The following is a 72,089-nucleotide window of genomic DNA, read 5'->3' as shown; positions in this document are numbered from 1 at the left end:
GCCAGGGAAATGTTGAAAAAGAAAACCAAAGCTGGGGATATCACAATGCCCGACTTCAAACTATATTACAAAGCTGGGATCCTCAAGACAGCATGATTGGCACAATAACAGACACATGGATCAATGGAACAGAATAGAGAACCCAGACATCAACCTTCAACTCTGTAGTCAACTAATCTTCAACAAATCAGGAAAGACTATCCAATGGAAAGAAGACAGTCTCTTCAACAAATTGTTTGAGAAAATTGGACAGCCACATTCAGAATAGTAAAATTGGCCCATTCTCTTACACCATACTGATGATAAACTCAAAATGGATGAAAGACCTCTATGTGAGACAGCAAACCATCAAAATCTTAGAGGAGAACACTTTGACATTGGCCACCACAGCTTCTTTCAAGACCAATCTCTAAAGACAAGGGAAACAAAAGCAAAAATGGACTTTTAGGATTTCATCAAGATAAAAAGCTCTCCTCAGCAAAGGAAACAGTCAGCAAAACTAAGAGGCAGGCCATGGAATGGGAGAAGGTATTTGCAAATGGCATTACAGATAAAGGGCTGGTATCCGAGATATATAAAGAACTTCTCAAATCCAACATCCAAAAAACAAATAATCCAATCAATAAATGGTCAGAAGACATCAACAGACACTTCAATTTATTATTATTATTATTATTATTATTATTTACCCTTTAAATAAATTAGAGAGACACAGATAAATAAAAAAAGAATAAAATGCAAACTGGAGAGATTACATTTGATACTTTACAAGCTACTCCTTATTCATCTTGAAGCTACCTTTGTTCCTTAGATTTTACATCTATAATAGAATAGTTACATTTTTTAAAATTTGGAGATATTTTTAGGCAAATTTGAAAGTGTAAAATAAGCATAAGTATATTCCAGATTTTTAAAAAATAACATGAAAACTTGTAGAGTAAATTATTCTGATTTTACCTTGTAAAAAAATACATTTCAAAGAGGTATATAAAGTTAGACCCATCACATGGCTAATAAGATAGAATTCAAATTCACTTTTGCTTGATTCCAGAGGCTATGTCTATCCACTACCAGAACTATCCAATCAGTTGGTAACAAAGAGTGGTTTGTGTGCATACCAAAATGGTGATGGCTTCAGTTTTGGGGTTAAGCTTAAAGACTGAATAAATAAGAGACTCTCAAGCTAATTCCATTAGCTGGTATTGTAGTTTATCACGTGCCTTGTCATTTTATATATGCGACATGCCACTTAAAAATCTGGAAAGCTCTGTAATATAACAGTTATGTACTTGGAGGATGCTTCTTATAGTTTTACCATATGGCCTAGTGTGGAATCAAATTGCCTTGAAGTAGATAGTTGATTTTGTATGCACAAAATAATCTCCCTCTCTCTTTTGCTGTCTCTTCTGGCTTTCTCTCTCTCTCTTTCAGTCCCTCTTCCTCTCTCTCTCTCTCTCTCTCTCTCTCTCACACACACACACACACACACACACACACACATCTTTCTCTCTATATTTTAATAATTTTGTATTCTTTCCTATTTTTTTTTCCCTTTTGGTAAAATTATTTCTATAAATTGTATGTGAGTCCATAAGCCACAATTAGCCAATCAAGTCTTTGGACAGTCTGATTAGTTCAAGATTACACTTAAATCCAAGACTTTACAAATAATCATATTCTCTCTACAAATAAGAACTCAGTGTTGGGCATGAGATCAAAGTCAGTTCAGTAAAACTCAATTCAATAAATTTTTGTAAATGTTAAAGAGAATATTCTTTTCTGTCATAATTACAACTATAAAAAATGAGCACAAAACTTTCAGAAATCCATTAAAAAGAGTACCTCAATAAGAAGCCAGGGTAAAGAAAAGCAGAACCAGGAAATAAATTGATAGAATATGAAGACCAACAACTTATTTGATTTTCTGTAACCAATAATAACAAAAGCTAGCATCCCTTGGAATTTCAGGTTGGATTTTCTATATTTATAAACAAGATGAGTCTATCTAATTGACTTATCCTCTAAATGTTCTCTCTACTCCACCGTGTACCTTTTGACCCTTCGTGGATTTGTCCTCAGGTACAAAGCAAGAGAAAATAAAAACTAAGAAAACTTTTACTTCCTATTTCCATTTGTCTATTAAGTTTTTACTTAATGTTTATGTAAATATTATCAGGCAAGATATTTCTTAGAAATTTGTTCCTGATATTTAGAGATATTGACTATATATAGAGATATATAAATACATAGATATAAATCCTCTGTGCCCTGCCTAGTCATCACTCCTCACCCCTCAACCCCTGAGAACCACCGATTTTACTGTCTTCACAGATTTCCTTTCCAGAATGTCAGATATTGAAATCATAAAATATGTAGTTTTTCATAAGAGTCAAGATGGTGGAGAAGTAGCAGGCTGAAGTCCTGTTACTTCAGGTAACAGGAGATCAGCTAGATAGCTTATATAAAGATTGCAAACACCTACAAATCCAAAGAGAAGAAGAACAGCAATTCTAGAAACAGAAAATCAACCACTTTCTGAAAGGTAGGACTGGCGGAGAAATGAATCCAAAGCGATGGGAAGATAGACTGGGGTGGGAGGGGCCGACTCCCAGCAAGCAGTGAAGCAATGGAGCACAAAATCAGGACTTTTAAAAATCTGTTCCACTTTCCCCTAACTCCCTTCTCCACTCTAACTCATCATGTCCTCCATGCTATTTGTTATGCTCCACAAATAAGTGGGGGAAATTGGAAGGGGAGGTGAGCCATGAGAGACTATGGACTCTGAAAAACAATCTGAGGGTTTTGAAGGGATGGGGAGTGGGAGGTCCGGGTACCAGGTGGTGGGTATTATAGAGGGCACGGATTGCATGGAGCACTGGGTGTGGTGCAAAAATAATGAATACTGTTATGCTGAAAATAAAAAATATATTAAAAAAATAAAAGTCTGTTCCACTGAGGGACATTGCTCCAGAGGCTTAACCGGGGTGAAGCCCACATGGGGTCAGCATGGCCTTAGGTCCCGCAGGGTCACAGAAGGATCAGGGGTGTCTGAGTGTCACAGATCTTACAGATATTAGAATGGGAAGCCGGCTACAGAGACAGAGCCAAGGAGTGAGCTGTCAGCTTGGGGTTACCTTGAACCAGTTGCAGGCTCGGTGAGCTCGGAGCGCGGCCAGAGGCCAGCGAGACGGGAATAATTGGGTGCTATTCTCTGAGGGCTCACTGAGGAGTGGGGCCCCGAGGTCTTGGCTTCTCCAGGCTGGAGACTGGGAGGCCGCCATTTTCATTCCCGTCCTCCGGAACTATAGGGAAAGCATTCAGGAAACAAAAGCTCCTGAAAGCAAACCCGAGCTGATTACTCAGCCTGGTCCCTGGTAAGGGCAGTGCAATTCTGCCTGTGGCAAAGACCCTTGAGAATCACTACAACAGGCCCCTCCCCCAGAAGATCAACAAGAAATCCAGCCAGGATCAAGTTCACCTACCAAGGAGTGCAGGTTCAATACCAAGGAGAGCAGTGGAATTCCAGAGGAGGAGAAAGCAACGCACGGAACTCATGGCTTTCTCCCCATGATTCTTTCATCTTGCACTTAATTTAATTTTTTTTCTTTTTCTTTTTTTTTCTTCTTCTTCTATTTTTTTTTAACTTTTACCCTTTTCTTTTTTTATGTATAAATATAAAGTTTATTTAGCATAGTGTTTAGAAAAATAAGTTCACATCATTTCCGAAATCAAATAAAACACTTAATTGTCCAGGCATAAACCCCTATTACAGTACAACATACATACTTTAGATCTCTTTGGTTGGGTAATTAAGCACAGAAGTGTTCTGGGACATGCTCTGTGTGCCATCACCTAACAGTGCAGTAGAGACTCTGTTACCCCACCCCATGATATACATTCTGTATAGATTTTCTCTTTGTGTAAGGCACAGTAAAACCATATTGAGTATATAAGCGGTCTCCTCTAAACATACAGTACATGCAACAAAAGAACAAAAATTGAGAACCCTTAAAGCCAAAAGAGTCACATGCTACATAATTTTGATTAATAAAATGTATGGTTGTAATATTAAATTAATATGAAATGTATCAACTAGATACAAAATAACTCTTAGGCTCTATCATCTAAGTTTTAGGAAGACTTTGAAACATCTTTCATAAAATGTAATTCTTTTCCCCACAAATGTCCTGAATTATTTATATTTTTATGATGAGATGATCTGTCAAAAACATTGTAAAAGAATGAAGAACTTCTGACTATGTACTAATGCACACTTGCCTAACATGTAGCAGGCAGGCTGCAACACATGCCCAATAATCCAACTTTTGACATGCAAGATGCATAGGCATATACAGGGAGATTTAAGGCCAGTGTGCAATTTAACTACACATTTTTACCTATAGCTATAATGTCTACTTGCCTTTCATAACACAAGAAAGACACTGAAACATATCTACGAGTCAGTCTTTTCATTACTATAAATATACACAAGCTAGGAAATACTACAACACAGGTGTTCTTGCTTGCTTGAGGAACAAAGGCACCACCTCCTTAAATGATAAAACTGTTCTTTACTAGCTGTAACTAAGAGCTAAATGCCACATTCTGGCATAGAGTGCATTGAGAGCCTCACACCAAAAATCCTACAGCCAGCAGCAGGGGTTAGGGTTTGCAGGGAGAGTTTTTAACCCTATTTTGATTCTTCTTTGGGGATCATTTGAGGGTCATTTGCAGCATCTTCAGGCATTGGTTTATGTAGGAGAAAGTCTACCACATGAACTCCAAGGGTTCTGAGTATGGCCCTTAGTATCGAAAAAAAAAATTTGCAATTCTGTGCAAGGAGATCATGGGGTTTATCTTATTTCATTCACATATGTATGGGCTATAAACTAATTGGCCCTTATTTTATTGAAACAATAGAAAAGAACAGTAAGTTCTTTATAATGTGCATTGATTCTTACCTGGTATATTGTGTAGCTACCTGGAGTCATTGTAGGGGTATAATTACATCATGTTAGGAGTATGAATGGGTTTCCTAGGTAAGTCTTAAGCCTTGTGCTATCTTTCCTTTTTCTTAAGGGAAAAAAAGAGGAAGAATTGTGAATAAAAGAGAGGCTTATTATATTTTTGGAAGACATATGAAACTTTTCCAGTTATTTATATGCTATATATAACTTTTTAAATCTTCCTGTTTCCCTTATTAAATCAGTATTGTAAAATAATGAACCAAAACTCTCGATATCTGCAGCCATCAAGTGAAAAAACATCATTTTTATGTAAACTACACTACAGAACCATATAATTAATCTCAGTAACATGATCAGCACACACCTACAGAAAAAAAAAATAATAATAGCAAAAAAAAAAAAAATCCAATCTGAGTAAGGAGTGATGGAGTGGAAGAGAACTCTAAAACACCTGACTTTGTTAAAAAAAAAAAAAAAAGATGAAAATCTGTAGTTTCAGCAGTTTAAGAACATTCACTAATTCCATTAAAAAAAGGGGGGGGGATCTAGGTTCTTTAACAAAACAATGGGAAGAGGTCTTGATAGGGCTCTTCATCTACACCTGTGATTTCCAATTGGAATAACAAGAAAAGTGAAGTCCCCTATGGCCCTTATTCAGCGTGCTTAGTGGATGGGCCTGTTGGGATCAAGAGTATACTCTTTGTTCTTATCTTGAAGAGAGCAAGACTGGTAACAGCTTTATGTTCAATGACTTTAAGTCATCTTCAAAGAGATAATTTTCTCCCATTTCTTGCTTTGTAGTCACCAAAAGACTTCACTCCCTACCTAAATGTATTTGCATTATTCCATTTTGTGTTTGGTCCTGAAGATAGAAACTATAACCACAGCTCACAACATTATCAAGAAAGCTTCTCAAAGAAACCCCAAAAGATTTACTTTTAAACAAGATATGATAATATAGTGCGAATAACAGTTATATGTCATCATGTAACAACTGATTCAGAACACATAGAACTAAGTTTCATCAGGGCAGAGTTTTGCTCCAGAGTATTTACATAATTCTTTCTTTAGTTTAAAAAGGCTGTTTTCATAGTCTACAGAATTCACTTTACATGGTAATCCATGATTTTTATTTTCGTCGTAATGAAAAGCATCAACAATATATCAGCTGTTCTTCCATTTACATCATAAACGTACATAATTACATAAGTGAAACTTAATTCTGCAGATTTAAAGCATTTTTGTGGTAAAAATAACCCTGTTAGATAAAAAAAAAAAAAGCCATCAGTGCTTTTGTTGACACTTCTGTGCCTTAAGAATAATTAAAAGGCCACAAGGTATCCATTTCTTCATGATTGTCAAATTTGTTGGCGGAGAGTTGCTCATAGTATGTTCTTATAATTGTTTGTATTTCTTTGGTGTTAGTTGTGATCTCTCCTCTTTCATTCATGATTTTATTTATTTGGGTCCTTTCTCTTTTCTTTTTGATAGATCTGCCCGGGGGTTTATCAATCTTATTTATTCTTTCAAAGAACCAGCTCCTAGTTTCGTTGATTTGCTCTATTGTTTTTTTGGTTTCTATTTCATTGATTCTGCTCTGATCTTTATGATTTCTCTTCTCCTGCTGGGCTTAGGGTTTCTTTCTTGTTCTTTTTCCAGCTCCTTTAGGTGTAGGTTTAGATTGTGTACCTGAGACCTTTCTTGTTTCTTGAGAAATGCTTGTACCGCTATATATTTTCCTTTCAGGACTGCCTTTGTTGTGTCCCACAGATTTTGAAACATTGTATTTTCATTATCATTTGTTTCCATGATTTTTTTCAATTCTTCTTTAATTTCCCAGTTGACCCATTCATTCTTCAGAAGGATGCTGTTTAGTCTCCTTGTATTTGGGTTCTTTCCAAACTTCCTCTTGTGGTTGAGTTCTAGCTTCAGAGCATTGTGGTCTGAAAATATGCAGGGAATGATCCCAATCTTTTGATACCGGTTAGTCCTGATTTAGGACCAAGGATGTGGTCTATTCTGGAGAATGTTCCATGTGCACTAGAGAAGAATGTGTAGTCTATTGCTTTGGGATGAAATGTTCGGAATATATCTGTGATGTCCATCTGGTCCAGTGTGTCGTTTAAGGCCTTTATTTCCTTGTTGATCTTTTGCTTGGATGATCTGTCCATTTCAGTGAGGGGAGTGTTAAAGTGCCCAACTATTATTGTATTATTATTGATGTGTTTTTTTGATTTTGTTATTAATTGGTTTATATAGTTGGCTGCTCCCACGTTGGGGGCATAGACATTTAAAATTGTTAGATCTTCTTGTTGGACAGACCCTTTGAGTATGATATAGTGTCCTTCCTCATCTCTTATTATAGTCTTTGGCTTAAAATCTAATTGATCTGATATAAGTATTGCCATTCCTGCTTTCTTCTTATCCATTAGCATGGTAAATTGTTTTCCACCCCCTCACTTTAAATCTGGAGGTGTCTTCGGGCTTAAAATGAGTTTCTTGAAGGCAACATATAGATGGGTTTTGTTTTTTTATCCATTCTGATACCCTGTGTCTTTTGATTGGGGCATTTAGCCCATTAACATTCAGGGTAACTATGGAGAGATATGGATTTAGTGCCATTGTATTGCCTATAAGGTGACTGTTACTGTATATTGTCTCTGTTCCTTTCTGATCTACCACTTGTAGGCTCTCTCTGCTTAGAGGACCCCTTTCATATTTCCTGTAGAGCTGGTTGGGTGTTTGCAAATTCTTTCAGTTTTTGTTTGTCCTGGAAGCTTTTAATCTCTCCTTCTATTTTCAATGATAGTCTAGCTGGATATAGTATTCTTGGCTGCATGTTTTTCTCGTTTAGTGCTCTGAAAATATCATGCCAGCTCTTTCTGGCCTGCCAGGTCTCTGTGGATAAGTCTGCTGCCAATCTAATATTTTTACCATTGTATGTTACAGACTTCTTTTCCGGGGCTGCTTTCAGGATTTTCTCTTTGTCTCTAAGACTTGAAATTTTTACTATTAGGTGACAAGGTGTGGGCATATTCTTATTGGTTTTGAGGGGCGTTTTCTGAACCTCCTGAATTTTGATGCTCATTCCCTTTGCCATATTGGGAAAATTCTCCCCAATAATTCTCTCCAGTATACCTTCTGCTCCCCTCTCTCTTTCTTCTTCTTCTGGAATCCCAATTATTCTAATGTTGTTTCGTCTTATGGTGTCACTTATCTCCCGAATTCTCCCCTCATGGTCCGGTAGCTGTTTGTCACTCTTTTGCTCAGCTTCTTTATTCTCTGTCATTTGGTCTTCTATATCACTAATTCTTTCTTCTGCCTCATTTATCCTAGCAGTGAGAGCGTCCATTTTTGATTGCACCTCATTAATAGCTTTTTTTATTTCAACATGGTTAGATTTTAGTTCTTTTATTTCTCCAGAGAGGGCTTTTATATCTCCCAAGAAGGTTTCTCTAATATCTTCCATATCTTCTCTATGCAACTCTTCATGCCTTTTTGAGCCTGGCTAGAACCTTGAGAATTGTCATTCTGAACTCTAGATCTGACATATTACCAATGTCTGTATTGATTAGGTCCCTAGCCTTCGGTACTGCCTCTTGTTCTTTTTTTTTTTGTGGTGAATTTTTCCACCTTGTCATTTTGTCCAGATATGAGTATATGAAGGAGCAAGTAAAATACTAAAAGGGTGGCAACAACCCAAGGAAAATGTGCTTTAACCAAATCAGAAAAGATGCCAAATCGTGAGGGGGGGAGAAAGGTGATAAAGAGAGGTTCAAAAAGAAATAAAGAAAAAAAAAGAAAAAAAAAAGAAAATAATTAAAAAAAGATAACGATTAAAGAAAAATATAAAAAAGAGAAAGAAATATATTAGATAAACTAGTTAAAAAACGTTAAAAAAGAAAATGGTAAATGTTAAAAAAATTTTAGCAGAAAAAGAGACAAAAAAATGAAAAAGAAAAAAATTAAATCAACTGCAAGCCTAAAAAAATCACAGGGAGAAAGCCATGAGTTCTGTGCTTTGCTTTCTCCTCCTCTGGAATTATGCTGCTCTTTTGGTATTGAAACCGCACTCCTTGGTAGGTGAACTTGGTCTTGGCTGGATTTCTTGTTGATCTTCTGGGGGAGGGGCCTGGTGTAGTGATTCTCAAGTGTCTTTGCCCCAGGCGGAATTGCACTGCCCTTACCAGGGGCCGGGCTGAGTAATCTGCTCTGGTTTGCTTTCAGGAGCTTTTGTTCCCTGAGCCCTTTCCGTAGAGTTCTGGAGGATGGGAATACAAATGGCAGCCTCCTGGTCTCTGGCCAGGAGGAGCCGAGAGCCCGGGGCCCCACTCCTCAGTGGGCCCTCAGAGAACAGCATCCAGTTACTCCCGTCTGCCTGACCTCCGGCCGTCCTCCGAGCTCACTGAGCCTGGGACAGGTTCAAGGTAACCCCTGAGCTGGGAGCTCACTGTCGGCTTTCCCATTCCAATACCCGCAAGCTCTGTGACACTCAGACACCCCCGATCCTTCTGTGACCTGCGGGACCTGAGGACACGCTGACCCCGCATGGGCTTTGCCCCAGTTTACCCTCTGGAGCAATGTCCCTCAGTGGAACAGACTTTTCAAGTCCCGATATTGTGCTCAGTTGCTCCGCTGCTTGCCGGGAGCAGGCCCCTCCCCCGGGGTCTATCTTCCCATCGCTTTGGATTCACTTCTGCGCCAGTCCTACCTTTCAGAAAGTGGTTGTTTTTCTGTTTCCAGAATTGCTGTTCTTCTCTTCGATCTGCCGATGGATTTGCAGGTGTTTGCAATCTTTAGATTAGCTATCTAGCTGATCTCCTGCTAGCTGAAGTAGTCTCAGCCTGCTACTTCTCCACCATCTTGACTCCTCCCCCCAAAAGGCCTCAAGGTAAAAAGGCACATAGAATTCTATAGAATCCACAAATAAATGCAAACCTGTCTTCTGAAAATATTTCGGGGAGTGGCCTCCATCCATTGGCTTCCTCATTAGTTAATGTATCCCCAACTCATAATTTTCCCTGACTTTCCCTACTTTACTTAATCCCACTGAGCTAAACCCTGAAATGGCTGAGAGCCAGCCAATGTCTGCACCTGTGGCAAGCAAGTCTACTGTGACATCTGTCAGCAACACTAACTATGCAACTCTTCAGAACTGTTCCCTCATTGCTGGTCAAGATCTATTGTCAGTCCCCATGACCCAGGCTGCCCTTGGGGAAATTGTTCCTATGGCTGAAGACCAGGTAAGTCACCCTTCCCCAGCAGTACACCAGGATTTTGTCAGAGAACATCGTTTGGTTCTGCAATCAGTAGCTAACATAAAAAATAATTTCTTAACAAATTCCGAGGGCAAAGCCACAAGCAACTTAATGATGCTGGACTCAAATTCCAAGTATGTCCTAGAAAGCATGATCGAGACTGTCTGTGAAGAGCTGGAAACAGACAAATAAGAGCTTGCCAAGCTCCAAACTGTCCAGTTGGATGAAGATATGCAAGACTTATAAACTTGAGTTCCCGCCCACCCCTCCACCCCCGCTCTTTTTTTCTGGCATCAGCAGGCAGATCTATTCATGAAGCCCTGAACATAAAGAATTTTCCCATTTACAGGGAAACACTAGTTTTCTGAGTAAATGCATTCGAGAGACTGGATTGATCTGCATGAAGATCACAGTTAAATATACAAGAGTAGAACTGCATTGCTGCAGCTTCTGTTCTCTTTTAAATAGATGAAGACAAAGGAACAAGATGAAATATACCAAGTCAAAGTGTATCATTTGGTTGACTTAATATAATTCTAAGGTCAAACAGAACTCTATAGTTCTTTAAATTTAAACTGTATACACCTGACATTGGCTTTAGAAACAATACAGTTATTTTTGTTTACTTTTACTCCATGGGCATTGATGAGGTTAAGAAGCATAAATGGTACTCCCCACTATTGTAAGGGTTTATTTTTTAATATATGCATTTCTGTTTTTCAGCCTTTTTTGTGAAAGTCTTGGTTTGTCTCTACACATTTCCAAATGTGTAGAGTGGGGCTGAGAAAGTTTGCAACTCCACTAAAAATGCTGAAACAAACTTCAGTATGAGTGTAAATATATTAGTCCTCTAAGCCAGGATTTGAGGTATTACAGTGAATTTTATTTATGCTGTATATGTTTCTCTTATACTTCAGACACAATGAACTGAAAAGAAAAATGTTTTCTTACTGTTTAATTTATTTTTTATTGCTTGAACAGGAAGTGAAAATAGTTATTTCCAACAAAGTATTACATTTCATAGGATTTTAAAAGTAGTGATTTTTATCAGGAGTCTTTTGTGGTCAATATTAATAACACTGAAACAGACAATCTAACTCCCAATATTGGAATTTTGGTACTTTTTTCACATCCTTGTTGGTTATTTAGCAACTCTCTGATTCATTTAAATATGTTTTCTATAGAATTCTATGTGTGTTTTTACCCGTTTCTGTTTTAACGTATTTTAATTAGTTTATCTAATATGTATATATATATATATGTATATATATACGGTTTTATATTTTTTTCTTTATTCATTTTCTTTTTTTTTTTTAATTTTTTTTCCTGAAGCTCTTTTTATCCCCTATCTCCCCACCTCGATTTGGGATCTCTTCTGATTTGGTTAAAGCATATTTTCCTGGGGTCTTTGCCACCGTTTTAGTATTTTACTTGCTCCTTCATATACTCTTATCTGGACAAAATGACAAGGTGTAAAACTCACCACAAAAAAAAAGAACAAGGGGCAGTACCGAACGCTACAGACCTAATCAGGACAGACATTGGTAATATGTCAGATCTAGAGTTGAGAATAACGATTCTCAAGGTTCTAGCCAGGCTCAAAAAAAGCATGGAAGATATTAGAGAAACTCTCTCGGGAGATATAAAAGCCCTTTCTGGAGAAATAAAAGAACTAAAATCTAACCAAGTTGAAATTAAAAAAAAATTTAATGAGGTGCAATAAAAAATGGAGGCTCTCACTGCTAGGATAAATGAGGCAGAAGAAAGAATTAGTGATATAGAAGACCAAATGACAGAGAATAAAGAAGCTGAGCAAAAGAGTGACAAAAAGCTACTGGACCAGGAGGGGAGAATTCGAGAGATAAGTGACACCATAAGATGAAACAACATTAGAATAATTGGGTTTCCAGAAGAAGAAGAAAGAGAGAGGGGAGCAGAAGGTATATTGGAGAGAATTATTGGAGAGAATTTCCCTAATATGGCAAAGGGAACAAACATCAAAATCCAGGAGGTGCAGAGAACCACCCTCATTATCAACAAGAATAGGTACATAAACCGTCACCTAATAGTAAAATTTACAAGTCTTAGTAACAAAGAAAAAATCCTGAAAGCAGCCTGGGAAAAGAAGGCTATAACATACAATGGTAAAAATATTAGATTGGCAGCAGACTTATCCACAGAGACCTGGCATGCCAGAAAGAGCTGGCATGATATTTTCAGAGCACTAAATGAGAAAATCATGCCGCCAAGAATACTATATCCAGCTAGGCTATCATTGAAAATAGAAGGAGAGATTAAAAGCTTCCAGGACAAACAAAAACTGAAAGAATTTGCAAACACCAAACCAGCTCTACAGGAAATATTGAAAGGGGTCCTCTAAGCAAAGAGAGTGCCTAAAAGTAGTAGATCAGAAAGGAACAGAGGCAATATACAGTAACAGTCATTTTACAGGCAATACAATGGCACTAGAGTTACCCTGAATGTTAATGGGCTAAATGCCCCAATCAAAAGACACAGGGTATCAAAATGGATAAAAAAAAAATCTATATATTGCCTACAAGAAACGCATTTTAGGCCCGAAGACACATCCAGATTTAAGGTGAGGGGCTGGAAAACAATTTACCATGCTACTGGACATCAGAAGAAAGCTGGGGTGGCAATCCTTATATCAGATCAATTAGATTTTAAGCCAAAGAGTATAATAAGAGATGAGGAAGGACACTATACCATAATCAAAGGGTCTGTCCATCAAGAAGATCTAACAATTTTAAATGCCTATGCCCCCAACATGGGAGCAGCCAACTATATAAACCAATTAATAACAAAATCAAAGAACCACATCAACAATAATACAATAATAGTAGGGCACTTTAACACTCCCCTCACTGAAATGGACAGATCATCCAAGCAAAAGAGCAAGAAAGGCCTTAAACGACACACTGGAAATAAAGGCCTTAAATGACACACTGGACCAGATGGACATCACGGATATATTCCGAACATTTCATCCCAAAGCAATAGACTACACATTCTTCTCTAGTGCACATGGAACATTCTCCAGAATAGACCACATCCTCCGTCCTAAATCAGGTCTCAGCCGGTTTCAAAATACTGGGATCATTCCCTCCATATTTTCAGACTACAATGCTCTGAAGCTGGAACTCAATCACAAGAGGAAATTTGGAAAGAACCCAAATACATGGAGACTAAACAGCATCCTTCTGAAGAATGAATGGGTCAACCAGGAAATGAAAGAAGAATTGAAAAAAAATCATGGAAACAAATACTAATGAGAACACAATGGTTCAAATCTTTGGAACACAGCAAAGTCACTCCCCTACTGAGAGGAAAATATATAGCAGTACAAGCCTTTCTCAAGAAACAAGAAAGGTCTCAGGTACACAATCTAACCCTACACCTAAAGGAGCTGGAGAAAGAACAAGAAAGAAAACCTAAACCCAGCAGGATAAGAGAAATCATGAAGATCAGAGCAAAAATCAATGAAATAGAAACCAAAAAAACAATAGAACAAATTAACGAAACTGGAGCTGGTTCTTTGAAAGAATAAATAAGATTGATAAACCCCCGTGCAGATCTATCAAAAAGAAAAGAGAAATGACCCAAATAAATAAAATCATGAATGAAAGAGGAGAGATCACAACTAACAGCAAAGAAATACAAACAATTATAAGAACATACTATGAGCAACTTTACACCAACAAATTTGACAATCTGGAAGAAATGGATGCATTCCTAGAGACGTATAAACTACCACAACTGAACCAGGAAGAAATAGAAAGCCTGAACAGACCCATAACCAGTAAGGAGATTGAAACAGTCATCAAAAATCTCCAAAGAGGGGCGCCTGGGTGGCTCAGCGGTTAAGCCTCCACCTTCAGTTCAGGTCACGATCTCAGGGTCCTGGGATCAAGCCCCACATCTGGCTCTCTGTTCAGCGGGAGCCTGCTTCCCTCTCTCTCTCTCTGACTGCTTTTGTGCCTACTTGTGATCTCTGTCTGTCAAATAAATAAATAAAATATTAAAAAAAAAAATCTCCAAAGAAGCAAAAGCCTGGGGCAAGATGGCTTCCCGGGAGAATTCTAACAAACATTTAAAGAAGAACTAATTCCTATTCTCCTGAAACTGTTCCAAAAAACAGAAATGGAAGGAAAACTTCCAAACTCATTTTATGAGGCCAGCATCACCTTGATCCCAAAACTAGACAAGGATCCCATCAAAAAAGAGAACTACAGACCAATATCCTTGATGAACACAGATGCGAAAATTCTCACCAAAATACTAGCCAATAGGATTCAATAGTACATTAAAAGGATTATTCACCATGACCAAGTGGGATTTATTCCAGGGCTGCAAGGTTGGTTCAACATCCAAAAATCAATCAATGTGATACAACAAATTAATAAAAGAAAGAACAAGAACCATATGATACTCTCCATAGATGCTGAAAAAGTATTTGACTAAGTACAGTATCCCTTCTTGATCAAAACTCTTCAAAGTGTAGGGATAGAGGGCACATACCTCAATATCATCAAAGCCATCTATGAAAAACCCACTGCAAATATCATTCTCAATGGAGAAAAACTGAAAGCTTTTCTGCTAAGGTCAGGAACATGGCAGGAATGTCCATTATCACCACTGCTATTCAACATAGTACTAGAAGTCCTAGCCTCAGCAATCAGACAACAAAAGGAAATTAAAGGCATCCAAATCGGCAAAGAAGAATTCAAGTTATCACTCTTCACAAATTATATGACACAATATGTGGGAAACCCAAAAGACTCCACTCCAAAACTGCTAGAACTTGTACAGAACTTCAGTAAAGTGTCAGGATATAAAATCAATGCACAGAAATCAGCTGCATTTCTCTACACCCACAACAAGACAGAAGAAAGAGAAGCTAAGGAGTCAATCCCATTTACAATTGCATGCAAAACTATAAGATACCTAGGAATAAACCTAACCAAAGAGGCACAGAATCTATACTCAGAGAACTATAAAGTACTCATGAAAGAAATTGAGGAGGACACAAAGAAATGGAAAAATGTTCCATGCTCCTGGATTGGGAGAATAAATATTGTGAAAATGTCTATGATATCTAAAGCAATTTACACATTTAATGCAATTCCTATCAAAATACCATCCATTTTTTTCAAAGAAATGGAACAAATAATCCTAAAATTTATATGGAATCAGAAAAGACCTCGAATAGCCAAAGGAATATTGAAAAAGAAAGCCAAAGTTAGTGGCATCACAGTTCCGGACTTCAAGCTCTATTTCAAAGCTGTCATCTTCAAGACAGCATGGCACTGGCCCAAAAACAGACACATAGATCAATGGAACAGAATAGAGACCCCAGAAATAGACCCTCAAATCTATGGTCAATTAATCTTCGCGAAAGCAGGAAAGTATGTCCAATGGAAAAAAGACAGTCTCTTCAATAAATGGTGTTGGGAAAATTGGACAGCCACATGCAGAAAAATGAAATTGGACCATTTCCTTACACCACACATGAAAATAGACTCAAAATGGATGAAGGATCTCAATGTGAGAAAGGAATCCATCAAAACCCTTGAGGAGAACACAGGCAGCAACCTGTTCGACCTCAGCTGCAGCAACATCTCCCTAGGAACATCACCAAAGGCAAGGGAAGCAAGGGCAAAAATTAACACTCTTGGGTATTTACCCCAAAGATACAGATGTAGTGAAAAGAAGAACCATATGTACCCCAATCTTTATAGCAGCAATGTCCATGGTTGCCAAACTATGGAAAGAACCAAGATGCCCTTCAACGGATGAATGGATAAAGAAAATGTGGTTCATATACACTATGGAGTATTATGCCTCCATCAGAAAGGATGAATACCCAACTTTTGTAGCACGATGGATGGGACTGGAAGAGATGATGCTGAGTGAAATAAGTCAAGCAGAGAGAGTCAATTATCATATGTTTTCACTTATTTGTGGATCATAACAAATATCATGGGGGACAAGGGGTGTTAGAGAGGAGAAGGGAGTTGGGGTAAATTGGAAGGGGAGGTGAATCACGAGAGACTATTGTCTCTGAAAAACAATCTGAGGGGTTTGAAGTAGCAAGGTGGGTGGGAGTTCGGGGTACCAGGTGGTGGGTATTATAGAGGGCACAGATTGCATGAAGCACTGGGTATGGGGAAAAAATAATGAATACTGTTATGCTGAAAATAAATAAATAATTTTTTTAAAAAAGAACTATTGGGATTTTATCAAATCAATAGCTTTTGCAGAGCAAAGGAAACAGTTAACAAAACCAAAAGACAACTGACAGAATGGGAGAAGATATTTGCAAAGGACATATCAGATAAAGGGATAGTGTTCAAAATCTATAAAGAACTTAGCAAATTCAACACCCAAAGAACAAATAATCCAATCAAGAAATGGGCAGAAGACATGAACAGACATTTCTGCAAAGAAGACATCCAGATGTCCAACAGCACATGAAAAAGTGCTCCACATCACTCGGCATCAGGGAAATACAAATCAAAACCACAATGAGATATCATCTCACATCAGTAAGATGGTTAAAATCAACAAGTCAGGAAATGACAGATGCTGGCGAGGGTGCGGAGAAAGGGGAACCCTCCTTCACTGTTGGTCGGAATGCAAGCTGGTGCAACCACTCTGGAAAACAGCATGGAGGTTCCTCAAAATGTTGAAAATAGAACTGCCCTATGACCCAGCAATTGCACTACTGGATATTTACCCTAAAGATACAAACGTAGTGATCCAAAAGGGCACGTGCACCCAAATGTTTATAGCAGCAATGTCTACAATAGCCAAACTATGGAAAGAACCTAGATGTCCATCAACAGATAAATGGATAAAGAATAAGTGGTATATATACACAATGGAATACTATGCAGCCATCAAAAGAAATGAAATCTTGCCATTTGCGACAACATGGATGGAACTAGAGGATATCATGCTTAGCGAAATTAGTCAAGCGGAGAAAGACAACTATCATATGATCTTCTTAATATGAGGAAGTGGTGATGCAACATGGGGGCTTAAGTGGGTAGGAGAAGAATCAATGAAACAAGATGGGATTGGGAGGGAGACAAACCATAAGTGACTCTTAATCTCACAAAACAAATTGAGGGCTGCTGGGGGGAGGGGAGTTGGGAGAAGGGGAGTGGGGTTATGGACATTGGGGAGGGTATGTGCTTTGGTGAGTGCTGTGAAGTTTGTAAACCTGGCAATTCACAGACCTGTACCCCTGGGGATAAAAATATATGTTTAAAAAATAATAATAAATAATAAAAATATAAAATTGATAAATAAATAAATAAATAAATAAATAAAAATCAATGATGTAAAAAAATGTAGTTTTTCAAATTGGCTTTTTTCACTTAGTGACATGCACATAAGTTTCCTCTGTCTTTTCATCTCTTGATGAAAATCTATTTTTAGAGATATCATAGTTTATCCATTGACCTTCTAAAGAGTATCTTAGCTGCTTTTACGTTTGGGTAATTATGAATAAAACTGCTATAATGATACGTGTGCAGGTTTTGTGTGGACATGTTTCCATTTCCTTTGGGCGAATACCAAGATGGGTGATTGCTGGATTTTATGGTAAGAGTATATTTAATTTTGTAAGAAATCATCAAACTGTCTTCCAAAGTTGCAGTACCATTTTGTATTCTACCAGCAACAAATGAGTTTCTTTTGCTCCACGTTCATGAACATTGGGTGTTGTCATGTTCCAGAATGCACCATTTTAATAAGTATGCAGTGATTTCTCCTTTTCCTTTTAATTTACATTTCAGTGATTATACATGATGTGGATCATCTTCTCATGTGCTTAATTGCCATCTTTATATCATCATGGGTAATAGGGGTGTCTGGATCTTTGGCCAATTTTTTAATCTTGTTGCTCATTTCCACATTGTTGAATTCTAAGAGTTTTTGTGTATTTGAGTTGACAACATTTTTAAATTGTTTTCTCATTGTCTCCCAGTGTGGCTTGTCCTCTCATTGTCTTTTGCAGAGCAGAAGTTCTTAATTTTAATGAACTCCAGCTTATCCATTATTTCTTTCATAGATTATGCCTTTGGTGTTGTATCTAAAAGATCACTGCTAAACCCAGAGTCATCTGGGTTTTCTCTATGCTATCTTGAGAAGTTTTAAAGTTTTGTTTTGTACATATAGGTCCACCCTCCATTTTGAGTTCATTTTTGTGGTCAATATAAAATCTGTGTCTAACTTGGGCAGAATCACATGAGGAAGAACTGAAACCTGGGTTAGCTCTTGGTGCCTCTGAACTCAGGTTTATTGGTATCCTATAAAAGCTTGGGAACTTTGCCATGGAGCTAAACATAGATAACGGATCTGGAGTTGGAGAAAATGAAAAAGATGCAGGTGTAAAGGGAAGAATTACCAACAAAATAAACCCAGCTGTCTCCTACCAACAAAATAAACCAGCAGATGAACAATCTGTGAGCTACAAAATGGTTTCTGCTTTACTGCATTCTCCAAAGATCCCAAATAATCTCTCTGGTGGCCCACTGTAACAGGAAACAAACAGGGAAGGGAAATCCTAGAAAAATAACTCAGCCTGGCCAAGTTGAAACATTAAAGCCTGGCCAAGTTGAAATATTAAAAGCCTCCAGAGATATATTGCCAGAATGCCTAAAGAAACTTTTTGAAGTTCATTATTTTGATTTTGGTAATGGTTTCAGTGGTGTGTACATGTATCAAATCTCAAATTATAAACTTTATTGGATGTACTTTGTTTTGCATAAATTGTAAGTTGCATAAAATTGTAAAAATAAATAAAGAAACAAGACAAAGAAAAGCAAAACAAAACAGCCTGAACTCAAATTCAGATTCTAATTAATTTAAGAGATGCAATTATTACTCCCTCTTATTCCTCTGGATATTATGATTCCTCTACCTGATTGACTTTTTTTTTTTTTTTTAACTATCTTCTGCAGATTCTCAACTACTTCAGCACAATATTCCTAGATTTTTGCTTGGTTGGTGTGTTGATTTACTTTTGTATTTTAATTGAATCAGGGATTAATGGAATTTTATCTGTTTTAAAAATAACTACTTCTGGCAAATAGTGTTCAGCTACATATTATTGTTTGATTGTCTTTTGAAATTGAACAACCACCATAATCTGACTTAATGTTTTGGGGGACTATGAATGATGTACTACTGATGATGTAGAAAACAAATAATCAAGGGAACAAATGAGTCAGTTACCGTCAATCTAAAAAACTAAAGAAGTATCAAACTTACTCACTTGTTAACATCAGCTATGTGTCTGGCCTGTAGGTGTTTTTACTGATGAAATTATGACAAGGTGTATATGACTTAACAAGTTCTACATTTTCAATCATCTTTCTCCTCCATGGTTTCCCAGGGTTCTCTTTTAGTATCTCTGCAACTTAGTAGATTTTGCATTATTAGACGGATGAGTAAAGACTTCAAGAGTGCAAACTTAACTATATGCTTTAATGAAAGTTTGTTAATATCTCTAGGACTCAATTTTCTTCATCTATATATTGAAGATATTGAAGTAGAAACCTCTGTAGCTTCTTTATTTTCTTTTTGGCTTCTTTACATTTTAAAATTACCCATACTATGCGTCTGGCTCATGCTTCCTGAAAAATTAATATGGACAAAAAGTGTTCAGGAAATATCAGGTTGTGATGCACATGCTGCCTGAGGATATTAGATTATCAAAATTTAAAGTTTGGGGCACCTGGGTGGCTCAGTGGGTTAAGCCTTTGCTTTCGGCTCAGGTCATGGTTTCAGGGTCCTGGGATCCAGCCCTGCATTGGGCTCTCTGCTCGGCAGGGGGCCTGCTTCCTCCTCTCCCTCTGCTTGCCTCTCTGCCTACTTGTGATCTCTATCAAATAAATAAATAAAATATTTTAAAAAAATTAAAGTTTAGTATGAAATTTAGGAAAAATATGATTTAAGATTATAAAACTATTAACACCGTAGATACTATTAATATAGCTTTATTCCATATGCTTCTAAAAGAGAACCAGAACAATGACTAGGCACAACACTAAATTTGTATGCATTTACTATAATGATATAGTGCTAGTTAACCTAAATTAGAATCATTCCTTTACCTCTTTCCTGGATTCACTTGAGGTTAAAGTGTGTATAAATCATTATTAATCATTTTCCTATCAGTTAGAAAACAAACATATATTGATTTTCCCTTCTTCAGAATTTTCTTTATCTCAAACATTGAGTAGCCTAAGTTCTAAGTAACTGATTATTGTGGAAACACTAAATTTAAATCTGAAAAATATAACTTGAAAATTAACTTTAATTCACTAATATATTATTTAAACTGTTATTAGCAAACTAAAGTAGATTTCCCTTGGGTGTTTATTTGATTATTCAATTACCAAATACAGAGATTGAATACTATATGGCAGTGGATAAGATAATAAAAGCTCTGTTGTAAAAAACACACTATTAGAAGTCATATTCACAATTCTCCCAAATCTTTTCTTTAAAATAAGGTACAAATTAAGAAAAGTAGCACAAAAGTATAAGAGGACACACACACACATATACCTTCTTACAGGCTTGTAAAATTTTAAGAAATACAGTGATGGCACAACAGGTTTCATTAAATAAATAGTTTTACTGTTTTGGTGTTCAGTAAACAGTATTGATAATATATAATAACAAGCACTTTAATGTTATAATAATATACATCTAAAGTCCTTCAAACCTTTATTTATTATTTATTATTGTTATGAACCTCAGTTAGTTTCACCTTCTTGAAAGCACTGTTATCTTGCTGACCATATCTTTGAAGGCTATTTTCACTTGCTTGTTCCTTAGGGTATAGATGAAAGGGTTCAACAGAGGAGCAACTGAGGTATTTAAGACAGCCACTCCCTTATTAAATGTTTCTGCATCCTCAACAGAAGGATTTATGTACATAAAGATACAACTTCCATAAGAAAGTGAGACCACAATCATGTGAGAGAAACACGTAGAAAAAGCTTTTTTTCTTTGTTGAACCGAAGGGATTCTCAGAATTGTCCTGATTATGTACATGTAGGAAAGAATCACTAATACCAAGGTGAAGAGGAGGGTGATTCCAACAGAGATAAACTCTATCACTTCTATGAAATGTGTGTCTGAACAGGACAGATGCAACAGCACAGTATAGTCACAGCAATAATGATTGATGACGTTGGATGCACAGAAAGGCAGCTGGAGAGTCATTACATGTGGCACAATGACAACCAAGAAACCAGAGAACCAGGAACACAGGACGAGTTGAATGCAGAGTCTCCTGCTCATTATGGTTGTATAATGTAGGGGTTTACAAATGGCAACGTAGCGATCATAGGACATGGCAGCTAAAAGATAAAATTCAGTTGCTCCCAGAAGAATGGCAAAAAAGTACTGAGTGAAACAACCAGCAAAGGAGATAGTCTTATCTCCAGTTCCAATATTGACTAGCATTTTGGGGACAAAGACAGAGGTAAAAGATATTTCCAAAACAGAAAAATTCCGGAGGAAGAAATACATAGGAGTCTGGAGTCGATAATCCAGCAGGGTCAGAATGATGATGGTCAAGTTTCCCATGATGCTTAAGATGTAAGTTAGCATCAGAAAAAGGAAAAGTACAGCTTGAAGTTCAGCATCATTTGTCAGTCCAAGGAGAATGAATTCTACCACTGATGTCTGGTTTCTCATCACTAACTTCAGACAAATTAAGACAGAAAATAATAATGACATGAAGTGATTAACACATTTCCTTATTTTACTTTATAATTAACAAAGGCCTTGCTTCTTAGGAACATTTTCAATTGCTCTCACCATTTTTTTCATTAATTTATCTTTTCCTTCCTAATCTTTCTATTTTGTTTTTCCTCTAAGTTATTATGAGTACATGTGCATACTCTGTATATGTGTATATATATTATATGTCATATGCATATAGACAAATCTAAAATAAATTTAGAGGGTAGATTTTATTTGATTAAATAGATTTCTTAAATCAGCCTTTTAACTCTCAATTTATTAGCAAATAAAGTAAATATAAATTAAGGTATGAACTACAGAATTAAAATTGAAATTGGTTGTTTTCTTCTTTTTATTCTTTTATATTTTTTTCTTCTTTCAATTTTTTCATTTAGAATAATAATTCTGTGCACCTACAGAAGGTCTAAACTTAGAATTATTTCTCTTTTTTTATGATTCTAAAATCTATCTTAGCAATTTTGTGCGGTTGCTATCTTATTGCACTACAGTATATGTTATTTAAAAGGACACTGACAAGGAGCACCATCTGGTGTTAACTTTAACCGCAGCTTCCTTTTCTTCCCCGCAAAGACCTTTGGCCAAGACTTCTCCATCGTGAAGACTGAAAGGGTCCGGTGATACTCTGACAGCAGCCCCATTATTCCATGGAGGTAGCGGAAGGAGCTTAGGCTGCCTTCGATTCTCCCACACTATGCAAACTGCAAATGGTTCTGAAATTAGAACATGTACTGCTATAATAAAAAACTTAGGGACATGGAGAGTCAGCTAGAATAGAGGAAAGGAAAGTTCTAGGTGGGTAGGGAAGTAGGGCAGCCCATTGAAGAGCCAAGCTGCTTTGTCCAATACCTGTGTGCTTTAAGTAAACAAACTCAGGCTGCCAACAGCGTAGACCTGCTCTATTCACCTTCCAAATCAGAACAGAACTAACAAGCTCAGGCTTGCGTTTTCTACTATGCACAGTAGATGAGCTTCTGCTGGTGAGGAGAAGCTCACAAGCAGGATCTCTACTCCTGCACAATATGATGCAGGCACACAACATGCCCAGCAGCTGAATAGCTGCAAATGCCAGGGCTGCCCAGATAATAGGCATCATGACTTCTAGTAACCTCTTCACAACTAGAGCCCCACATCCCTTAGCACAGAGGTCAGAGGGGTGGGCCAGACTGTCATTACAGCTGCTGAGCCTCTCCGCTGCAGCTACGAAGGACACTCTGGTTTTTGGTCTCTTTGAACCAGTCTGTGTTTTCCCAGCCTGACTAGATGTGAATTCCACAACAGTGAAGCTGTCTCTGTACATAATCAAGAGTCCGGCTAGAAGCATCAGGTTCTGTTCCATTGTAGGTCTTACACACTTTCTGAATGCTGCCATCAACCTCACTTTCCACCTTTGCTCTGTAAGCACATCCCAAAACCACAACAACAACTTCTGTGACAAAAAGCAAGCATAGGATGATGACAAACATGGCAAGTCCACAGTGGCTTTCTTGGATTGTGGCACAGCAGCCAATTAGGTCAATAATGAAAAGCAGGGCTCCTACAGCTATGATCACTACCACAGGCAAGAGTATACATACACATTTTCAAAGAAATGGTCACAGTCATCATAAGTGATAAAGACAGGCTCCCACATAGTATAAAATGTCACCTGCCCCCTAGAAGATAAGGTTGAGAAACAACAGCAGAGTCTTGGAGGAGTGATGCTTCACTGGCCCATGATGCTGCGGCTGCTGGGGCCCTGCTCTGCCAGAGGGCTGTGCTCACCTAGTGAGGTGGCAATGGCTGGCCCAGGCACCTCCCTGCACCCAGTATCCTCCTTGCAGTAGCAGAGCCCTGGCTCCAGGCCTGATGATTTTTCTCTTAATTCTTTTTCTTCATCTTTTATTTTTTTAAAGTTTTTATTTATTTATTTGAGAATGACAGAGTGAGCAAGTGAGAGAAAGAAAGTAGGAGCAAGAAGCAGACTCTCTGCTAAGCAGGGAGCCTGAGGCAGGAGTCCATCCCCAGATCCTGGGATCACCATCTAAGCCGAAAGGAAACGCTTAACCAAGTCAGCCACCCTGGCACCCCTTTTCCTTAATTCTTAATGAAGTGTTAGGAATTCACTGGCAAGGCTATGTGCTGTGGTGAGTGCGTGAATTGTGTAAGACAGATGAAACACAGACCTGTAGCCCTGAAACATTATATGTTAATTAAAAAAATCTAAAAGACAAAAAAAGTGTTAGGAATTCATATTACCTATAGTTCTTTGATCATGGAAAGGGCTCAATAAATGCTATCACCATTTAATGTAGATATGTGGATTAGTCAGTACTTGGCAAAACATTAAATCAAAATAATCTCACTGATTGTGCTTTTTTGCTATATGCAAGAACTGCCCATCCATAAATTACAGTTCCTTAAATGTCAGCTCAAGCTCAGCTCTTCATACAATTGTATCTAACTATTGCAATCAACCATAATTGATTCTCCTCTTCTTATTCTAATTTACCACAACATAACACTTGGTCATAAAGTCAAATTATTTTCCAGTTATATCGAGTACATACACTTTATCTGTCTAGCTTTAACATAAATAGATTACCCATAAAAATAAAGTCTTATTTATGTACATCTTTTATACAGAGTCCAGAAAATTATACATATTTGGTAAAAATTTTAATGTAAAAATATTTTTTTATTCTTTTAGAGGCATAGCCCTATATTATTAAAGGCTATGTTTTTTTTTGTTTTTTTTTTTTTTTAAAGATTTTACTTATCTATTTGACAGAGAGAAATCACAGAGAGAAATCACAAGTAGACGGAGAGGCAGGTAGAGAGAGAGGAAGGGAAGCAGGCTCCCTGCTGAGCACAGAGCCCGATGCGGGACTCGATCCCAGGACCCTGAGATCATGACCTGAGCCGAAGGCAGCGGCTTAACCCACTGAGCCACCCAGGTGCCCTAAAGGCTATGTTTTTTATGCAAACAAAAGTTCCAATTAAGCTAATCCATACAGTTCTTCAGGATATTCTCTTAATATTTTTCATCATCAGACACAAGGAAATTCTATTAAGAATGCTTTTGTCCACTCAAAAAATAAAATTATTTTCAACTACTGTTTTACTACATATGTTGACATATTTTCATATCATACCATGTAATAAGTTAGTAATAGTCACACATAATATAATCTTATCAAGGTGAAAACTCCCGAAGATTACATACAACAAAAGAATAGTTTTGCCAAGTTAGGAAGACTGATCGTCTAGAATTATATCCAGAAAATTTCAGGGTTCCTAATATAACGTCAATCAATTTGTGCTTTTGTACAAATTTTTTCTTTTGTTAAATACCTCTATATAAACAAATTTTAAAGGCAAAATGTGCTATATGCTTATCAGTGTTATTAAAAATTATGTTTTGCTAAGGACAATTAAATTAATTTATTAATATTGTAAATTTAAGTATTAGTTGAAATAATGGCTATCTATGTCTGAAAGTATTATCTTGACTGCTTCATAATGAGTACAGATAAATAAATGTTGGAAATAAAAATTACACACAAATAATGAGCTTTACAACAATATTTTATGTGCAGAAAAATATCAGAGCACACCTTTCCACTATGACAAAACAGCTCATTAAATTGAAATATTGCCAAAAGTTGAAATAAATTTGGGGATTTGAATAATTGGTAATGATATTCTGTTTCTACATGAGAATAGCTAGTGTCAGATAATTTGGAGATATTGTTGTTAATCTTCCAGTTTGAGATCCTACTTATTAAGACTGAGAATTCTAACTTAGAAAGTATTCAAGCAATTGCATTCACTAAACACCATTAAAACCCTGAGATTTCCATTGTTTATAATCATTTTTTGATAATATGAAGACTTTGTAAGAGATTCCCACATAATAGTAATACTTTATTGATTAAATAAACAAGTCCAAAAATGAGAACAAAAACATTAATGTATTAGTGACATCATCATCTACTAAATAAAAAATGAACAAAATGAGAACTTGTATATAAGAAGAAAAATTTATATCAAACAAATTTCTTTCAGCAAAATAAAAAATGAAAAAACCTTTTATAATAAAGATAAGTGCTATTCCCAGAAAAATAATGTATATACCATATGTGATCAAATAATAAATGACCAAATAATAAATACTTGACCCAAACAGGATATATTTACTCAAAAGATTTACTACTAGGAAACTTTTCTTTTCTTAAAATTAAAAAAAAAAAAAAAGATTTATTTGTACCTAAAAGGGTGTGGAAAACCTTTCCCAACTTTCCTGGATATCAATACCTTCTACTAAAGTAAAATTATCTCTACAATGAATTGTATATAACTTTCATATTTAGCCTCTGCCTCCTTCTGTGGTGGACCTCTTTGCTAGTTTAAGAAGCATTTAGGAGGAAAGTTGAATTTGTTGTCATTGAATCCATGACAAGTGGAAATGGGCATCATGGAAAAACACAAAAAAGTGTGATTTGATTTATTTTAAGTTCTATTCTGTAAGGGTGGTGTAACATTTTCTGCCTTAAAATAGGTACATATGCTAAACTGTCATATTGTGAAATTTTTACCTGCATTTGCTTACATCAATCAACATTTTATTTAAAAATAATGTATACACAGTTGTGTCAACAAGCAAATATGAAAGGTAACAGACAAAACAATAAAGAGACTATACATCTGTAGTTCAATGCAGCCATTACCAACCCTCTCCTACCTCAAACAGGTGAATTGGTTCAGCCTTAGTTTCAAATGAGCTCCTTCCATGGCTAAATCAGAGAATATAAAGGTTTAGGACCCACTGGGAAATGGTCCTTGGGTCATCAAAATTTGTCTGCTTCAAAATACTCTGGAATGCCTGGCTTTCTGTCCCAACAAACATAGGTAAAAAGAAGAAACAAAGGGGCACCTGGGTGGCTCAGTGGGTTAAAGCCTTTGGCTCAGTTCATGATCCCAGGACCCTGGGATTGAGCCCCACATTGGGCTCTCTGCTTCCCCCTCTCTCTGCCTGCATCCCTGCCTACTTGTGACCTCTCTCTCTGTCAAATAAATAAATAAAATCTTTTAAAAAAAGAAGAAAAAGAAACCAAGAGCATATAAGCAGATTGAAATCCCCCGCCAAGCCTTTCTTGTCATTCCATTGCTCTTAGAATTTATCTACCACTATTTTTCTTACTCATTTTGGTTTATGTGAATGGATCTTTTGAGATTTCTTTGTCTCCTATGCCCACTTAAAGTCAACTCAAAGCCCACTCAAAGTCAATTCAAAGACTTTGCAATGGCTGTTCTTTCTCTAAACATCACATGACTAACTCCCTCACGTCACCGAGATCTCAGAATTGTGCATGTCTCAAGGGAAGTTTCTCTGATCATACTATCAAGATAACCACTACTCAATCACTGTCTAACACTTAGCTGGCTTGATATTTTATGCATAATAGATATTTTTGTTGTTGTTCACACCACTCTTAGATTTTGTTATTTCTTTATTTGCTATGTGCTTATCATCTAGCATCTTCACTAAACTGTAAGCTCCACTAAATGAAAGACTTTATGTACTAGCTTCTCTGTATGCCTGTGCAAGTTTTTGGCAACTACCAGTTTCTTTATGATATATCAGAGAGTATATATATATATATATATATATATATATATATATATATGTAATCTCTACAAGAAGGACACACAGCATGATATCTTTGCTGAGTAAATATTTGTTGAGGATTTATTTAAGCCAAATTAGATGTCTAAATTAGATACTCTGTTTTATTGAGGTATAGTTGATTTATAATAAATTTTACATGGTTAAAATATATAGTTCCATAAGTTTTGAGACATGTCATAACCTATGAAAACTTCACTACTATCAAGAAAATAAATATACTCACCAATCTTAAAATTTTCTCATACCCCTTTTAATTCTTGCCTTGCAACCGACCCCATACTCTCACATAGTAGATAAGTTCAGTGGGAAAGGATTATTAAGCTTTGCAACCGTGTGGGTGTTTTCCAAAAGGAGAAGGAATAAAGGGCTGATTTTTTGACCAACTGCCACTCTAATTTCTCCAATTAAGCATTATAAACAAAAAGCTATTCCAATATTCTGTTTCCTTTGTATATTTTCCCAAAATACTCAACATCATAGCATTACCATTTTTTTCTGTAGTTTTAAAATATAGCACACAGCAAATGTTATTTATAACTATTCTTTTTAAAATAGCTATTCTTAATCACTTTTTTTTTTTTTTTTTTTAGGTCATAAACCTCAGTGAGTAAATTCAGGTTTTATTTTCTAAAAGGTGATGTATCGAGACTATCCTGAGAGTAGTGGTATCTGGGGACTAATGGTGTGGTTAAGAATATTTTCTACCTGGAGCTAGAGTTCCTGCTGAAATCAGTGTAGTGATAAGATCCAGAAAGTAAGTGGAAATATGAGCCATGTAAAAAAGTCCAAGAAAAAATGGAAAACAATATTGGAATCTTGAGTTAATGAAATTATTATTCAGAGAGATATATGAAAGCAGGGAGATTTCAATACATCACGTGGGTAACAAAAAAGGTAAGTAGGCTCTGTTACAATACGTGGTTAACATTCTCTGCACCGTGCTTTACAGTAGGAACAATTTAGTTAGAGTCAAGACGAATGTGATCCTTAACCAGGACTTATCTGGAATTAGTCACGCATCTTTTATCACTTTGCCAGTTCTATATAACAAAGTTCCCCAAAATTTAGTGTCTTACAACAGCAAGCATATATTATTATTTATGAGTCTATGGTTCAGCTAGGCAGTTCTGCTGTATGGACATGGTTCTCCCACATCCTGGGGAATCAACTAGCTGTAAGTTCATCTAGAATGGCTTCAGGAGGGATGAATCAGCTCAGCTTCAATAGCTGTTTCTTCCAGCTGACTGACCTTTGCTTGTTCTCATGCGAATTGTGGGGTTCAAGAAGCAGGGAGAGAATGCATTCTTGGTTTCTTGATTTCTTACCCTCTAAACTGTCACAATATTCCTCTGTCACATCTCTTTGCAAAAGCAAGTCACAGGACTAAGCTAAATTCAAAGAATGATAAACAGACATTTTCCTGCTGAATGGACCTGTAGTGTAACATTGCAAAGGACATGGCCATTTTCCTACCCATCCACCATACAGCTCATGAAGAATCACCTAATCACTAAAAAGCTGTGGCAACCATATTGCTGTCCTAGGGCTGCCATAACAAATTACCCCAAACCGGTGACTTAAAACCACAGAAATTCATTCTTTCACAGTTCAGGAGGCCAAAAGTCTGGTGGGTCTGAGGAAAAAATCTGTTGCATGCTTTTCTTCTAGGTTCTGGTGCTGGCCAACAAGCTTTAATACTCCTGGCTTACAGTCGCATCTCTCCATATTCAGCCTCCATTTTGACATGGCTGTCAGTCCTGTAGATCTGTATATCTTTGTGTCTCTGAATCTCACCTTAAATAATGACCCTAGTCATTGGATTTATGTCCCACCCCAATCTAGCATAACCTTATCATTACTGATTACACGTGTAAATGCCCTGTTTTCAAATAAAGTCATATTCACACGTATCCGTTATTAGGAGCTCAACTTATCTCTAGGAGGACACAATTCCATTCACAACAATGATCATATATATTGTATGGAATATGCTGAAGAGAAATCAATACCTTGAGAATCATTAAAAACATAAACCTGTAAATTAAAAAATAAATAAATAAAATAAAAGCCCAGTCTATAAACAAGTGTATAAGAAAAATAGAAAATACCAGTTAATATGAAAACAGCTTCTTTTACTTTCTTTTGGCCCTTTGCTGTCTGTGTTCTCTTGCTAAACACAAAGCATGCTTCTTTTTCAACTTAAAGTTAAGCTCCTTTTGCAAACTTGCCCATGAAAATTCCTACACCATCTCTTAACCACTTTACCATTTATAATCCATACATTACTCTTTATTGTTGTCAATTTTTTTTTTCATATAATTTTAGAATATGTTCCTTTATGGATGACCAAAGTGAATCTCAGGTCTTACAGTTAAGTTTTAATCTGATTAAATTTTGTGAGTGGTATAAGATAAAGGTCTAGTTTTATTCTTTTACATGTGAATATCTAATTTTCTTAGCACAATATTGAAATGACTGTCTTTTCTCCATTGAGTACTCTTAGCTCCCCTATCAAATATTACTTGATGTCAATGCATTTAGTTTTTTAAAAGTAAGATTACTTTTTTCCTACCACTTGTTTGAATTTGCTTTATTCACATTTGATTTTTGTGCACATTAAAATTTTAAAAATTGAGGGTCCCTGGGTGGCTCAGATGGTTGGACAGCTGCCTTTGGCTCAGATCATGATCTCCAGGTTCTGGGGTCAAGTCCTGTGTCAGGCTCTGGCTTAGTGGGGAGTCTGCTTCTCCCTCTACCTCTCCCCTTGCTTGTGCTCTCTCTGTCTCTGTCTCTGTAGCTCTCTCAAATGAATAAAACCCATCACAATACAAAATTACAGCATTTATTTTTGCGTAGGATGAAAACTTTTTTTTTAGCTTAATTTTTTAAATTTATTTTTTGTTTATTTCAGCATAACAGTATGCATTATTTTTGCACCACACCCAGTGCTATTTGCAATCTGTGCCCTCTATAATACCCACCACTGGGTACCCCAACCTCCCACCCCCCATCCCTTCAAAATCCTCAGATTGTTTTTCAGAGTCCATAGTCTCTCATGGTTCACCTCCACTTCCAATTTCCCCCAACTCCCTTCTCCTCTCTAACTCCCCATGTCCTCCATGCTATTTGCTATTATCCACAAATAAGTGAAATCATATGATGATTGACTCTCTCTGCTTGACTTATTTCACTCAGCATAATCTCTTCCAGTCCCGTCCATGTTGCTACAAAAGTTGGGTATTCGTCCTTTCTGATGGAAGCTTCATACTCCATAGTGTATATAGACCACATCTTCCTTATCCATTCATCCATTGAAGGACATCTTGGTTCTTTCCACAGTTTGGCCATTGCTGCTATCAACATTGGGGTACAGATGGCCCTTCTTTCCACTACATCTGTATCTTTGGGGTGAATACTCAGTAGTGCAATTTCAGGGTCATAGGGAAGTTCTATTTTTAATTTCTTGAGGAATCTCCACACTGTTCAAAGAGACTGCACCAACTTGCATTCCCCTTTCTCCATATCCCCTCCAACACATGTTGTTTCCTGTCTTGCTAATTTTGGCCATTCTAACTGGTGTAAGTTGATATCTCAATGTAGTTTTAATTCGAATCTCCCTGATGGCTAGTGATGATGAACATTGTTTCATGTGTCTGATAGCCATTTGTATGTCTTCATTGAAGAAGTGTCTGTTCATATCTTCTGTCCATTTTTTGATATGATTGTCTGTTTTGTGTGTGTTGAGTTTGAGGAGTTCTTTATAGATCCTGGATATCAGCCTTTTGTCTGTACTGTCATTTGCAAATATCTTCTCCCATTCTGTGGGTTGCCTCTTTGTTTTGTTGACTGTTTCCTTTGCTGTGCAAAAGCTTTTGATTTTGATGAACTAGTTAAGCTTAGTGTACAAGCCCACAAACTAGCTCTAAGGGAGTCTGGTAAAATACTGTTTGGCTTTCACTTTATCCATGGAAAATGGTTTTGCCTTCCCTAAGACTCAAAATATGGAGTCCAGAGGCTAAGTGGTCAGTAATTCATCACTATTTCCTCCTTTTTGAATATAGTTAATTATGGTAGCACAATAGAAACTCACAGGACTTTGCAACAAGCCTGTAGCACAGATGATGGTTCATGGGGGATAAACAGTTATTGAGTATTGGGTCCTTAATTCAAAACATTGATTATCTGACTATCAAATATGTAGGTTTCATACCATAATTAATCAGCATTTGAAGTATATTTTATTCACTCTACTACCTGAAAGTCCACAGCACTCACTATCAATATTATTTTGTAGTCCGAGATTATAAACATGTATTATGTGCATTTTGTAGCATTGATTTTGGCAATTGAGAATTTTGCTTTATCTCCTCATTATATAATTACATTTTTATTAATTGCTCTTAGGTTTTGTCTCCTAACCATAATTAAATCTCTCTTTGGGCTGTGTTATTTCCTGCATGTTAAATATAAATATAAAGCAATATTATACATTGGACTGGATTCACTACTTTGACCTGACCACCCTTGTGATAAACCAGATAGACTTCTTAAGCTACACTGAAATATCAAAATGTTAATTGTTCTTCTTGCCTCAGCTCTCATATATGTGACAGGATTGGATGACATATAAAGTAAGATCTAACCAATTCTTATTTTAGGGGTACTAGAGGTACCAGTTTTCGCCTTTAAAGACATCCTTCGACACTCAAAATTATAGACATTTGTAAGAAATATTTCCAGAAAGTCTTCTAAATAACAATATAGGAGCATATATATGGAAGAAATCTATGGAATTTTAAACTTAAGAAAAATTCCTTTTTTTCATACAACTAAAAAAGACAATTGTATCACCACCATAAAAAAAAAGTGATGAAAATATTTGTCCAAAGATAACTCTGGAATTGTTAGTGATAACAATTTTAGTATTTTGTGGATAAACAACTCATCAAATAAGTCCTTTTATTCATCTCTTCACATATAATAATGACTATTAATTAGCTTTTGGAACTCTAAAGAAGAAATCAATTTGTAAATTGAGGATGACAAGCTTGGACAAAAAGCCTCTTCAAAGAGTTTGTGGCTCTGTGACTTAAATTTATAAATTTATTTATACTTATATTCAATTTATAAAACTATATGTAAATTTGTAAATTGAGGATGACAAGCTTGAAAAAAGTCTCTTCAAGGAGATTGTGGCTCTGTGACTTACATTAAATTTATGAATTTATTTATACTTACACTAAATTTATACATTTATTTATACTTACATTCAATTTATAAAACTATATGAAATATATATGTATAACTATACTAAAAAACTATATGAAAATTATATGAAACATAATAATTATATTATAAATTCCCCAAAGAAGCCATGGATTTTAAGTCAGATAAGATATGAAATATGTGAATATCTTATGAAAAATTATCTTGCATCTTACAGGATGAAATTGATTTTACATTTCACTCTAAACATAAAAATGCATAACTAAAGCATACTCTTTCATATATTTGGTCTAATCTATATTTTATGTTATTCTAAAAATAATACTATCATACACTCAGATAGGGTTTATTATGTATCAGGTGTTTCCATAAACTCTTTTCATAAATTACTGTTATTCTATTCTTGATTTTATTATGCTAGCTTATTAAACACATACACATTCACTACTAAACTGATTTTACAACCTCACAATCTACTTTTGAATCACATTCAAATAGTAAAAAACCAGGGACACCTGACTGACTCAGTCAGTCAAGCATCTGACTCTTGATTTCTGCTCAGGTCATGATTTTAAGGTCAGGGGATTGAGCCCCATGTCAGGCTCCACCTTCAGTGGGAAATCTACTTGAGATTTTCTCACTCTTCTTCTATCCCTCCCACTGTGCTTTCTCTTTCAAATAAATAAATAGATCTATTTTAAAAAGAAAAGAAAAGGAAAGAAAAGAAAACCATTGCAATAGTCTTACCAGATGGTCACTGAATTTAGCAACATTAATTTGGAATTGTGAGTTAAGCTTAAACAATTAAAAGACCACTGAAGGAGAAAGATTTAAAGGCACTGATATTTCCTACCCCAAACTCCCATTATGCTCAATGGATATAAACTTCAGAAAATGAAAATTAAAATAAATATCACAAATTGCAAATTTGTGATGATTTTAAATTTCTCTGGGATATTGACCAAGAATGTTATTCTAAAGGCTGGAGGCTAGTTGCTGCTTAAAGAAAAACCTATACAGTTAAGAAAAATGTTGACTAATGAAGATTTAGAGTAATGAATACTATTGGTATAAATTGGATATTCAATATATATCTTTATGAGAGTGGGAATGTGAAATTTTCCAAAATTTTGACTCAATTTCATGTTGTCTTCTTAGTTGATTTAAGGCATTTATGGACTTACAGACAATATTCCCATGTATAAGTGGTGCTTTATCAGGATGAAAATGTCCTAGAGATTTTTAAAAAATTAACATATTGAATTTCAAATGTAGAAGGGTCTGAATTTGAATTCCTGTGACTACCTCTCAATAACCCTATCTCGTCAAGATTCTTAAATTTTCTGATCCTAATTCATCTTTTATGAAAAATAAATGTATAATGGGATCTACCCATTGGATTGTTGTGAGAATATTTTTTTAGGATTTTATTTAAGGATTTTTAGGATTTTATTTAATTATTTGAGAGAGAGAGAAAGAGCTTGAGCATGGGGAGGGCAGAAGGGTAATGAGAAGCAGTCTCCCCACTGAGCAGGGATCCCAATGCAGGACTCGATCCAAAGACCCTGGGATCATGAACTGAACTGAAGGCAGATGTTCAACTGACTGAGCCACCTGGACACCCCATGAGGACATTTATTAATGCTTTGATAAATCATGTTGGCTATTATTATCACTATTCTTGCTTTTACTATAGTGGAAAGCAAGTATTTCTTGTTTAAATTCTATGCAAGAGCTAATTAATAAAAATTAATAAGCAACCCTGGATGGCTCAGTCAGTTGAGTATGGAGTCTTGGTTTTTGGCTCAGGTCATGATTTCAGGATCATGATACTGAGCCCCCTGTCAGGCTTTGTACTCAGCATGCAGTCTGCTTGAGATTCTCTTTCCTTACTCCTTCCCCTCTTTCTCTCTCTCAAATAAATAATCTTTTAAAAATAAAATAAAAATTAATAGATGATTAAGCCAATGATCAAAGAGGTCCAGAACCATATTATAAAATATTCATATGAAAGTAATCTTATTATGTAACCTCATTTAAAGCAGCAACCTATGTAAAGAATTTGTACCGTGAATTCTTGGCAACTACAAGTCCCCACTTTTTGATACATCTTTTTAAAAGTTATCTAAAGCACATTACAAGATTATACTTGCATCCTATTATGTGAAGAATATATGGGGTCTCTGGTAAATATTTTTATTTATGCTTCATAACTTTTTTATTCTGATCTGTGCCCCACAAGGCTGGCCTTTATATACTGCGTCAGCAGAAATTCTTGTCCTCTGTCTCAGATTTGGTTTGATGAAGAACATCATCAAATCTTCATCATCAAATTTGAGAGATTCAGAATAGCATAAGACCAGGATGGCTGCCTTTTTCCTCTAAAGAACAGGGCTCCAGTTGTGTGGCTTTACATATAGTTGTAGCATCCTCCAGGTTCCAGGTAATACTTCTTCTCCTTACCCCTTCAGATCAAGACTTTTGGATTTTCCATCATATGAGTTGTATGACAATTATGTAGTCTTGCTCCCCAATTCACAAACAGAGCCCTCATAAATATTCTCTCAATTATCCCAAGAGTACCATCTGTCTCTTGCTGGGAGTCTGACTGATACACTAAGACTTGTCTATCACAGCAAGTGACACTGAAAAAATCAGAGCTAATCTTGTACTCCTTTTAAGCTTTTGTCTGTGGGTTCTGCTGTTTCTTTTTTGTTTAGAAACACTAAGAAATGGAACTCAAAACACATCTAACTTCTGCAAGACTTTTTGAGTAAATGTCCTCTTGACTGCCCCCTTCACTTCATTGTTCCTGAGGCTATAGATGATGGGGTTTAACATAGGAGTGATGACAGTGTAGGACAATGACACTAGCTTCTTGCTCTCGGGGGACTGGTTGGATTTGGGCCTTAGGTAGGTCAAACTGGCTGTTCCATAGAAAAGGGATACCACAATGAGGTGTGATGAACAAGTAGAGAATGCCTTCTGGCGACCAGTAGCAGAGGACATCCTCAGGATAGTGATGATAATGCGGGTATAGGAGACCAAAATGAGGGAAAAGGGAAACATGATAAATAGTAGCGTGGAAGCAAGTGCTTGCATTTCATACATGGTTGTATCTTGAGTGACTAGTTTCAGCACTGGAGGACCATCACAAAAAAAGTGGTCTATAGTATTTGGTCCACAGAAAGGAAGGGCCATCAACCAAGCTGTCTGTAGCATAGAGACAGGAACACCAGACATCCAAGAGCCGAGAACCATCCATAAGCATAAGGGCCTATTCATTATGACTGAATAACGAAGAGGGTTACCAATAGCCACAAAGCGATCATATGCCATCATAGATAGGAGAAAGCATTCAGAGCTGCCAAAGAAGAAGAAAAAGTACATCTGGATCCCACAGCCTACAAAAGAGATGATTTTCCTTGAAGACAGTAGATCCACCAACATCTTTGGCACCATGACCAAGGTGAAACAGACTTCAAGAAGTGATAGGTTTCGGAGAAAGAAGTACATGGGTGTTTGAAGAGCAGAATCCACACTGGTGACTGTGATGATAAGGAAGTTGCCCAACAAAGTAACTGTATAGATGATGAGGAACAAAATAAAGAGGGAAACTTGCATCTCAAGGTTATTTGTAAAACCGAGAAGAATAAATTCAGTGACTCTGGTGTGATTTTCACAAATCATATCTTAGAGTATTTTCTCTGTAAGAATCAAAATATGTGCATCAAAGGATAGTGTTTAAATATCTATATAATTTTTAAAATATCAATAAAATTCATAACTGCATCTCTGTGCTCACATATCTCACCATTCTATTTCTCTGAAGCAGAAAGAATGTTTAAAATAAGATAAAATTAAGAAAAAATATATATCTTTTTTTCATTTCATTTTATTTTATTTCTTTTCAGTGTTCAAGCATTCATTGTTTATGCATCACACCCAGTGTTCCATGCAATATGTGCCCTCCTTAATACCCACTACCAGGCTCACCCAATCTCCCACCCTCCTCCCCTCCAAAATTCTCTTTGTTTCTCAGAGTCCATAGTTTCTCATGGTTTGTCTCCTCGTCCAATATCTCCCAACTCACTTCTCCTCTCCATTCCCTAATGTCCTTTGTGTTATTCCTTATGCTCCACAAGTAAGTGAAACCATATGGTAATTGACTATCTCTGCTTGACTTATTTCACGTATGCACAGAGTGAATGATGGTGTGGAATGTACTCCATTCGGTAGAAACATGTAATTAATATAATAAGAAATTAGAAAATTGAAACTAGCTCATAACTTATATTTTTGTTCCCTGGACTTACTTCATATTTTTAAAAAATAGTAGATGGTGCTCACTTCAGCAGCACATGTACTAAAATTGGAACAATACAGAGAAGATTAGCATGGCCACTGGATAAGGATGATATTCAAATTTGTGAAGCGTTCCATATTTTTAAATCTTATACTTGGGGTTCTTGCTGACGAGGTTCTTCTTTTTTTTTTTGCTTTTATATATATATAAATATTTTTTCTCTTGTCATATACTTTTATCAGTCTTTTTGTTTGTCTGTTTTTGTTTGTATACTTCATAAATCTTACCTTGGGGCCCATTTGGGCTTAGGCTTCTTTTTTGTCTTTCTTTTCTTCCTCTCTCTCTCTCTCTCTCTATCTCTTTTTCTTTCTTTTTTCTTTCATTTGGGTGGGGACTCTTGATTGCTCAGAAGCGTTCCAGGGTGCACCTTGACTGCACCATGGTCAATACATCCAGCTACATCTGTTCAGCCATCTCTCACCCAAATGACTAGTAGGAAGAATGCCCAACAAAAGAAAAATTCAGAGGATGGGCCTTCTGCAACAGAGCTAATGGCTGTCAACATAGACAATATGTTGGAAAGGGAATTCAGGCTAACAATTATCCAGGCAATAGCTAGGTTGGAGAAAGCCATGGATGACAAAACAGAATTGATTAGGGCAGAACTGAAAGCCACCAGGGATGATGTTCACAATGTTCTCAATGAGTTCCAATCTAATCTAAATTCTCTAAAAGCAAGTAATTGAGACAGAAGATAGAATTAGTAATCTGGAGGACAAACAGATAGAGAGAAAGGATCAGGAGGAAGCCTGGAACAAACAGCTTAGAAGCAACAAAAACAGAATTAGGGAAATAAATGATGCCATAAAATGTTCTGACGTCAGATTTATTGGAATCCCTGAAGGGGAGGAGAAAGAAAGAAGTCTAGAAGATATAGTGGAACTAGTTCTCCATGAAAATTTTCCCAATCTCACGAATGGAACCAGCGTTCATATACTAGAGGCAGGACAGTCTACCCCCACGATTATAGATTCTCGAAAGTCCTTACCTGATAGTAAGAATGAGGAATCATAATTGTAGACAGGCTCTCTTGAAGACAGCTAAGACAAAGAAGCTTCTTACATACAGAGGAAAGCCCATCAGAGTAACATCAGACATATTTACATAAACCTGGCAAGCCAGAAAGGGCTGGCAAGATATATTCAGGGCACTAAATGAGAAGAACATGCATCCAAGAATACTTTATCCAGCAAGACTGACATTCAAAAGGGATGGAGAGATAAAGAGTTTCCAATACCAGCAAGGCTTGGAAGACTATGTGACCACCAAGCCAAAACTGCAGAAAATATTAAGGGGGGGTTCTATAAAAGAGGAAAAATCTTAAGAATAGCATTGAATAGAAATATAGAAACAATCTACAGAAAGTCTTCAAAGGTAACACGATGTCAATAAAAATGTATCTATCAATAATTACTCTCAATGTGAATGGCCTAAATGCACCCATAAAATGACACAGGTTGCAGATTGATATAACGACAGGACCCATCCATATGTTGTCTACAAGAGACCCATTTTGAAACTAAAGATACACCCAGACAGAAAGTTAAGGGATGGAGAAGCATCTTTCATGCCGATGGGCCTCAAAAAGAGGCTGGGGTAGCGATTCTCATATCAGATAAATTAGATTTTAAACTAAAGACTGTAGTCAGAGATACAAAAGGACAATACATAATTGTTAAAGGGACTATCCACCAAGATGATCTAACAATTGTAAATATCTATGCCCCCAATATGGGAGCTTCCAATTACATAAGAAAACTGTTAATCAAGATAAAGAGTCATATTGATATGAATACATTAATAGTAGGAGATCTTAACATGAATCTCTCAGAAATAGATCATTGCAGCAGAAAATCAATAAAGAAACAAGAGCATTGAATGACACATTGGACCAGATGGACCTCATAGATATATACAGAACATTCTGCCCTAAAACAACAGAATACTCATTCTTCTCAAGAGCACGTGGAATCTTCTCCAGAATAGGCCACATACTGGGTCACAAATCAAGACTCAACTGATACCAAAAGACTGAGATTATTCCCTGCATATTCTCAGATCACAATGCTTTGAAATTGGAGCTCAACCACAAGGAAAAGTTCTGAAGGAACTCAAACACCTGGAAACTAAAGACCACCTTGCTTAAGAATGCTTGGATCAACCAGGAGATCAAAGAAGAACTTAAACAATTCATGGAAACCAATGAAAATGAAGACAGTTCGGTCCAAACCTATGGGATACAGGAATGGTGGTCCTAAGTGGGAAATACATAGCCATTCAAGCCTCCCTCAAAAAAAATTGAAAAATCCAGAACACGGCAGCTGTCTCTACACCTTAAAGAACTGGAGAATCAACAACAAATCAAACCAACTCCACACATAAGAAGGGAAATAATCAAGATTAGAGCAAAGATCAATGAGGTAGAAACCAGAAATACAGTAGAACGTATCAATGAAACTAGAAGATGGTTTTTTGAAAGAATCAGTAAGATCGATAAACCATTGGCCACACTAATCCAAAAGAAAAGAGAGAAGTCTCAAATTCATAAAATTATTAATAAAAAGGAAGAGATCACAACTAACACCAAGGAAGTAGAAACAATCATCAAAAGTTATTATCAACAGTTACATACCAATAAGTTAAGCAACTAGATGAAATGGATGCATTTCTAGAAAACCATAAACTCCCAAAACTGAACCAAGAAGAAACTGACAACCTGAATAGACTGATATCTAGTAACAAGATTGAAGCAGTGATCAAAAACCTCTCAAAAAACAAGAGCCCAGGACCTGATGGATTCTCTGGGGAAATTCTACCAAAATTTTAAAGAAGAAATAACACCTATTCTCCTGAAGTTATTTCAAAAAATTGAAGCAGAAGGAAAACTTCCAGACTCTTTTTATGAAGCCAGCATTACCCTGATCTCCAAACCAGGCAAAGACCCTAGCAGAAAGGAGAATTTCAGACCAATATCACTCAATATCACTGATGGATAACAAGATCCTAGCAAATAGGATCAAACAGCACATTAAAAAGGTTATCCATCATGACCAGGTGGGATTCATTCCTTGGCTACAAGGATGGTTCAACATTCTCAAATCAATCAATGAGATAGAACAAATCAATAAGAGAAGAGAGAAGAACCACATGGTCCTCTCAATTGATGCAGAAAAAGCATTTGACAAAATCCAGCATCCATTCCTAATTAAAACATTTCAAAGTATAGGGATAGAGGGAACATTCCTTAACTTCATAAAATCTATCTATGAAAAGCCCACAGCAAATATCATCCTCAATGGGAAAAAGCTTACAGCCTTCCCTTTGAGATCAAGAACACAACAAAGATGCCCACTCTCACCACTCTTGTTCAAAATAATGATAGAAGTCCTAGCAACAGCAGTCAGACAACAAAGAAAAATAAAAGGTATCAAATTGGCAATGAAGAAGTCAAAGTCTCTCTTTTCACAACTCTATGGTCAAATAATCTTCAACCAAGCAGGAAAAAATAAATGGTGCTGGGAAAACTGGACAGCTATATGTAGAAGAATGAAACTCGACCATTCTCTTATACCATACACAAAGATAAACTCAAAATGAATAAAAGACCTCAACATGAGACAGGAATCCATCAGAATCCTAGAGGAGAACATAGGCAGTAATCTCTTCAATATCAGCCACAGCACCTTCTTTCAAGATATGTCTCCAAAGGCAAAGGAAACAAAAGCAAAAATGAACTTTTGGGACTTCATCAAGATCAAAAGCTTCTGCACAACAAAGGAAACAGTCAACAAAACAAAGAGGCAACCCACCGAATGGGAGAAGATATTTGCAAGTGACAGTACAGACAAAAGGCTGATATCCAGGATCTATAAAGAACTCCTCAAACTCAACACACACAAAACAGACAATCATATCAAAAAATGGGCAGAAGACATGAACAGACACTTCTTCAATGAAGACATAAAAATGGCTATCAGACACATGAAACAATGTTCATCATCACTAGCCATCAGGGAGATTCAAATTAAAACCACATTGAGATACCACCTTACACCAGTTAGAATGGCCAAAATTAGCAAGACAGGAAACGATGTGTGTTGGATATGATGTGGAGAAAGGGGAACCCTCTTATATTGTTGGTGGGAATGTAAGTTGGTACAGCCACTTTAGAGAACAGTGTGGCGATTCCTTAAGAAATTAAAAATAGAGCTTCCCTATGACCCTGCAATTGTGCTTCTGGGTATTTACGCCAAAGGTGTAGTGAAAAGAAGGAACATCTGTACTGCAATGTTTATAGCAGCAATGACCACGGTCATCACACTGTGGAAAGAACCAAGATACCCTTCAATAGACAAATGGATAAGGAAAATGTGGTCCATATACACTATGAAGTATTATGCCTCCATCAGAAAGGCTGAATACCCAGCTTTTGTATCAACACGGACAGGACTGAAAGAGATTATGTTGAGTGAAATAAGTCAAGCAGAGAGAGTCAATTATCATATGGTTTCACTTATTTGTGGAGCATAAGAAATAACACGGAGGACATAGGGAGATGGAGAGGAGAAGGGAGTTGAGGGAAATTGGAAGGGGAGTTGAACCATGAGAGACTATGGACTCTGAAAAACAATCTGAGGGTTTTGAAGGGGTGGAGGGTATTAAGGAGGGCACGTATTGCATGGAACACTGGGTGTGGTACAAAAACAATGAATTGTATTACGCTGAAAAGAAATTTTTTTAAAAAGGGGGGAAAAGGGGCACCTGGGTGGCTCAGTGGGTTTAGCCTCTGCCTTCGGCTCGGGTCATGATCCCGGGGTCCTGGGATCAAGCTCCACGTCGGGCTTTCTGCTCTGCAGGTAGCCTGCTTCCTCCTCTCTCTCTGCCTGCCTCTCTGCCTACTTGTGATCTCTGTCAGATAAATAAAGGGGGGGGGGGGAGGTAGTAGATGATCCTATTGTAATGACTATCTGCCTCAACTACTTCCACTTAATTATGATAATAGCATGCTTCTGGTGAAGAATATGAGCTTCAGACAGTGATCACTGATAAGACAAAATATGCACCAAGGTGATAAGCAATGAATAAGATTCATGCAAGATATATATTTTTTTTCATGATGAATAGAATACAAAACAAAACTTCTGAATGAATATGACATTCAGTAGAGAAGTCCACCTTCCAACACTCATTTCAATTTCTGTCCATCAAAACAGCTCTGCTTTCCACTGTGTTGTGACTTTGTCAAATTATCATTTATTAAGTAAAGTTGGTGTGTACGATGTTGAGCGTGGTTCAATAAAAGACCACAAGGGAAAGAAAACAGAATTTTTTACCCACTGGTTTCTGGAAGAGGCACAAGTTTCTCTCAAGGAGGCACATCAGGAAGTCACCACTTGCACAGGCAGAAAGAGTGGAACAGGAGCTAGGGCACATGCTTTTATTTGGGCCCAAGTGTGGAGTACTTGGGGATTCCCTGACTAAGGCCATGTTGGTCAATTTAAATGGAAAAGAGCAGGATTTTGTTATGCTTCCCAGCAGTTTTATCTAAGGGCATATAAAGAGAAGCACCTGGGAGATAAGGGAGACTATTATTTATCACAAGGGCAGTTGGGCAGGGTCTAGCAGTAACTTATATTTCCTTGTGACTTTTTGGGTTGTTACCCAGGACATACACTTGAGGGAAGGGTTAATGTCAGTTCAAGGTCTCTGCTAGCAATTTGGCTACCCCAAATGGTTGCCAAGTCAGCAACATTATGAAGTAGTTTACCCAAACCGTCAACAGCAGCCAATCATTTTCAAGATCACATGATCAGAAGTGAGAGCCCCTATTGAATGTCCACTAAAAATCTAGTCCAGTCATAAAAGTACTGACTCAATTATTATGAACTCAAGCACTGAATCTTACTTAGGATAAAATATTTTGACTGAAAGTAGAATTATACAAATTTTTTGTACAAATTTTACTTAGCAATAACATATCAAACATTAATCATCACAGAAACCTGTTGGAAAAAACAATTATTCATAATGATACATTGAACCTGAGATGAGCAATGTTTCTGTGTTTTTCAAATATTGGAGCTAGGTGAATATTGGATCTATTATGTTACAATACATATTTCAAATTTAATTGAGGAAAAAACCTAACTACTTCATTGTAGAGTAAAATTATATTTTAAATGGGCTTCCCCTCTGAAAGTGAGGAGCTGGAAACTCACAGCATATAGATCTACTCTGAAACAATTGATTCAATTGAAGATTCCATGTTTTAATTCCACCCTAAACATATGTACTCCTGGTTCTCTCTCACCTGTCTTTTTTGCTTATGTAAGTTCTGAGCCAAAGTCCTCAATAGCGTAAGGAAAGGAACTCTGGTGATCCCATGCTCTGCACTCCCCTAGGGGTTCTAGGATAATAGATAACATATAATAGTGACTGTGCCCAATACCCTCTCACCACAATTGCAAAACTACTTCAATACCATTCTTACCATTGGTAATAGCAACAACACTATTGTTGGTACATAGAGCAAAACTGATAAAAAGCTTCATATGTATTATCATGCTCACCAATATTTTGCCACAACTCTAAAATTGTTATGGGTCTAAAAATACTCCACTTTTTGTGTTGAGAAAAAAAGAATAAGGGTTGATGAAGGTATCAATATTTTATTGATATTTGTTCATTTATATTTACTATATTATGATTTTGTGTATGCCTAAAATGCCTAAACCACCACCGTCTCTCAGAATTCTGATATTGATGTAGCAGAGAGCAATGCTAGGTTGAATGGTTGAACTCTGAGTGATCAAAATCTACAGTGTACCATAAATGGTCTCTAATGTAAATATGAACAAGGCTGCCCAAGAAAATTGTCAGTTTCTTGATTTCTTGATAATTAGCACTGTACATTTTTCACCTTGCCTTTACATTACATTGCACACACACACACACACACACACACACATATATCCATATATATATATATATATCCTTTTAAAAAAAAAGATTCATCAGCAGTGATTATAGTCACTACCACAGATTTATATTAATGTCTTTCCTTTTTAATTTTCAAACTGTAACTGAGTTGCCACGATTACTGCATAGCTCTGGAGAATATACTATTTTACTTGTTGCATGACATTTTGATAATTTAATGACATTTACTCAAGTCCACTATTGTAGTTGGCTATGTCTAATGAGGCTAAAGAGCTTTTCACCTCCTAAGCATGTCAACTTCAAACGTTTCTGAAGAAATAGGCTTTACCTTTCATTCTGGCCTGTTTTTCACAAATACATGTTTTCTCATTAAAAAAAAAATATTATGGATCAATGCAATTACATCATTAGTATTTGGAAAACAAGCCAAAGCTCAGGTTGTTATTAAATCCTCTAACTGGAACAGAACAATACAAAGTATAAGTTAGTAAATTGGAGAATAAACAAACCCAGGATCTGAACTGAAATACTTTGTATAGTTGTTATCCCCAGCATTCCTTAAATATACAACTCTCATTTTTTTCTCTTAATGCTCTTTTCTTTAGCATACTATAGCTTTCTAGTTTAAGACAAAACAAGAGCCCTATTGTTTTTGTTTCTTTTTATTTTAATAAAGCATAAACTTACTGCTTTTTCCATAAATGAAGTCCCATATTCATTTTTCTTAAAATGTTATTATTCTATACAGATACCCTGATAAAACTAGTTTTTTTTTCTTAAATTTGAAGAATGAAATGTCATAAAGAATATTGGGATATATCTTACCAAATAAAATCCCATATTTTCTTCTTTAATTGGAAACTTAATGATATTTTTAAAAATAAGAAATTTTGTTGATTAGCTCAGATCTTCAGAATTAAGCAAATGCCAGGGTGCCTGGGTGGCTCAGTCAGTTAGACGTCTGACTTCAGCTCAGGTCATGATCTCGGGATCCTGGGACTGAGCCCCATGTAGGGCTCTCTGCTCAGGGGAGAGAATGACTCTCTTTCTCTCAGTCAAGTAAATAAATAAAATCTTAAAAAAAAAAAAAGAATTAAGCAAATATGTTAGGCAGACGAGCCTGCTTTGCACTGGCACTAAATGGTTGATATATTTTAGAAATAATACTTAAAAGTATAAATGGCCTTGGGGAAATGATCCCAGGGACATTAGAGGGACCTACTGTTAATTAAATAACTCTTTTATCTCATAGGGGAGGATATAGAATTTTCATGGAACTATCTATATTTTCTTTAAGTTATAATGATTGCAATTCAATATGTATTTCTCAATAATAGATATTTTCTGATGAGTCTATTGGGCACACTGGTCAGGTTCCTCAGGATTATAATTATCAATATGCCAAGACTATGTGAAGAACATAAATTTTAATTTTTACCATAAGATTTTTGTACATTTTTGTGTAATAGATTTTGGTCCAATGCTGATAAAAGAAATTTGTACCATGTATTTGAAATTGGCATGATTTTTAAATTTCAGTTTTATTTCATTTTAAAATGTTATTTAACACAAATTATCCTAATAATCATCTTTTTCAAATGATTAAATACATCAAGTTAATTAAGCTGATAATCAACATGTAATTTATTGTTGTCTTAAGCCTTAAATAGTTTAGCTGTTGGTTTGTTTTAATATGAGAATATTGTAAAGAGTACCAAGATTCATATACTGTTCCATGGAAGCAGTGTCTTATAGTGTCTAACATGGTCAATGTCATAAAGAAGTTAAGTAATTTTTCTTTCTTTTTTTAGCACTTGGAATGTTTTATCCTTGAAATTTCTCAGACTACTTCATTTAGTAAGTAGAGACATCATTATTCTTTGCAGTGTTTTGTAATGAGCTAACAAAACTATGGAAATCACTCTATTTTATTAAAATGTATTTGTTATAGAACCAACTCATAAGTAACTATAAGGTTAAAATGCCTACAGATTAGCACAATGGGAATGATTCCTAAAAATTCTAATGAAATCTAAGGGGGACAAAAAGTCTTGAAAAGGCCATAGGAGCTCAAGGTTAATCTAAGCACGAGCAGTGGGTTTAACGAATAGAAAACTTCAACACTTCCTAGTTTTACTTCCTTCTCGAAAAGAAATACGAAGTTCCCTGCTACATTTGCAAAAGTTAAAGGACTATTCCTTAATCCTTATTTTCCAAATAAGTTCACTAACAATGGGAAGACGGTTTAAAGTATTTTTTTAATCTTCAATTGGATACATAATTAGTAAGAAAATCTCTAACCATGTCAAAGAAAAAGTTATAAGAAAATGTATTTTATCTATTTTTAATTTAAAGTCAGTTTAATTAACACACAGTGCATTACTAGTTTCAGAGGTAGAGTTTAGTGATTTGTCAATTGCATACAACATCCATTTCTCATTATATCAAGTGCCTCCTCAATGCTCATCACCCATTTAGCCCATTCCCCCACCCACCTTCCCTGCAGCAACCCTCAGTTTGTTTAAAAGTCTCTTGGAGTGCCTGTGTGGCTCTCAGTCCTTAAGTACCTGACTTCTGCTCAGAGTCCTGGGATCTAGCCCTATGTGGGGCTCTCTGCTCAGTAAGAAGCCTGCTTCTCCCTTTCCCTCTCCCAGCCCCATGCTTGTGCAAGCTCTCTTTCTTTCTGTCAAATAAATAATCTTAACAAAATTTTTTTAGTCTCTTATGGTTTGTCTCCCTCTCTGATTTTGTCTTATTTTACTCTTCTTTCCCTTTTCCTATGTTCCTCTGTTTTGTTTCTTAAATTCCACATATAAGTGAATCATATGATATTTATCTTGTATGTGATCTATCTTACTTCATACCTGTATCAAATAAAATAACTATACATCATATAAAGGATAGAGTTACAAATTCAGCAAGAAAATCAGTGGAAAGTGGTGCATTACTAAATTTATATGTCAAGCTTTTATTCTTTTAATATTTATTTATTTATTTATTTATTTGAGATAAAGAGAGCAAGGGAGAGTGGAGTTAGAAGGAGAGAGAAAGAGAGAGAGAGATTGAGATTGAGATTGAGTGCAGAGCCTGACATGGAGCTCCGTCTCAAGACCCTGAAATCATGAACTGAGCTGAAATCAAGTCAGCCACTTAACCCACTGAGCCATCCAGGCACCCTTTGTTTTTTAAAAAGATTGAATCAAAGTTTTATAAGATCTCAACAAGAAAACTGTGAAAATCAGCTTGTCCAAGTGTATGGTGAACTTCAATTGAGTTATCCCTAAATTATCTGTTCCTAAATAAGTATCACTTTCTCAACCCACACACACATACAAAATTCAGATAAAATACTTTGTATAAGCTCACTGTATAAGTGTCCAAATGCCACTCTATAATAGTCTAGTTCCTTACCAGTTCCTAATGTCACAAACAATACATTCCCTGACTATAGATTACTGCCATCTTGTGGGTAGTTCATCGTAACTATTTTAGCCCCAAATTTTCCAGTTGTATTTTTGTATTTACCTGAAGACAAATCAACGATTCTTTTCTGATAGACTTTTTTGGTTCATCTATGAAGTGTCAGGCACTGTGAAAAGAAGCAGGTTTCAAAGTTAAAATAGACACAGATCCCATTCCAAAAAGATTACAGAGCAATTCTCGTTTAGTGAAATTTCATTTTGAAAGAGTAAAGAATGAAGACATGCCAGTTAAAGAGGGTGTCTAGTTGCTCTTGAACAAAGATAAAATATTACCTTACATGTGTCTAGGTTTTGGTCCATAGATTTCAGTTTTAGATTTTAATATGTGAGTGAATCCAGGGGATATCAAGCTCTTAGAGGATGATGACCACAAATTAAACTCATCCGAAAGTGGTGTGTAAATGTGAAAGGCATGTAAACAGTAAAGGTGTGTAAAATACTATTTGTGTGCTTTAAATTGAGGGATATATCCTCTTCTTTTACTTTTTTTGTTTGAATATAGTTGACACGCATTTTGTTTTGTTTTGTTTTAAATAAATCCTTGCATGTGGGGTTTGAACCTGAGATCAAGAGTCACGTTACAAGAGTCATTTCTAAGGATTCGTGTAATTAGATCGAGCCAACTCAGATTGCTCAGAATAATCTCCCTATCTTAGAGTCTCTAGAATTTTTACACTTAGAAAACTCCTTTTTTTCCATATAAAGGAACATATTCACAGGTTTTGGGGATTAGGGCCTGGACATCTTTAGGGAGCCATTATTCTCCCTGTCATATTGATCTCTCAAAAAGTAATATGGAACTCATAAAATTTCTAATTAAATTGCAATTCATAATTATTTTTAATAGCATCAAAAAATGAGGACTTAACTATTCATCCCTAGACTTAAAAAGAAATAGCAAATTAAACCCAATGAAAATGGGAGGAAATAACAAAGAAAATATTAGAGATTAATGAAAATAAAATGCATGTACAGAGAAGAATATTAGTGGAGCAATACTGATTCCTTGAAAATAATTAAAATTTCACAATACTCTGGCAAGATATACTCAGAAAATAAAGTGAATAATATTCTAAAAAATATAGTGAATAATAAATAACAAAAATAAAAAATAAGTAAAATAAATAAAATACCCTTCAGGTGTTCCAACGAAAAAAGAGTAAGTGTCAAAAGAAGATAACAATGTGATGAATGAAATTTTAAAAACCTGAGCAAAAAATATAACTTTCCAAGGCTGACTCAAGAAGAAAAAGTTAATTGGATTAGACAATTTTTTAAAGAATGAATCAGTAGTCAAAAGAAATCCCCCCAAAATATAGAACCAGATGTCTTCACCAGAAAATTCTACCAAACAATTAAAAATGAAACACACACACTATCAAGTCTTTACAAACTGCTTTTGTGTGTAAATAATAGAAGAAATGTTATTGTTCTGAAATTGTTTTATTAAGCTGAATCACTATTCAGACCTAATACCAGTAAATTCTGTACTAGGAAGGAATATTGCCAACTTTATTCTTGAACATCAATGTAAAGATACAAAATTAGCTATTAGGAAAAATAATTCAGGAATGCATAAAAATGATAACATGTAATGACCACATTTGACATTAGAAACCTGGTCAATTCTTTACCATTTTAAGAGATTAAACATAAAAAATCATGATATCGGTGTGCCTGGGTAGCTCAGTCGGTTAAGCTCCTGCCTTTGGCTCAGGTCATGATCTCAGGGTCCAGGGATCAGCCCTGCATTGTTGGGGAGGGGGAGGTTCTGCTCAGCAGGGAGCCTGCTTCCCCCTCTCTTCCTGCCTCTCTGCCTACTTGCGATCTCCCTCTCTCTATATCAAATAAATAAGCAAAATATTTTAAAAAAAAGAAATCATGATATCTTTTTATTAGGTGCACACAAAGAGTTTGATTATATTTTACAGTCATTCTTTACTCTCAGCAAACAATCTATTGATTATAATTATCTATTGTTATTATCTATCACTATGTTGCAAATTACCAATAATAAACAGTAATAAATATTGATTACCTCAAAATTTTCATGGTTTCAGAATTAATTTTATCCAGGAGGTTTTGGATCAGAGCCATTAACTAGACTGCACTCAAGATATGCTCTCATTTGTATGTGGGATCTAAAAAAGCTAAGCTCATGGAAACAGAGTAGAATGGTTGTTGCCAGGGGCAAAAGGAGATGGGGTGTGGAGGGAAGATGTTGGTCAAAGGCGTAAACTTCTAGTTATGAGAGGAAGATCTAATGATGACTATGGTCAACAATATTGTATTATATACATGAAAGTTGCTAAGAGAGTAAGTCTTAAATGTTCTCACCACATGCACACAAAAATGGTAATTACGTGTGGCTAAGTCTCATATGGTAATCATTTCACAAGCTATATCAAATCATCACATTGTACACCTTAAACTTGTACAATGTTATTTGTCAATTAATATCTCAGTAAAGCTAGAATAAAAAAGACTTGGGCTAAGAAGGCTGCAGCTATCTGGCACTAAGCTGGAGCTGGTTGATCAGCTTCCCAAAGGTAACACGCACTGCTGTTTAGTTGGTTCTGACTACTGGAAACTTGCCCTGTAAATCTTTTCATAGGGCTGCTTTGAGTTCTCATGACATTCAGCTGGCTTCTCCAAGAGCAGTGATTCTAAAGAACAGGATGTGAGACCCAATATCTTCTTTTTAATTCAATCTTTGTATTTTTTTAACAAGAACTTTTTTTTTAATTGAGGTATATTTGACAATTAAGAATTGTATATTTTCAAGGGGTACAATTTGATTATTTGTTATGCATACGCACTGAGAAATAATCACTACATTCAAACTAATGCACATATCCATCCTTTTGTTATTTCAAACTTGTAGATCACCCATTTCCATTTAGGCAAGATAAGAAGGAACTACATAAATACCTGAATACCAGGAGATGGGGCTGACTGGGGGCTATTTTGGAGACTCATTACTAAAATGGCAACTTTCTTAATTCAGTGAAGGGTATCTACATTAAAAAAAAAAAAAGAAAAAGAAAACTAAGGCAATTCATAAGACTTGACGGGAAACTTTGGAATATTTTTCTGTGTGATGCAGTAAGGTGAGTTAAAAAAACACCAAAAAGATAAAAAGGTTAGAGTGAAGGAAAAATTGATGGTATTTGCAGAAAATAGTACATGTACAATGCTAGATGCTTTGTTTTATCATTATGTATCTCTGCATGGATAAATGACTATACAGGCATACCTTAATCATTGTGCTTTGCTTTATTGCACTTTGCAGATACTGCATCATTTTTTATTTTTATTTATTTATTTATTGAGACAAAGTGAGAAACAGGCTCCACACCCAGCATGGAGTCTGATGTGGGGCTTGATCCCATGACTCTGAGATCATGACCTGAGCCAAAATCAAGAGTTGGGCACTTAACCAACTACACCACCAGAGGACCCTGCATTTTTTTTTTTTTTTTTTTACAAATTGAAGCTTTGTGGCAACCCTGCATTGAGCGAGTCTGTCAGTGTCATTTTTCCAACAGCATTTGCTCTTTTATGTTTCTGTGTCACATCGGCAGATCGAAGAGAAGAAGAACAGCAATTCTGGAAACAGAAAAACAACCACTTTCTGAAAGGTAGGACTGGCGGATAAGTGAATCCAAAGCGACGGGAATATAGACACCGGGGGAGGGGCCGGCTCCCAGCAAGCAGCGGAGCAAGGGCACACAAAATCAGGACTTTTAAAAGTCTGTTCCGCTGAGGGACATCACTCCAGAGGCTAAACCGGAGCGAAGCCCATGCGGGGTCAGCGTGGCCTCAGGTACAGCAGGGTCACAGAAGGATCGGGGGTGTCTGAGTGTCGCAGAGCTTGCGAGTATTGGAACGGGAAAGCCGGCTACAGACACAGAGCCGACAGTAAGCTCGCAGCTTGGGGTTACCTTGAACCGGTCGCAGGCTCGGTGAGCTAGGAGCGCGGCCGGAGGTCAGGCAGACGGGAGTAACTGGCGCTGTTCTCTGGGGGCGCACTGAGGAGTGGGGCCCCGGCTCTTGGCTCCTCCTGGCCGGAGACCAGGGGGCTGCCATTTGTATTCCCGTCCTCCAGAACTCTCGGAAAGCGCTCAGGGAACAAAAGCTCCTGAAAGCAAACCCAAGAGGATTACTCAACCCAGCACCTGATAAGGGCAATGAAATTCCACCTGGGGCAAAGACACTTGAGAATCACTACAACAGGCCCCTCCCCCCGGAAGATCAACAAAAAATCCAGCCAATACCAAGTTCACGTACCAAGGAGTGCGGTTTCAATACCAAGGAGAGCAGCAGAATTCCAGAGGAGGAGAAAGCAAAGCACGGAACTCATGGCTTTTTCCCTGTGATTTTTTTTAGTCTTGCAGTTAATTTAATTTTTTTTTCATTTTTTTGTTTTTTTTCTCGCCTTCTGGTAAAAATTTTTTTAACTTTTACCTTTTTCTTTTTTAATGTTTTTTAACCAGTTTATCTAATATATATATATTTTCTTTTTTATATTTTTCTTATTTGTATTCTTTTTTTTCTTTTTTCTTTCTTCCTTTTTGAACCCCCTTTTATCCCCTTTCTCCCCCCTCACGATATGGGCTCTCTTCTGATTTGGTTAAAGCATATTTTCCTGGGGTTGTTGCCACCCTTTTAGTATTTTTCTTGCTCCTTCATATACTCTTATCTGGACAAAATGACAAGACGGAAAAATTCAACACAAAAAAAAAGAACAAGAGGCAGTACCGAAGGCTAGGGACCTAATCAATACAGACATTGGTAATATGTCAGATCTAGAGTTCAGAATGACAATTCTCAAGGTTCTAGCCAGGCTCGAAAAAGGCATGGAAGATATTAGAGAAACCCTCTCAGGAGATATAAAAGCCTTTTCTGGAGAAATAAAAGAACTAAAATCTAACCAAGTTGAAATCAAAAAAGCTATGAATGAGGTGCAATCAAAAATGGAGGCTCTCACTGCTAGGATAAATGAGGCAGAAGAAAGAATTAGTGATATAGAAGACCAAATGACAGAGAATAAAGAAGCTGAGCAAAAGAGGGACAAACAGCTACTGGACCACGAGGGGAGAATTCGGGAGATAAGTGACAGCATAAGACGAAACAACATTAGAATAATTGGGATTCCAGAAGAAGAAGAAAGAGAGAGGGGAGCAGAAGGTATACTGGAGAGAATTATTGGGGAGAACTTCCCCAATATGGCAAAGGGAACGAGCATCAAAATTCAGGAGGTTCAGAGAACACCCCTCAAAATCAATAAGAATAGGCACACACCCCGTCAGCTAATAGTAAAATTTACAAGTCTCAGTGACAAAGAGAAAATCCTGAGAGCAGGCCGGGAAAAGAAGTTTGTAACATATAATGGTAAAAATATTAGATTGGCAGCTGACTTATCCACAGAGACCTGGCAGGCCAGAAAAAGCTGGCATGATATTTTCAGAGCACTAAACGAGAAAATCATGCCGCCAAGAATACTATATCCAGCTAGGCTATTATTGAAAATAGAAGGAGAGATTAAAAGCTTCCAGGACAAACAAAAACTGAAAGAATTTGTAAACACCAAACCAGCTCTACAGGAAATATTGAAAGGGGTCCTCTAAGCAAAGAGAGAGCCTACAAGTGGTAGATGAGAAAGGAACAGAGACAATATACAGTAACAGTCACCTTACAGGCAATACAATGGCACTAAATTCATATCTCTCAATATTTTCCCTGAATGTTAATGGGCTAAATGCCCCAATCAAAAGACAAAGGGTATCAGAATGGATAAAAAAACAAAACCCATCTATATGTTGCCTTCAAGAAACTCATTTTAAGCCCGAAGACACCTCCAGATTTAAAGTGAGGGGGTGGAAAAGAATTTACCATGCTAATGTATATCAGAGAAAGCAAGAGTGGCAATCCTTATATCAGATCAATTAGATTTTAAGCCAAAGACTATAATAAGAGATGAGGAAAGACACTATATAATACTCAAAGGGCCTGTCCAACAAGAAGATCTAACAATTTTAAATATCTATGCCCCCAACGCGGGAGCAGCCAAATATATAAACCAATTAATAACATAATAAAAGAAACACATCAGCAATAATACAATAATAGTAGGGGAATTTAACACTCCCCTCTATGAAATGGACAGATCATCCAAGCAAAAGATCAGCAAGGAAATAAAGGCCTTAATCAACACACAGGACCAGATGGACATCACAGATATATTCAGAACATCTCATCCCAAAGCAACTCTACGCCAATAAATTTGACAATCTGGAAGAAATGGATGCATTCCTAGAAACATATAAACTACCACAACTGAACCAGGAAGAAATAGAAAGCCTGAACAGACCCATAACCAGTAAGGAGATTGAAACAGTCATTAAAAATCTCCAAACAAACAAAAGCCCAGAGCCAGATGGCTTCCCGAGGGAATTCTACCAAACATTTAAAGAAGAACTAATTCCTCTTCTCCTGAAACTGTTCCAAAAAATAGAAATGGAAGGAAAACTTCCAAACTCATTTTATGAGGCCAGCATCACCTTGATCCCAAAACCAGACAAGGATCCCATCAAATAAGAGAGCTACATACCAATATCCTTGATGAACACAGATGCGAAAATACTCAACAAAATACTAGCCATTAGGATTCAACAGTACATTAAAAGGATTATTCACCACGACCAAGTGGAATTTATTCCAGGGCTGCAAGGTTGGTTCAACATCCGCAAATCAGTCAATGTGATACAACACATCAATAAAAGATAGAACAAGAACCATATGATACTCTCAATAGATGCTGAAAAAGTATTTGACAAAGTACAGCATCCCTTCCTGATCAAAACTCTTCAAAATGTAGGGATAGAGGGCACATACCTCAATATCATCAAAGCCATCCATGAAATATCATTCTCAATGGAGAAAAACTGAAAGCTTTTCTGCTAAGGTCAGGAACATGGCAGGGATGTCCATTATCACCACTGCTTATCAACATAGTACTAGAGGTCCTAGCCTCAGCAATCAGACAACAAAAGGAAATTAAAGGCATCCAAATCGGCAAAGAAGAAGTCAAATTATCACTCTTCGCAGATGATATGATACTATATGTGGAAAACCCAAAAGACTCCACTCCAAAACTGCTAGAACTTATACAGGAATTCAGTAAAGTGTCAGGATATAAAATCAATGCACAAAAATCAGTTGCATTTCTCTACACCAACAGCAAGACAGAAGAAAGAGAAATTAAGGAGTCAATCCCATTTACAATTGCACCCCAAACCATAAGATACCTAGGAATAAACCTAACCAAAGAGGCACAGAATCTATACTCAGAAAACTATAAAGTACTCATGAAAGAAATTGAGGAAGACACAAAGAAATGGAAATATGTTCCATGCTCCTGGATTGGAAGAATAAATATTGTGAAAATGTTTATGCTACTTAAAGCAATCTACACATTTAATGCAATTCCTATAAAAGTACCATCCATCTTTTTCAAAGAAATGGAACAAATAATTTTAAAATTTATATGGAACCAGAATAGACCTCGAATAGCCAAAGGGATATTGAAAAAGAAAGCCAACGTTGGTGGCATCACAATTCCGGACTTCAAGCTCTATTACAAAACTGTCATCATCAAGACATCATGGTACTGGCACAAAAACAGATACATAGATCAATGAACAGAATAGAGAGCCCAGAAATAGACCCTCAACTCTATGGTCAACTAATCTTCGACAAAGCAGGAAAGAATGTCCAATGGAAAAAAGACAGCCTCTTCAATAAATGGTGCTGGGAAAACTGGACAGCCACTTGCAGAAAAATGAAATTGGACCATTTCCTTACACCACACACAAAAATAGACTCAAAATGGATGAAGGACCTCAATGTGCGAACGGAATCCATCAAAATCCTTGAGGAGAACACAGGCAGCAACCTCTTCGACGTCAGCCGCAGCAACATCTTCCTAGGAACAACGCCAAAGGCAAGGGAATCAAGGGCAAAATTGAACTATTGGGATTTCATCAAGATCAAAAGCTTTTGCACAGCAAAGGAAACAGTTAAAATCAAAAGACAACTGACAGAATGGGAGAAGATATTTGCAAACGACACATCAGATAAAGGACTAGTGTCCAGAATCTATAAAGAACTTAGCAAACTCAACACCCAAAGAACAAATAATCCAATCAAGAAATGGGCAGAGGACATGAACAGACATTTCTGCAAAGAAGACATCCAGATGGCCAACAGACACATGAAAAATTGCTCTATGTCACTCGGCATCAGGGAAATACAAATCAAAACCTCAATGAGATATCACCTCACACCAGTCAGAATGGCTAAAATCAACAAGTCAGGAAATGACAGATGCTGGCGAGGATGCGGAGAAAGGGGAACCCTCCTACACTGTTGGTGGGAATGCAAGCTGGTGCAGCCACTCTGGAAAACAGCATGGAGGTTCCTCAAAATGTTGAAAATAGAACTGCCCTATGACCCAGCAATTGCACTATTGGGTATTTACCCTAAAGAATCAAACGTAGTGATCCAAAGGGGCACGTGCACCCGAATGTTTATAGCAGCAATGTCCACAATAGCCAACCTATGGAAAGAACCTAGATGTCCACCAACAGATGAATGGATAAAGAAGAGGTGGTATATATACACAATGGAATACTATGCAGCCATCAAAATAAATGAAATCTTGCCCTTTGCAACAACATGGATGGAACTAGAGCATATCATGCTTAGCGAAATAAGTGAAGGTGAAGCAGAGAAAGACAACTATCATATGATCTCTCTGATATGAGGAAGTGGTGATGCAACATGGGGGCTTAAGTGGGTAGGAGAAGAATAAATGAAACAAGATGGGATTGGGAGGGAGACAAACCATAAGTGACTCTTAATCTCACAAAACAAACTGAGGGTTGATGGGGGGAGGGGGTTTGGGAGAAGGGGGTGGGATTATGGACATTGGGGAGGGTATGTGCTTTGGTGAGTGCTGTGAAGTGTGTAAACCCGGTGATTCACAGACCTGTACCCCTGGGGATAAAAATATATGTTTATAAAAAATAAAAAAATTTAAATAAAAAAGGTCATAAGTATGTTTAAACTTATAAGGAACTACCAAACCATTCTGTAATGGTTATAAATTTATAATTTTTCACATTCTCAGCATCATTTGATTTATAGAGGTTTTTGTTCTTGTTGTTGTTGTTGTTTTTGTTTTGTTTTGTCATTCAGATATTTCTTTGAAGATTAAAAGAATAACCAGAATGAGTGATACATTCTCTTTCATTTTATTTTCACCTCACAATGTTTATTTATACAATTTCTACCATCTATTTCATACATCTATTTCTACCATTTTATTTCTGTAATTTATACAGAAGTGAGAGCATAGGACATTTAAAGGAAAGGAAAAATATTACATATGTTGGTATTAAGGGAGACAGGCTAACCTCAAAGCCCAACTCTATAGCTTTGTACCTATAATATATTGGGAATTATTTAAGAAGTCTGTTTTTAAGCTTCCTGGTGTTTGTAATGGAGATACCAATACTAATTCTTTCAGAGTGGTCATAAAAATTAAATGAGGTAATATAAATTCTCAAGCATGTATCTAGCAAATGATAAACACAAAATATTAGCTACTATTATTGGCCATTTATCATCATCATTGACATTATTACTGAAAGATTATCTTGGGGTGCATGGGTGGCTCAGTTGGTTAGACGACTGCTTTTGGCTCAGGTCATGGTCTTGGGATCCTGGGATTGAGTCCTGCATTGGCTACCTGCTCAGCAGGAATCCTGCTTGTCCTTCCACTCTCCCTGCTTGTGCTTGCTATCTCTCTCTCTGTCAAGTAAATAAATAAATAAAATCTTCAAGAAAATTATAAAAACAAAGACTATCTTAACTGGATTATTTGTTTTTTGGGTGTTGTTTGGTAAGTTCCTTATAGATTTTGGATACAAATCCTTTATCAATTACATCATCTTGTCATTTGCAAATATATTCTCCCACCCTGAAGGCTGCCTTTTAGTTTTTTAATTCTTTCCTGTGCTGTGCAGAAGTTTTTGCTTTTTGCTTTTGTTTCCTTGCCTCAGGAGATATGTCAGTTAAGATGTAGCTACAGCTGGAGATGCCTGGGTGGCTCAGTTGGTTAAGCATCTGTCTTCTGCTTGTGATCTTGGGGTCCTGGGATCAAGCCCCACATTGGGCTCCTTTCCCTCTGTTCCTCCCCACTGTGTGTGCTCCCTTTCTCTCTCAGGTGAATACATAAAATCTTAAAAAAAAAAAAAAAAAAGTTGCTACAGCTGATGTCAAAGAGGTTGCTGCTTATGTTCTCCTCTAAGATTTTAATGGTTTTGTATCTCTCACATTTAGGTTTTTCAAGCACTTTAAATATATTTTCATGCTTGGTATAAGAAAGTGGTTCAGTTTCATTCCTTGACATGTTGCTTTACCTTAATATTGTTGTAGTATCACTGAGTTGCAGATAACTGAGTTAATCTTTATCTCAAATCAAACATTTTAAGTACTAGAAGCACTGATCTTAGTATGATAATTTTTTTTGTAATTGTTCTACTCTGAGATGTTCACAGTTTTCTAAGTTAATGCTTTAATTCAAAAATTTAAATTAAGGTTATACAACTTTATTTCCCAAATGAGAGAGGAAGAGCTTTATTTCAGGTAGTTCCTTTACACATTTTAAAAATCTTCATGATTTTCCATCTTAAAAACACAATGAATAACAATAATAAGTAATCATATCTTGCCCTCTTTTTCTCCAAGTGTCATCCTGTCTTTCTCCTCCCTTTCATGGCCAAAATTCTGTAATATGTAGCTCCCATTGGTTTCTTTCATTTCTTAATTTCTATTTACTCATAAATAGCTTCACTCTGGTTCATGCTCTTAGCTGCCTTTGTTTTGCTGTGCAGAAACTTTTTTATCTGATGTAGTCCAATTTATTTTGCTTTTCTTGCCTGTGCTTTCAGTGTCATATCCAAAAAATCATTGCTAAGACCGATGTCAAAGACGGACATTATTCAACCATTAAAGAAACGAAATCCTGACATTTCTGACAACATGAATGGACCTGGAGGTATTATGCTAAGTGAAATAAGCCAGAAACAGAAGGAAAAATACTGTATTATCTCAGTTATGTGGAGTCTAAAAATAATTGAATTCATAGAAACAGAGAGTAGAATGAGCTGAGGGTGGGTGTAGTGAGAGAAATGACGAGATGTTGGTCAAAGGGTACAAGGTTTTGTTGGGTCTGTTATCAAAGGAACGAGACTGAGACGAAGTTACGCAATGCCTTATTCTTTTTTTTTTAAGATTTATTTATTTATTTATTGGACAGAGAGATCACAAGTAGACAGAGAGGCAGGCAGAGAGAGAGAGAGAGAGAGAGAAGCAGACTCCCTGCTGAGCAAAGAGCCCGACGCGGGACTCGATCCTAGGACCCCGAGATCATGACCTGAGCCGAAGGCAGCAGCTTAACCCACTGAGCCACCCAGGCGCCCCCGCAATGCCTTATTCTATGCCAAGCATTAGAAGTTAGGCTGACTGGCCAGGGAAATGAGGCTGAGACAATGTGAAAGTTATGTAAAGTTTTATTCTATGCCAAGCATTAGAAGTCAGACTGACCGGCCAGGGCCGCCTCTGAAGAGAGCGACGCCCCTTGGTCTTACAGGCTAGTTTTTATAGGGCACAATCGCAGACATCTGCATATGCTTTGGCTGATTGGATGTCTCCTACCTGTGTGTTTTAGTAATGGTTACCAATGGCCTCGTTTTAGGTATGTTTTAGTAATAGTTACCTGGAACTGGCCTTGTTTTAGGTGTTGTGTTTTTAGTAATAGTTACCTGGAACCGAGAGCAGTAATTTTTCTAGACAACAAAATGTCTACCTAGGCAACATGGAGTCACTATGGCTAAGTAGGCCCAGGCAGGCCCTAGGGGGTTAACATGTTTTAACGTGGAATTGACCCCAACAGTTTCAGTTATAAGATGAATAAGTTCTGGGGGTCTAATGTACAGGATGATAACTATAGTTAATAATACTGTTTATACTTGAACTTTGCTAAGACAGCATACCCAAAGGATTTTTATCACACACAAAATGATAACAATGTGTGGCAATGTATGTTTTCATTATCAATTGTAGTAATTATTTCACAATTCATACACATATGTAATTGTCATTGTCAAATTGTGCACTTAAGCATATATAATTTTGTCAATTATATCTCCATAAAACTGGAAAAACAAAATAAGAAGAAAATGTGTTAGGTTTGAAGAATGAGAATTCTTGAGAATGAAAAAATTTTTACACTTCTTGAGGACAGGGAGGAAAACACATTTTTCACATTTAAAAAAAGTATATATTTTTTTAAAATTTCTTTTCAGTGTTCCAGAATTCATTGTTTATCCATCACACCCAGTGCTCCATGCAATACGTGCCCTCCATAACACCCACCACCAGGCTCACCCAACCTCTCACCCTCCTCCCATCCAAAACCCTCAGATTGTTGCTCAGAGTCCACAGTCTCTCATGGTTCGTCTCTCCCTCCAATTTCCCCCAACTCCCTTCTCCTCTCCAGCTCCCCATGTTATTTTAATTATTTTCACTGAAAATTTGGAATGGCCCTTATCAGGACAGATTATTTGTGTTGTTAATTTAAACACCAATAATAAAGTGAAAACCATCTGAGGTGTTTATGGAACCTTCTTTGGAGCCCTGCACTGTGCCTATGATATCACAAAAACCTTAACAGTCACAGTCTATTTGAGGAGCTTAAAGATTACTGCATAAATATTCATAGATCCAATAATTATTTCAATTGTATGAGGGAATCCACCAGAAACTTATTGTTTTACACATTGAAACTTAAGTGAGTAATCTATGGAAAATATGTTCGAAAAATGAAAATCAAACTTACATAGAATGCTCATTGCTGTATTTCTGAAGAAATCCCTCTTGAGAGAAATCTAATTAAGCTGTTCAATGAATGCAATCCCTATGGTCTTCAGTCAGAATAAAAATATTGCCTATTCCATGACCAATTTGCAATTATAGGAGGTCTAAAAGCCCAACAAGAAAAAGAAAATTCACCTTATGTATAGGTATGTTCTCTTACTCATAATGTCCTGTAAAATTACACTGAGGTGGTAGAAAGGAAATTCTGTTAGTTTTGATTTCCATGGATTTTTAGCTGCCTAATTGTTGACTTATTCTTTTTAAATCTAAATGAGTCAAAATATGTATGAAAATGAATTAATAAATGGCTAGAGTGTACTCCATTCCAAACCCTTAACTGTGGCTTTAAGGAAAGTGTGGAATCCAGAACCTGAATATAGTATGATTATATTTTACTCTATACACTTCAGTTTTATATAACTTATTTATAATTAGAATACCTCCTTATATTACTTACATAACACTCTGCGTATAAGACTAGAATGTCAGTATGATAAAAACAAAAAATATATAATGTAACTTGAAGCCATTGTTTTCTTTTAATTTCTGTGACTATACCCTAAGATCTAGAACTCAAAATCAGGAAGAAATACTGCCTCCCTTTTAATTGGTCATTTATTTAGAAAGATTTATCAAAAGGAACCCAAATGACTATGTTCTCTGTAAGACCACTGATCCTAGGATAGCTCCTTCGCTAAAGTTTGATAGAAAACCGTGCTAGCTGACTGGATTCCCTTCAATATTTTCTGCTCTCTCTGTTGTCTCCACAGATGTCTGGCTCTGAGCCAACAATGAGTAGAAATCAGTCCCTCTGTACCACATTCACATTCGTGGCTTTTTCCTCTCTAGCAGAGTTACAGCCTGTGCTCTTTGTTGTGTTCTTAGGCATTTACTCATTTACTGTGGGAGGAAACCTCATCGTCATCTCCCTGATCTGGGTAACCCCTTCCCTGCACACTCCCATGTATTTCTTCTTAGTTAACCTGTCTTTTCTGGAGATGTGCTATATTACCAGTGTGGTGCCTCAGATGCTAGTGCACCTGCTGGAGGAGACCAAGACCATAAGTGTGGGGGGCTGTGCAGCTCAGATGTACATATTTGCCATCTTGGGACTGACAGAATGCTGCCTGCTGGCAGCCATGGCTTATGACCGCTTTGTAGCTATTTGTTATCCGCTGCATTATACTCTGTTGATGGGCCCTCGTGTGTGTTTGAAATTGGCTGTGGCATCTTGGACCACTGGGGTGGTGGTGGAGTCAGCCCAGATCACCCGCATCTTCAGTCTGCCCTTCTGTGGAACAGGAAAGATTCAGCACTTTTTTTGTGACATCATGCCTGTAGTAAAACTGGCTTGTACTGATACATCCCACATTGAGATTGTGATGTTCGCTGTCTCTGTGCTCTTTATTATGACTCCCTGTTTGCTCATCCTGTGCTCCTACCTGAGGATTCTTGTAACCATCGTGAGAATCCCTTCAGCAACTGGCAGACGCAAAGCTTTCTCCACTTGTTCATCTCATATCCTCGTTGTTTCTCTGTTCTATGGCACTGCCTTGTTCACTTATCTTCAGCCAAAGACTGCACACACTCCAGAAACAGACAAAGCAACTGCACTCATGTACACAGTGGTCACACCTGCTCTGAATCCTGTTATCTACACCTTGCAGAACAAGGAAGTAAAGGAAGCCTTTCAAAGAGTAACACAGAAGAACCCTCGGAGACAAATGGCCTAACCTAGCCATAGTAGATGAAACTTACACTATTTATACAGAAAAGTTACCCAATGTTTTACAATCCCTCTACAAATATACATTTTTCTTAAAGTATGTATTGCATCCAATTGGGAAACATTTGTAAATGTTGTACATTTTTCAATGCATTTAAGCAAAAAGCAACTATGCAATAGGATATTTAAATAATCTATCTTTCATTTAATCAATAAATTACCAAACACCTCTTGTGCTAGACAGTATTCATTTTTTAAAAGATTTTATTTGTTTATTCATGAGAGACAGAGAGATAGAGGCAGAGGGAGAAGCAGGTTCCCCACTGAGCAGGGAGCCCGATGCAGATTCCATGACCCTGAGATCATGACCTGAGAGAAGGAAAATACCCAACCATCTGAGTCACCCAGGAGCCTGACAGTATTCATTTTTTCTATCTCCATTGGTACTAAGATTAAGGTTCGTATCCCTCGTATCACTGAGGAACATGAAATATTCTTGTGGGAAGAGATTAAAAATGAATAGGAAGTAATCCTTACACTTCCGGTGTCAAATACATGCTGTTAGAATTTAAGTTAAGTGGCATATGCTCCCTTACTTACCTCTCTATACTTAATAATCATGCATCTTAAATAATCAACTGTTAACAAATACTTGTGAGTGATATACACTATAATACAATTCTAATATTTAAACTACTGAAGTGTTTAAAGTGTCTAACTTGTAAATCTGGTGGGATCCTAATTCTTTATCCAAAACTAAATTCTTCCCTTGCTCTTATTCACTCAGTGCCTGAGTTTTCATATGAATGAAGTTTGAGAGATTTTTCTCCCTATTTGACATTCACTCTTGTTACTCCCATTGTAAACCTTGTTTAAATGTATGGGTTTGAATATAATATCCTTTAGGGACTGCCCATTTATTCTAGCTAATTAACTATTATATTTTTGATCCCCAAGTAATGAAGAACAAGACTTCCATAAGAGATTAAACTACATAACTTTATTTTTTTAAAGCTTTTATTTATTTATTTGTCAGAGAGATAGACAGCACAAGTAGGCATAGCAGCAAGCAGAGGAAGAGAGAGAAGCAGACTCTTCACTGAGCAGGGAACCCAATGTGTGGCTTGACCCCAGGACCCTGGCATCATGACCTGAGCTGAAGGCAGACGCTTAACTGATTGAGCCACCCAGGCACCCTTAAACTAAATAACTTTTAAACAAATACTGATTTCTTATGGCAACTTTGGAGAAGTGAGGTGACCAAAAATGTAAATGTTCAGTGATATATTGTAAAAATTAGGGTTAACTTTTGACTTTTATCTTAGTGTTGTTTACCCCAGAGTCAAGTCTTAATACCAGTGCAAGTTATTTATTTGAAAAGGACTTGGAGTGGGAAAATGACACAGGCAAGGAAAGACGACACTAAATTGTCCATTATTATGGCAGGTAGCATAAAATGGCCCCAAAATTTATTTTTATGGAGGAAATACTGTAAAACACAATCCTAACATAGGTCTATATACGTACACACTTATTCTAATAAATCATTGATTGAGGGTTGATCTTAGGAAATGATCACTCTGACACTATTACTTCACTGCTAACTGTAGCAGACTTATGGAAATGCCCTCAGTAATAGTGATCTAGATTTGTGGCATCTGGAATGCATCTGGCATTGGATCATAAAATGGCAAAGCTGAAGGGATATAGGAGGTGATACTGTCAGTGAAAGTTACAAGTTTATTCTACAGAAGTATTTGAGATATTTGTGATAGTTAAAGGAGGTAAAGTATAGGTATGAATTGATATCAATATAAAATAGGAATTTATATTTCAATAATTGTTTTTCTCTCTTTCATTTTCTGACTCTGGAGAATGGTAGCTTCTTCAAGACCAATGCTAGAACTATCTACCACACAGAAAAGAGAAAAATATAAATCTTGTCCCATCAATCCCTTCTTATCATAGGTTGACATTCACCTCAACCTCTAATTTAGTTTTTTTTAGAACTCTACAATTGGTCTCTTTTTTTAGAATAGCCTTCACAATTACAAATTTAACATTTTAAATTAATTAGCAGATGAAAGACTATAGATACAAGTCCCAAGAACATATTTACATAGTCGTGTTTAAGTGTGACTATTTTTCAAAATTATCCAATGAAAATTTCCTATAATCCATTACTTAAACTGAATATAATTAGTCATTTTTACTATCTTTTTCTACTTATATTCATTTAGTGCTATGAGTGAAAAACAAAACATACAATAAACTATCATTTAAGTATTTGTTCATCAGAGCATCCACCATTACAAATATTTTATAATGTTTTATGCGAGGTAATATGACAATTCTTCATTTGCATTTAGGTTTAAATGTCCCTATTATCTTAAAAATGAAAAAAAATATCCATCCTTTTAGTGGACTGAGCAATAATTTCAGGTTCCTTTTGTATCCTACCATTACCATTGTGTGAATATGCAAGCTCATGGGCTAGAAGGACTTGAGGAACTCCGTCATGTATCTTCCAGTGCAAAACATCCCCTTTGTAATAAACATAAGTGAGATGGAGATTTTTCTACAGAATTCCATTCAAATGCACTACACCTTTTAATATGTTTATCAAATTGCAATAACAGAAGAACAAATTATTTTCCTTTTGGTAGGGTTTATAGTTTGTGGTGATTAAATGCATTATTAAAAATTATTAAAAACATTATTAAAAATCACCTAGTTCATGTACTGACACTGAGTAGCCATGCAATAATAGCTACTATTAATAAAATTAAATTTTATTAATTATTAATTTAAAATTAATTAATTAATTAATTAATTAAAATTAATTATTAATTAAAAATAATTAAAATTATTAATAAAATTAATAAGATTTTATAAAAATCCCTGCCTTGTAAATTGTTTTGAGACATTCTTTTGCACCCAAAACTTGATTTTTCTGCAAAAGATTTTATTGTATTTGTGAGCCTGCTTCCGGGCATAGTTTAGTGTTCTATGTGCCCTAACTTCTCATACTCAAGTGAATCAATTAATTAAAATAGTGTTGTGAAATAAGTTAAGTCCTTTGGACATAAATACATAAGTTTCAACTTTCATATACACAAGCAATGGGTTTTCATGTCTTCTGATTATTTAATCATACTGTTTTCTAATAGCAATTCTTCAGTATTCTTATCATTAATGTTCAACAAAGGTCAAAATCAAAATACTTCAAGGGGACAGAAAGTGAAGCAGCTAAAATTGATAACCAAGAATTCACTTCACTTTGTAGAATGTGATAAAACTGATACCCATATCATGAGTCACTGGTCCTCTCAGTTACCTTACATTCACTATTTTGGGAAAAATATTATATAATGTGCATGCCTATGTGTGTGTATCTGTCTGTCTGTCTGTGTGTCTCTGTGTGTGTGTGTGTGTGTGTGTGTTTATTTGCTGAGCTGATGATAAAAGTGTGACACTGTTATGCAAGTTTTTTCCTAGTTATCTTATTTTTACATTGTGGTTGTCTCCCTTCCATTCTTCTGTCTTCTTTTGTATTGAATACACAATATATTGTTTTGCTCACTTTTATCATCATAGTCAAATTACCATCCAGGTCCTAAGTTTTAGAATAATGATGATCAGAACCTGGATGTTTATCAATAGAATTAAAACTGGAAAAGATTCAGCTGGATATTTTCAACTTAGAAACTAAACTTCACTGCAAGTAGAAGCTGAACAAATTCATTTATCTCCTGTGTCTGAACAATATGAACATGTGTTCCCTCCTGTTGAGAAGTATTTGTGGTTGTAGATGATGATGTGGTAAGCTCAAATAAGAGAAAGTTCAAAAGAAGGAAATGACTGAAGTCTTTGTAGGTATTGCAGTAGCAGAGCCTCACCCCCTTCAAAGCTTTCTTTTAGTTGTGTCTGAGACACATAACATATACTTTTCATATGTACTCCCCACCCCCAACTCCAGTCCAACAGCTGCCAGTCACCACAGGGTGTCTGATCTCTTATATTGTTTTGCTCTCATTATCAAATACTCACTGCCCTGCAAAACCATTTGGAGAGGGTTTACTGTCGCTATCTACTCCAAAACTATTAAGATATCCATTCATGTTCACACCAGAAGTAATGTTTCTCAAACTTCATTTCCCCAGAATTTCAGAATGACACTGAATCTTCAGGGGAAATGGTGAAAAAAATTTCTTTACCAAACTTGTGTAACATTTTATTTCTTGAATTCAAAGCAGTTTATCCCCAAGTCAAAAGTTTATAGAATATTTTCCACACATACCACAAAAGATAAATCAATACTGACTTTTGTGTTAGAAAAATGAGGAGACATTTCAAAAAGCAACCTTACAAATTACCTTATTGTAAAATAAATGGTAAGAAATAGATTTGTATAGATCCTGAATTTAAGTAAGAAAAAGTTATGGACACTAATGTGATGCTTTCTAGTACATGCCTACTTCTCTGAGACTGGCCCAGCACTTAGCTTCCCCATGTTAAGACAACTTGATGTCACTTCCACAGCCAAAACTAATTTTTTGAAAGATTGTATTTATTTATTTGAGAGAGAGACAGAAAGAGAGAGCATGAGCAGGGGGAGGTGTAGAGGGGGAGGGAGAAGCAAACTCACCACTGAGCAGGGAGCCAGACATGGCGCCCAATCTCAGAACCCTGGGATCATGACCTGAACTGAGGACAGATGCTTAACAAACTGAACCACCGAGGTGCACCTCCAAACCTATTTTAAGTACCAAAAGTCTTTAGCCAGGATTGCTGAGGATTTTAATTTTATGAAATTTTATGAAAAAGTAATCATTTTGACCAGATAGAATGACTCAAAAGAAATTTCTCAGATACAGGAACCAAAGTATATGGTTAGTGTTCAGGCTCTTTCCAAAGATAGCAATACATACACGGTCATTATGTTTTAATTTTTGAATTTTTTAAGATAATGCTTACATAAGACAAAAAGTTTCTTCTCAATTTCTACATACAGTTGCCAGTAGGGAAAAGTAGATGCCAAATATTTGTTAATAATTATTGATTGATCTGAAAATTTGATTAATCTGATAATGGGGATAATAACTCAGAATAAAATTTAGTACACTTATAAATTTTCATCGTTATACATCTTCAATACAAACCATATGTCAATTCAAGTTACCAACTGCCAAATAAATGCGTTATAAAAAGGAAATGACATATAACTATATTTATACTCTACCACTTAAAGAAATTTATTTAGGGGCAGTTTATTTTACTGTGCAGGATTAGAAGATAGACTTGTCATTTGAAAAGCTCCCAAGTAGTGCCATCTGATGGCTGTAATTTGTGGTGATTTTTTCTGAATGTATGTCATGCCTGGACATGTTTACACTTAAGAAAATCTGATACTTTGTGACATTTTAGTTTTCAAGACATAAGCACTGATTACAATTATTTAAAATTTACCCAAAGAAATATGATCATTCCCTCTTGTGTCCCTTCACTCTATTTTATGCATATACCAAATAAAAACATATCACATATGACTCATTTTTTTGTAATTTTTTCTCTAAAGCATACATAATTCCCTGCTATCTCTACAATAACTTATAAGCTTCTTGAGAGGAGAGATGTCTATTGTCATGGCCATCACTGATTTTCACAATTTTCAGTCCTACAAATTCAAAGATTAGATTTCCATCCTTCAAAGAAGACCTATATAGCACTAAATAAATATTTTTAAAAAATGATTGAGTATTTTGTTCAATTCTAAGTGTTACCATATTTGAAAGACTCAGATGAAGTATAGAGCAAGTTCCTAGGGGTGGGCAGAATTGCTGTGTTCAGCATGACGAGGTTTGACTGAAGTCATTAAGGAAGTTGAATATTATACAAGAAGACAAAGTCATTATCATTACACATTTAAAGGATTTTTCGAAGAGGCTTGATTTATACTCAAAGATGGAAAGCATAGAATTTAAAATAATGGAAGCAAGCACTTTTCTGCTCAGTATAAAGAAAATCTTTCCAAGAAACAGAAGTTTTAGAAAATGAAATTGACTGCTTTCAAAAATACTAAATTCTCAATTGACAAATATATTCAAGTGTATCCTAATTGGTAAGTGATCTAGGAAGCATATACAAAGGATTCACTTTGAATTCTGTTAGATTAAATCATTTAAGGTACTTCTCTGACATAAGAAAACACAATGCATTTTGCATTTGAAAGTACTAAGCACTAGATGAGGGTATCTAAAATTTAAATCTCTATTGTCTCCCTCCTTCCTGACTTCCATCCTCTATTTTTAGGTAGAATATGATTTCTAATCTTTTGGAGAATTGTTTATATGCATGAACATTATAAGATAGACCACTAAAGTTAAACATTTCTTTAAGAATAATTTCTGTTCCATAATCATCTGATAACCTATCATTAAATTCTTACTTAAGTAAAAACAATGACAAGAGTATCTATCCACTTTAGGGAAAAGCTTTAAAATTTTTTAAGGATTTATTTATTATTTTAGAGAGAAAGAGAGAGCACACGGGGAGGGGAGGGGCAGAAGGAGAGGAAGAGAGAGTCTTTTTTTCCCCCAAAGATGTTATTGATTTATTTAAGATAGAGAGTAAGAAAGAGCATGAGCAGGGGGAAGGAGGCAGATTCCCTGCTGAGTAGAGAGCTCAATGTGGGGCTGGATCCCAGGACCTCAGGATCAAGCAAGCCAAAGGCAGATACTTAACCAACTCAGCCACCCAGGCACCCCAAGGGAGAAAGAGAGTTCTAAGCAGACTCTTACTGAGCGCAAGCCTGATGCAGGACTCAATCTCAGGACTCTAAGATAAGGACCCTGAAATCATGACTCCAGCTAAAATCAAGAGTCTGAGGCTTAACTTGACTATGACATCCAGGTGCCCCAAAAGCTTCAAAACTTTTAAAGCTTTAGAACACTGCACCTCTTAGAATAAGAAATTCCCCATCTCTAAGTGATAGAAGATTCTGGGAAATGTAAATGAAATATGTAAATTATAATTTATTTAGTGTCTGGGATTAGCTTCAATCAAAAGATAAAAGTATTTTGTTTTTGACCACCAGTTAACATAGTGTTTTTCCTAAATCAATAACAGTAAGGCTATACTTGACTAGTTTCATCAAATGAGAATTTCCTATTTTGAAGGCAGTCCATTTTGCATTGTTTTAGGTAAATTACAAACTCATTATTCTCAATTTCCCTCTCTTCTTTCATATTTACCAACATTAGTTATTACAATCACAGAATTCCTCCCAATGACTATCTTGCAACGTTATCACTAACGTGGGAGACAGGAGAAAAATTCTTTTAAGATGACTGAGCATGGGGCGCCTGGGTGGCTCAGTGGGTTAAGCCGCTGCCTTCTGCTCAGGTCATGATCTCAGGGTCCTGGGATTGAGTCCCGTATCGGGCTCTCTGCTCAGCAGGGAGCCTGCTTCCCTCTCTCTCTCTCTCTCTCTCTGCCTGCCTCTCTGTCTACTTGTAATCTCTCTCTGTCAAATAAATAAATAAAATCTAAAAAAAAAAAATTAAAAAAAGATGACTGAGCATAATAAATGTCTTGGGAAGACTTGAATAAGACTGTTTTTGATAGCCATTCCTCAAATCCTGTGTATTCTTAATTGTTATTATAGGTTGTTTGTGATGTGATTTTGGTATTTAATTGACACCGAGTCTTAGGAACATTAATGTTAAAATTAATTCATCATTCTGTTTTATAGCTGTTCTGGCTAAAGAGGGCAGGTGAAAATAGTGCATCATACTCAACATAGTTTCTAATGTAGTTCAAAACACCTACTCAGTCTAATCAAACAATAGCCCTGAGATGTTTTGTGTGTGTATATATATATATTTTACATATAATATATATGCAGTATATATGAATATATATATATATTCATTATATAATGAATATATACATTATATAATGTTTACATATATAAAGGTTTTTCTGATATATATATATATATATATATATATATATATATAAGCTTGAAGGTATTATAAATAATAACCGTATATCAACTGAGGAAAGTAAAGATTACGACATGTTTGTCTGATTGACTAATGGAAATATCTTCTTTGAACTCTCCCATAAAATTTTTGCAGTATCTCAAGAGAATTATTTAATTGTATCTTGTTATTCAAGCTGACTTTATTTTTATTTTTTATTTTATTTTTTCAGTGTTCCAAGATTCAAACTGATTTTAAAAGAAAAAATATATTTTAACTTTCAGGGAATTGGGTAAAATATCATTTTATATGTATGTGCTAGAAGTGAGAGAAGCTGTAGTTCAAATGTGTATATACATAAAGGAAACAGTTTCAGAAAAACAGCTTTTATTTTTTCACATTTATTCTAGGCTACATTTACCAAACATGGTGAATAATATAAGATCACTATTTCCACCGAAGGAATAATAAAAATAAATAAATTCCAAACTAACTTGCGGAGATTAAGGAATGTAAAATGAGTTTAAACTGGAAGCCATACATTCCACCTTCAAATAGTTTTTTTTTTTCTTCTTTCTTAAACATGTGGGCTCTTTGGGAACTACTCTGATATCAGCATCTACCCAAGAGATTCTTGCAAACCCATGTGTGTTGTGTGTCTATCTGTGTGTATATGACAAGTACAGAAAATTTAAAGAAACACTTGTCTCTGACTATATTTTTTAACGTTTAATGTATTACTTAAAACTATTTCAAGCTTGAGTTACTCTGTAATCACCTATTCAGGGATTTCCTAAGGTTCTTCCTAATTTAGTTCTTTGACTAAATTCACTTTTAATAAGGCCCAATGAGACTGATTAAAATCAAGGGTTATTTTACAAAGACTTTATTTAAGATAATTCATAGAAGGATATAAAAGTTTCATTCCACCCATGGGAATCATCTGTTTGCCTTGATGTAACCTATAGCTAATTATGCCAAAATAAGATCAATTTGTCTAAAGAAGTTTGAGGAATTGTCTACCCTATACCCCAATTGCATCTTGAGACCAGTGGGATCCCATCTTCTCATTAACCTTCTCAAAGGCATAATTCTTTCTCTCATAGGCATCCCCCTAGCTGCTACACTTAACTGTGAAATGGAGTATTATTTTAGACATCCAGTGGGAATCATACTATTTGGAAACCATCAGAGCAAACTGGCTTCAAACATGCTACCCTGAGGATGACTTCATCTTGAATTAAAAATATTTATATAAATATTCTCCAAGGAAAAAGATGATTAATGGCAACAACAGAGGAGTGTTATGTGAGTTTCTGATTGGTCTCCAGGGTTTGCTGCAAGATGCAAGATGCAAATTTCTTTTAAGTTTAAACCCCACAAAGTGTATTAAACACTTTAGGTGAAAGGGTCATCTTAAAGGGATTTTGTCCTCTTGCATAATTAAGATGAGACATTCTTAAATAAATAAATAATCAGAAAATTTCCCCACCAATTATACAAATTCTCAGGATTGTTGGGGGGATGGAATCTAGCAATTAAGAATTGTTTTTCTCCTATGTAATCTCTAATCAAAATGTAGGTAAATCATTGTGGAAATAAATAGGAACTTGGAATGAGAAGATTTGGATTCTAGTAGTGATTGGGACCAAAAGA

The 72,089-nt window shown here is 36.1% G+C and overlaps 3 protein-coding genes and 1 pseudogene across 4 annotated transcripts; 1 reads left to right on the top strand and 3 right to left on the bottom strand.

Moving 5' to 3' along the window:
• Nucleotides 1-20,877: 20,877 nt before the first annotated feature.
• On the bottom strand, nt 20,878-26,791 carry LOC309869871 (olfactory receptor 2AP1-like). The gene is made up of 2 exons (XM_082741645.1): nt 26,757-26,791; nt 20,878-21,973 (listed from the first exon to the last, which is right to left on the bottom strand). Exon 2 carries the CDS (start codon nt 21,965-21,967, stop codon nt 21,029-21,031), a length of 939 nt encoding a protein of 312 aa, XP_082597771.1. The 5' UTR covers nt 21,968-21,973; nt 26,757-26,791; the 3' UTR covers nt 20,878-21,028.
• LOC309870314 (tetraspanin-3 pseudogene) lies at nt 22,535-23,577 on the bottom strand (annotated as a pseudogene). The gene is made up of 2 exons: nt 22,883-23,577; nt 22,535-22,746 (listed from the first exon to the last, which is right to left on the bottom strand). The product of its transcript is annotated as a tetraspanin-3 pseudogene (transcript).
• Nucleotides 26,792-35,669: 8,878 nt separating the features above from the next.
• On the bottom strand, nt 35,670-36,620 carry OR10A7 (olfactory receptor family 10 subfamily A member 7; the record flags this gene model as incomplete). The annotated part of the gene is made up of 1 exon (XM_082741631.1): nt 35,670-36,620. One exon carries the CDS (start codon nt 36,618-36,620, stop codon nt 35,670-35,672), a length of 951 nt encoding a protein of 316 aa, XP_082597757.1.
• A 24,872-nt stretch (nt 36,621-61,492) lies between these two features.
• LOC309869854 (olfactory receptor 10C1-like) lies at nt 61,493-62,455 on the top strand (the record flags this gene model as incomplete). The annotated part of the gene is made up of 1 exon (XM_082741630.1): nt 61,493-62,455. The coding sequence occupies one exon, from the start codon at nt 61,493-61,495 to the stop codon at nt 62,453-62,455; it is 963 nt and encodes a 320-aa protein (XP_082597756.1).
• Nucleotides 62,456-72,089: the final 9,634 nt, after the last annotated feature.

Source organism: Mustela nivalis (assembly GCF_964662115.1).
Source record: "Mustela nivalis genome assembly, chromosome: 7".
Lineage (NCBI taxonomy): Eukaryota > Metazoa > Chordata > Mammalia > Carnivora > Mustelidae > Mustela > Mustela nivalis.
The sequence above is the reverse complement of the archived record's forward strand: the minus strand, read 5'-3'. Positions and strand labels throughout refer to the sequence as shown.

Bases quoted from the DNA above. Each gene is read 5' to 3' on its own strand.
- LOC309869871 (XM_082741645.1), bottom strand. From the start codon at position 21,967: ATGAGAAACCAGACATCAGTGGTAGAATTCATTCTCCTTGGACTGACA.